The sequence below is a fragment of the Helianthus annuus genome, chromosome 16 (genome assembly GCF_002127325.2).
Source record: "Helianthus annuus cultivar XRQ/B chromosome 16, HanXRQr2.0-SUNRISE, whole genome shotgun sequence".
In the NCBI taxonomy this organism is placed as follows: Eukaryota; Viridiplantae; Streptophyta; class Magnoliopsida; order Asterales; family Asteraceae; genus Helianthus; species Helianthus annuus.
In genome coordinates this window covers 20,391,133-20,463,221 of record NC_035448.2, presented here as the reverse complement: position 1 = coordinate 20,463,221, position 72,089 = coordinate 20,391,133, and the positions used below count along the sequence as shown (strand labels likewise).

Sequence of the window (72,089 nt, the reverse complement as noted above, 5' to 3'; positions counted from 1 at the left end):
TTTATGGAAACAATATAACTGTTTGGGCATAATATTCGGATGCACAAGTCCAACCGTACAAGGTCTCTTGGTCGCACAAGAGGCCCATTCGCACATGGTGGCCTGATCGCACAAATGCACTACACAAACACATGATACTGCTTAGCTTTTGTATGATCGCACAACACCGAGTGGATCGCACAAGCTGGTGTGGATCGCACAAGGTGTTGGGCCACACACATGTTTAATGTTGTTAAGACTGTTGGGCCGGACAGCCCAAGACTTCTATCGCACAAGCTGTTTGGGTCGGACTACCTTAAATCGCACAACCCAGCTGAATCGTACAAGATCAGCTGGATCGCACAACGTCATTATGTGTTATTTTGGGCCGTAGGTTATAATTGGGCTGACTAATTTAATCGGATCGCACAAAGCTTTATGTTCATTAACTGTTGGGCCGAATGAGTGAATTGGGCTGAGTAATAGGCTAGTCGCACATGTTAAGCTGTTACATTGTTGGGCCGTGCAAGCCCAAGGCCAGTCGCACAAACAGATCTGAATCGCACAAGCCGGGTGATGTTTAATTGTTTGGGCCGAACACATTGGGCTTACTTGTTTAAACCGTACAAGTTGTATGTATTGCTTAACTGTCAAATGTTGCCATGAATTATACGTGATAGTAACGTGTTAACTTATGTGATGCATACGTGTATTACCTTAGTCAAAACCTGACTCGTGTGGTAACCCTGTTAGGACGTGGTTGACCACTGTTAGTTCAAGAACCCTTTCTCTTTGTGTATCTGCCGAGCAAACCAAGGTGAGTTCACACAGCCAAGGCATGGGATTCCCGGGTTGGGAATTGGGTTGGAAATGTTGATATGGAATGATTACTCGTACTTACGCATTCACTAGACTATAGACCATCGTCCTCAGGATAGTCAGGACACGTTACGTAAAGCCTACGTAACCCAGTATTGCCATTTGTCTCCCGGGTCGGGAGGACACGTTACGTAAAGCCTACGTAACCCAATACCTTCTACTGTCTTCCGGGTCGGAAGGACACGCTGCGTAAAGCCTACGTAGCCCCCACGCGTACCACTGTCCTCGGGGAAGGGCACGTCACGTAAAGCCTACGTGACCCAGTACGTATTCCTGTTCTCGGTAAAGAAGAACACATGGTTGGAAGTTAGTCTAGTAAGTACCACTGATGAGAAGCCCTCATTAGTAAGGATAAACGTGGGAAGCCCCCACCAGTAATATAAACACAAGGTTTGGGAAGCCCCCACCTTTAGTACACACTAGTATGGGAAGCCCCCACTAGTTATACTTATGCACTATGTTATGAACTTACTTTCTGTGAACTCGCTCAACTAGTTTGTTGATTATTTGCTGCATGCCTTGCAGGACCTTAGGTATACTTGGAGCTTGCACCAAAGGAGAAGCGGGTCGTTGTGGACAAGAACACGTGAATGCTTATTAAACACTTTTACATTCACACATTGATACTATGTTTTGGGTTTTACATTTAATGCTTCCGCTACATATACAACGTTTGGTTTTGAACATCAGTCGTATCTACTATTATTATTAAATGCTATGTTTGATATGATTGATGGCTTGATCCTGGTCATGTCACGCCTCCAAGCGGTGGTACTCCGCGTGTGGATTTTGGGGGTGTGACAAACTAAACACCAAGTAAACTTAAAATTAGTTAAAATACTTATTTTTAAACTAAAAATATCAGTTTACTTACTGATCTAAATCAGTTTTATAAAAATCACTCGAAAAGCCGATTTTTGACCATTTTAACGTATAGTTTTGCTTTAAACGTTTCTATAATCATCCAAACTCGAAAGGACTTGATATTTTAACACAATACATGTTATTTACTGATTAAAATGATGGTTATAATCAGATTAGTGCAGTTTTTGTATAAGTCACATAAATCATGCGATTTCACGTATTTTACAACTTATAAAGCACCAAGTACAACTTGCAAAGCTAATAAACTTTATGAAAAAGTTTTATACCATTTTAACACTTCAAATAATTATATTTTTAGTGTTTATAATTGATTAAATATCATCTTCATCATACCATACATAAATTGTCATTTCATGAACATTCATCCACATGCATGCTTAAATACAAGCATCCAATGCATTCAAATCACATCATCATCAACATGCATGAACTAAATTATATCTATCATGTATTTAACTTATGTTCAAAGATTCAAGAACATCATCATCTTCATATGATCATCATCTTATCATGTTAACATAAATGTAAGACATTCTTATATTTATGTACATATAATAAAACCCACATGCATGTGTACATATACATATAAGAATTCTCTTTTACATGACCATCCTTAATCATAGAACTTTTTAATAAATCATTCTTTGATCATGAATGCATTAAGTTTTCCATATATCATATCATTAAAATCAACTAACATCAAAACTAAATCTCTAATCCACACACACTAAAATTTTCGGCCATAACAACATACTCACAAGTTCCATTTTATATTTTGTATAAAAACCCATTTATTTTAGTTTTAAGTTTGTGAAATATTCCAAGAATCAAGAGAAACCTTCTAACATCATAAACATTACCAAGAATCAAGAGTATGATTTAAACATAAATTTTATACCTACAAGATTATTGGTGGGTTTTGATAAGATTTGATGTTATGGAGTTTGTTTCCTCATAGAATCGCCTTGGAAACCTTCTTGGTTCTTCAAAACAACTAAGAAACTTCTTGAAATGAGCTTTAATATTCAAGGGATCTTTAAATTTCGAAAATTAAAGGATGAATGTGGGTGTTCGGCCGAAAGAGAGAAGAAGGAGAAAGAGTGAAGTTGTGTGGCATTGGATTTGAGAATTGGAAGTGTATAGAAGGTGCACTAATCATGATTTGTGTTTTCTAGGCCAACACTTGGCAAATAAGAAAGGGAAAGACAAGGAGGTGGGCATGCAAGCTGCCATGTGGCCTCTCTCTCTCTCATCACATACAAACACATGTATACATATATATTAGACTGATCACCAGGTATTTTAACTAGCGTTTTAATCCCGTTTTAAGGTGTTTAAAATTATTTTTAACGCTCTATAAAAATAAACTCACCAAAATATTATTGAAAAATAATTTGTTTGCCTGGACTGGCTACGTTGCCGGTATTTGGCAGTATGCGCGCTGTGCTGCACGGTACGCGCTTAAAATCGAAAAAATAGGGATTTATGCGTTTTTATTTATTTTTATCATTCTAAAGTAATAAACTCATCAAACTTTTACTAAAATGATTATCAATTGCCTTGACAGGCTGTGTTGATAGTATTTTGTCGGTACACGCGCTGCATTGCGCGGTACGCGCTTAAACTCGAAAAATAGAGTTTCTTAGCGTTTTAAATTATTTTTCAACACGGATATGATTAAAATAATTATTATAATCATAACAGACTACTTTTAGGATTTTAACACTGATCGGGTGGTCACCGACGTTCGTTTCGTATTTTAACCGTTACACGATAGGCGTTTATCTTACCGTTGCCAACATAATTTTTACCAAAGTTTAAATTTACCAACTCATTAAATACCATATATAAACATCATAACCAGTCAGATACAGCCTTTACCTATTCACAACACATGTTACAATTGTACGGTACGGCCTGAAAAGCCGGGTGTCACAGTATGAATTTTAGAACTTATAATTTACGAAGTTTTTATATTGTAATGCGCATGCAAAAGATGTTACATTTTTTTATAGCGAGATTTCTATGTAACAATGCATCTGTCACATTTTTTGTGTCAGGTGAGAGAGGAAAGAGAAAAATGTAACTCTTTACACTTTTTGTTAGACTATAACATTTGTCTGAAAGAATATATTTTTTGATTTTTTTAATATCCACCATTGATCACATGAGATGGATGGTAGAGATAAAGTTTTCTAAGTTTTTTCAACTAAGGTTGGTTTTCGATTTGTCGTTTCCCAATACACACACACCAAATTCTTTTATTTTATTTTACCAGTGAAGATGCGAAGATGCCTACTCTTGGGTGGGAAACAATATTAGGGATTTACGTAAAAGAATAGGGTTGTGTATGGTATACAGGAATAAGAGGCGAAATGGAATAAACCATTAAGAGAGAATGAAGAAAAGAGTATTTGGTTGGTCAATGGAAAGGAATCACCCAATACATAACATAAGGCATTCCATTCCCTCAAAATCATTCCATTCGTCCCCCATGTTTTTGTCAACTCATCTCCTCTTGCACCCTTCATTAACAACACCACAACCCACCAATGTCGCCACTACCCGCCACTGTCGCCGCCACCACCACTACTCGTAGCCGCCATCACAACCTACAACCGCAACCACCTACCACCGACGCCCGCCGCCAACCACCACCGCTACCGCCTCCCACCCACCGCCGTTAACGACACCACCGCCACTGTCACCCATCGCCTCCACTACCCACCCGTCATCGCCACTCGCTGTCGCTACCACCACCCATCGCCGCCACCTATCTCCACCAATAATAACCGCCACCGACCACCACCTACCACCGTCACCACTCATCAACGATTTTGTTCTTTCGTCTTTTCTTGCCTACTAAACAATACACTCTAATAATTAATTTCATTCCCTCATAGTAACCAAACAAGACATGGAATGGTAATGATCCATTACATTCCCTCGTCCATTCCATTATCTTGGACATTCCATTCGTTCGTCCATTCCATTACCCCATACCAAACGGACCCTATGTTTTAGTTAGAGGAAGAAAGACGAGATAATTTAGGAAATGGTGTGAAAATTAGTTTTTAACCATTATTAAACCTCTCCGCGTTATGACGAGGGACATAAAACCCTTCCAAATAGCACCAACATCAGACCACCGCCCACGGCCATCAACACTGAAGTTGCGGCGTATTAATGCGAAGAAATTAGACCGAAACATAAAAAAAAAAAAAAAAAATACTAAGTCGATCTAGGATTCGCGCAGTACGACGATTCCATCAAACAGGAAAAATTAGACCTAAAAATGTTGAACCACACATGCACGTTGCGTCGTGTTAACTCGCAAAATTTTGAACGAAATGTAAAATGAAACATAAAAACGTTGAACCCACACGCACGTTACGCCGTGTTAACTTTCAAAATTTAGAACGAAACGTAAAACGAAAATTTGTGAAAAATTAAGAGTATAGGGGACCAAAGTTAAAATTAAAAAAGATGTGTGGCTAAATTCGAAGAGAAAAAAAAAGTTTTACGTTAAAAGTAAAATATTAAATTTTGTGAGATTGAATTAAAAAAGATGTAAAGTTTTGAGTTAAAAATAAGTAATTATTTTTTAAACACGCTAAGCATGTAATACAACACTGTTATGCATAGAAAAGTTGCAATTAATACCGTGTAAATTCGATTTGATTAAAACAACGTAATTTTGATGAATTTCTCAAAACATAAGAACCTTATATTCAATTTCTTCGTATACACATAAGTAGGAAGGAAATACCTTTTTTTTTTAAGTTAAAAATATCTCTTTATGTGGGTCTAAGTGGGTGGGTAACCAACATTTATTATCTATTAACTAGTTTTAAAGAAATTTGCGGTATTGCGACGAATTTCTTTTGTTATTTAGTCTGTGTTTATATGTGTTTTGAAATCACTACGAGCGTGTTACGAACGAAACTGCTGACAAGAATAAAAAGAAAATGTAGAAAAAAACACTAAAATATAACCGAAAGAAAATCAACAAAAAAAGTTGTATGGTAACGATGTTGTTCGTATGAAACCCGTGGTCAGAGATGAGCAAATTGTTCTGGGTATCGGTACCAAATTTGCTGAACCGAACGATCTTAAGTACCAATTCGGTATTGACTTTTGGCGTTCCTGGTACCGGTTCACTACCGTTTTTTACCTTCATATACCGGTACCGTAACCGGTATTTTTGGTATCGGTACCGATTCTGTATCGGTTGGCACCGAGCTCATCCCTACCCCTAAAACTAAAAAAAGAAAAAAACTAAAAGTTGAAGAAAATCAACAAAAAAAGTTGTACGATACTGTTGTTCGTACGGTAACCGTGATCAGGGATGAGCAAATGGTACCAGGTAGCAGTACTGAATTTCCCGAACCAAAAGATTTCCAATATCAATTCAGCACCAACTTTTGGCGTTTTCTGTATTAGTGCCGGTTTTACCTTCATGTACTGATAACGAACAGGACCGTACCTGTATTTTCGATACCAGTACTGGTTCGATACCGGATGACACCAAACTTATCCCAGCCTCTGATATTAAAAAATGAATACAGTTAAAAAGTAAAGAAAATAACTATTAAAATAATAAAAGTATTAAAAAAACTATATATTATTATAGTATTAAAATCACTGTTTATTTCAATTCATTTTTTAATATATAGTATCAATAATAATAATAATAATAATAATAATAATAATAATAATAATAATAATAATAATAATAATAACAATAATAATAATAATAATAATAATAATTGAATTTATACAAGCTCGTTCTATTATAAACTGTAAAGTGTAAAACGTAGCATTCTCGTATTTATTTATCGTTCCAAAATCTTCATACCAAACACCAAAAGTCAAAACACGCCCTTGACCAATGTTTGAAACTTTAGGTATGGTCGTATACAATTTTCTTGACTTTTTAACCGTGGAAACTTCTTTGTAAAAAAAATCTTGGACGTGTTATAGAAATTTGAGGGCATTTTCTTGGAGACTATTATATGGAAAATACGGATTTAAAAAAAAGTTTTGAACACCTGGATTTGTGAGGAGGAAATTTTGGGTTCAAGTCCCACAGACGATAAGGATTAAAAAAAAATTGCTGTTAAAAAAGAAAAACGTTTTAAGTTATCACTTTTGGGGCAAATTCTTGAGAGAAAATGAGAACCGTTTGTTCTCCAACTACCTAAGATTATATGTAGTGGTATACATGAATAATGCCCCCACCTATGGGCATTGTGCGACATGTGTCATCCCAGTCAGCAAAGAGGCATTATGGGGCGTTTTTCACAGATGAGCGTAGTAAGATAATGTCCAATAATGCCCCATCAATGATTACCCAATTATTATTTTCTTGTTTTTTTTTTAATTTAAAACTAATGATATTTGATTTGGAATGATCTCATTGGCCAAACAATTTGAAGAAAGGCGTTGATAAAAGCATGCCTTGGAGGATTTTTTTTTTTTTTTTTTTTTTGAAAAAAACACCCTCAGGGGCGGTCCTTGGGCGTTGTGGGGCGTGTTTTTGAGAAAAACGCCCAAAAACCCCACCATGAGTGGTCTAAGCTTCAATGGATGGAAAGGTACTCAATTTTTAGCTTGTATTTTCCAAATATATTACTCAAGAGTCAAGTCTCAAGCTAGAGTTTAAAAAAAAATCAGCTTGGGTGCTTTTAGAAACAAAGTACTCAATTTCTAGCGATGTTGAAACGGCTTTAATGGCAGCAAAACCACTGGATCAGGCTCTTGAAAATGTTACCATTGATAAATCGAATACGGTAACAACATAAATTTTCTTTATATCCTATAAATTTTCATCCATACCAACAATGCAACATAGAGGTGTAGAAAACTGGTTTTTGACAAAACTAAAGCAGTTTCAAAACCGAACCGGGTATTCTTTGGGCTAAACCGGTTTGGTCCAAAGCGGTTCGATATAGAAACCGGTTTAAAGGCTGAAATATTAGAACCCATAGGAAACGGTTAGGGTCAGGCCCAAAACTAGTTCGGGCCCAACGGCCAAACCTATTTACAAACTGGTTTTCTATTTAACCATTTAATGTAAACCAAATACAGATAACTAAAAATACTTCTTTGTTATTGTTTAAAAACTTAGCAAAATACAAAATTCTTTGAAAAAAATTTACAAGTGGTAATATCTTACTCGTTGCCACCTGAACCCGAGCTAATTGAGCGTAAATAATCATCAGTGCGGCTTCATCGTCAGTCATTGGGTTTGTCAGTCATTGGGTTTATCCAGTGGCGAAGCTTGAAAAAAAGTTCGGAGGGTCGGAAAGTAACGGACCTAAAAAAATTTATCGCATAGTTTCGAGGTGTATGTTCGGTTCAGACGTCGGGGATTCGATTCGGGTCGGGTCGAGTCAAACATTAATATCAAATGAAAAACGTTCTCAAACATTAAAAAAGAAGTTATTATTTTATTCTTCCACAAAGCATAATCTAATAACAAAACAAGTTAACAAATCACCCTAAATTTTAAACTAGAATTTCTATCTAAATCAAATCACAATAAGATTAAACAAATAAAATTAGACATAGTTACAAAAAGATTCAACAAGTTTAGGGCAAAAATTCGGAACAATTTCACCCCTAATTTCAACCTAAATCACATAAATTGCAGTCCTAAATTAAACCTAAAGATAAAAAACACATACATTTAACCTTATGAAGATTGAAGAAGTCGAACAAGAGTACAAGACCACAACAACGAGCAGTGTTTTGGCTTCTGTTCTCGAACAAGAAGCTGAAGTCGAACAGTTCTGGAACCTGCGTCCCCCCCCCACCCCTTCTGCAGTTATGGCTTGTGGCTTCTGTTGTTCTTCTGGTCGATGTCCCAAAGTAAACGAATTTAGGTTTTTTTTTGGATAGGGTGGACTTTTAAGTTGAGCTATATAATGATTTGAGTTGGGTTATATAATATACATTCTAGTATTCTACCAAATATAATGATTTGGGCTATAATATTTGGACTAATTAAATATTTTATTTGGGCTATATAAATAAAAAAACTAAAATCGGGGGGTCGAAAACATGTGTACCTATTTTTTTTTTATAAATCTGGGGGGTTGAAAACGTATATACCTACAAAATTCTATACGAAACGTACATATATAACACTACTGACCGAAAAATTCGGGAGGGGGGGGGGCGCCCCTCCCCGCCCCTTAAATCCTTCGCCCTTGGGTTTATCAGCCCGTCATCTACTCGCCTTCGTATTCTAATTCGCCATCGAATGATGAAACATGTTGGATTATTTTCACCGCGTCCAAGTAATCCTTCAAGTAAATAGACATCTCGAATGATTTTAGAGTGAGTCTCGTTCTCATAAGCGATATAACCATATCACTAGTAGAAAAAAAAAAACAGATTTCGAAGCTATCGTAGAAGTTTGAACGGTTAGTAGATCCTAGGTCATAGTGGCTTGGATCAGAAATTGATCTTTCTTACCTTTCCGCCAAACCAACATATCAAAATTTTGAAAATCACTTGGAGTCATGATAGATGTAAAGTCCGTCATTTGATATCTTCCAAGTTCACTACTTGTAGTGTTACTTTGTTGCTGTTTTTTTATATTCGTTCATTAAGGTACTAGTGCTAATACACGCGAATTTCGCGGTGTTGAGAAATTATATGTTTTTTTATTTTTAGGAAAAAAATTACAATTATACTGATCATAAAGAACTGTACGAACTGTACGCATGAACTTATTATGGAAATCTGAAGTTGAAGATTAAAATACAACGAAGCATCGTACTATAAATCTAACAAAACCGAAAAATAAGGAAATGAAGGAATGGTTAAAAATATACATTTTAAAACCACTATAAATGCAACAACTTCATATGACATGTTAATAGATATTTAATTTCTACAAAAGAATAAAATACTCCATTTTCTACAATATAATAAAGAGAAACTTACAAAGACCAATTTGATGTACTATATACAACCTTTAATCACTTTATACCCAATTGATGTACGTTATACAACCTTAGAACCATTATAACTTCAAACCCAACCGATGTAGTACATACAACTCTAGAACATATTGCTATGAGGCGCATGAGTCACGAACACAAAACTGTAAGGCATTAATACATTCTTAGTGGATATAAAGTTTATTATACTTACTATATACAGATCTAGAATCATGAAATGTATAACGCCAGGGTCTCTGCTAAGGCTAATGTATAATCCTCCAATCCCTTCGCTTCGTATAACCTGTTATAAGAATCCAACCACGGAAGTATAATCATCCAATCCCTTCGCTTCGTATAACTTTCATCAAATCACCTTGCCCGACGACATTAAATCTTATATAATAAATAAAAGATAAATTGATCATTTGCTTTTTAAAAACCTTCAAAAGTTGCTTGTGGCAGACTTGTCCTACTCATAAGTAGACTTCCATGGTTGTCACACGGAAGGCCATTTGGCTCAATTTGCCATTAAGGGGTAGCAAAACTTGTCGATAACCTACCAAGAACATGAATAAAATATGTTTTAGAAAATTGGTTTTGCTTAACTGACAGATACTAAAATTGATAATCTGATAACATAAACTGTTTAGATCGGTTTAAACTTCAAAGAACTAAAAAGAAGATAGTACCAAGTGCCAACTGAAGTTTCAAATGCCTACCAAAATGTAGAATCCCAAAAATAGATCCATCTAGAATATTGTTGCCATGGGATCCCATTATATAGATTAAAGGCTTTGGATGATTCCAAAAAAATAGTCCTACGAACAATAAATATGAAAGGATCATATTTGTGGTTCAAAAAGTGAACTTTATGTAAATGTAGATATCATACCACTGTAACTCCAACTAGTGGCTTTTTCGATTGTACATCAATAATTTATATATTGGTTTATTTATAGCTATTTTTGGCGTAGTGGAGACACATAAAAAATTATATGAGCATCTTGCACCTCAGTGCCCTTTTCGCTTTCTAAAACCAAGTTTGTGGCACTCTTAGATTTAAATAGATTGTGGAGTACACTCCCGAATTTAAATTATTTGACCCATTTGACCCACTACATGTATAAGTAACCATACTCTTACCAATATTGTGGATATTACTTTTAATAGTGCTGATGCAGTGATGCACTAATATCTATAAGTAACTATTTGTTTTCATGGGGAATTTCCCTTTTTCTTTGCAATATTAATAATGCAGGAATATGACACTAATAAACCTGCAACTTGCTAAAACTTCTTCGAATTTACGAAATTCTAGACTACCCGTCTTTAGCAAAACTAATCCTCTAAATTACAAAAAAAAAAAAAAAAAAAAAAAAAAAAAAACCTTTGTTTTCTTAAAGAAGTAAAATAATTTCTTTATAGTTTTGACTAACATTATCAACATTTTATTTTGACTTTAGTAGAAAGTCAAACTGCTTCGAATATGTGAACTGGTTTGTTTTTATTCAAATTTAACATATAAATGTTAATTATAATTTCCAAATATTTAAAGAATTCACATTTAATCTAACCAGTTAATATCATCACCCAAATTTGACTGACTCAAAATTGAGTACTAAAAAAAAAGTTATAACATTAAAGATAGTGGGACATTACTCATTAGGTATTATATTCTAAACACTTTTCTACCATTCTCAAGGATAAACTTTAATTTTAAGCCTATCATGCATATTTGTATCTAAAATGGATAGGCTCGTTTATTAAATTACATTTAGTACCTTCAATTCATACACACAGATACATATGATTACTTTTATTATTATGTAGTATATAGTATTATATATATATATATATATATATATTAAAAAGCTATGTGGATATAGTATTAGAAACTTACATGAGCCTTCGTCTATTCCATCGTCCAATCAAATGAATATTCTCCAGATATGCTCTCTTTGTGCGTTGGGACAGTTCACATTAACCCATGATCATTAAAAGCATTGAAATGAAAAAAAAAAAGAGTTTCGTTACTTACATAAAGATTAAATTACAATGAACCGAATAAATGAAAACGAAAAAGTCTCAACTTGTTAAAGAATCATAATTATAATAAAGATTCATGAAACTGAAAACGGTATGCAATTATGCTATCGAGTACCTTTTGCACGTGATCAAACACGATCACATCTTCATATAATCTATATAATCTGAGATAATAGATTTCTATGGTCTACACATCTTGTGGTGCATCTGTATACATTAGTTTTTTCTTCTCTACATAGCGAACCGTGTACTATGATAAGTAACCAATCCACCCCACTTGTTCTTGATTGAAAATTTTAAATTAACAAACATACCCATATTATAGTTAAAATAAGATTTTTAAGATGTTTGAATTTGCTTATGCAAGAAAATAGTTGCCAAAAAGTGGATGTCAATTAAGAAGCAAGGTCTCATAAAGCATATATTTCTTTCAACTACCCTGCCACATGAGGATTAAATCTGATTGAAGTAGCTGCAAAATTTATACTTTCATGTGTAGTTAATAATTTTTGCTTCAATAAATGTCTTACAAATTCTAAAGATAATCGAGTAAAAACTAATGAAAAAGAGACCCGACAAAACCATGCAAAACTAACATATGATAACATTATACCTGACAAAAAAGGTGCAGCGGGGCGAGTGGTATACCAAGTCCGAACTGGCACGACCCAAACTGGTTATGTTCTTAAAAGAGACCCGACAACCATACCTCATTGACCTCGGTTCTGGCTAGCAATGTGTGCACCCTAATTCAAAAGCCCTAATCAAAATAGCTTAATTACTCAATAATTAATAGAAAAAAAAACCTACCCGATTCAGGATCAAATTTACACCAAAGTTTATCTCTAAATTCACGATTAACTACCCAAACTCGCTCTTTCTTCCCCGTTTCACCATCTTTAGCATTTAAATGTTATTTAGCAATCCCAGGCACTATGAGCACCGGATCAAGATTCGGATCAACGTACAGTTTAAGCTCTTTGAGGATCCGTAACCATACCACTTCAGCTGGAACAATATCATCCAACAACACCGTCATCATATATTCAAAGTTTTGAATAATCTAATCGGCCAAAATCAGAAATTAAATCGCCAAAGTGTTAGGTTTTGTGTAAGTGAGGCGGATGAATATCAGTTGGGTTATAACCCGTTTTGACATGTATTAAAAAGACCAGTTACAACTTTCAAATATTCATCATAAATAACCTACTTGTTAACCTTTTGGCGTAAAATGACACAGGTCAAATCGCTTTATTTAGCCATCCCATGTTCCCTGAACCGTGGACGGACTCAGACTCGGTAATTCCCAACACTATAAGTATATATGATATTTAATTGCTTTTAAACTATTTTCACGTTTATAAAATGAATTTTTCAAGTAGCTCTTTATGTCAAGGCCTCCAATTATTTCACCATTAGTAGAAAATTGTTTTATGTCCAGGTTTAAATAATAGAAATAGTATCACCTAAACAATAAACAAAACTACAGTTAACTTCTCACCTGAAGAAAGAGCTTTCTATCATGACAGTCAGGGGCGCATGATTTAAGGGGCGGGAGGGGGCGCCCAACCCCCCGAACTTTTCGGCCAGTAGTGTTATATATGTACGTTTCGTATAGAATTTTGTAGGTATATACGTTTTCGACCCCCGGTTTTATAAAAAAAAATTTAGGTATATACGTTTTCGACCCCCCGAACTTTTTTTTCAAGTTTCGCCACTGATGACAGTAACTTCAAACACCCTACAAAAAGATTAGAGCACATGAGTCGAAAAAAACCTGCATGTACACATTTTTATTCTTCATATTTAAAATAAAAAAAAAAGTATGATCAAATTCAAGAACAATACATGAACCTTTTGAGTTACTAATTTGTTGAACCTTCAAATTTCAAACAGACATTTTATTAAGCACTTGGCGTGCACCTATAAATTCGACTCTAAAACACTGATTAACAAACTTACAAAACCCACCTTCACACAACATTATCATCCCCATGAGATACTTTCGCATTCCCCTTGTATATTTGTCCAACTTGATTATTTATTGAATCACAAGCTTCCATTCTTTAAAGTTAGTGTCCTGAAACAATATCATTGCAACTTACAAAGAGTACTAAAACTTACAGTTATCGAGATTATGAAAAGATTAATTACCTTAAATGTCCTCTTGCATTCGACATCTAACATCTTGGGATGATTCACCCACTGATAAACAAACTAAGAATGTTCAATGACAGTAAACAAAACTGAATCACCAAAGACGAAGGATTTCATCGGATGCGACCTGGAATCACACAAATAATAAAATCAATCACGTTCTCACATATTGTATTTATAATAAAGCAAAGCCCTAGATATGCATATTAGTTGTGTAAACACATTAAACTCACGAAAGAAAAGCAATTATGCAATCAGGATGAGAAGCAATCTATTAAAGTTCTCAAAAATAAAAATTTAAATATATCTGCAATCAACCTTCACCATACCTTTTCCGGCTTGTATAGCAATCATCTTTGCCAGAGCCAATTTCCATTTTCACCAATGTAGTTTATAAAGGCCCTAGACCGAATACATACTATATGTATAAAAATTAGAAATTGTGTAAATATGATGGGAAAGAGCTAACATGAATTAAATAACAGCTACATTAAAAAAAATCATAACCCTAGAACGATTTTTGTTTCTAAAATCCATAATCGTAGATCTGATAACCTAAATCATAGATTTGAAACCCTAGTCTCGCCGAAACTCACAAGAGAAACCAAAATTAACCTAATCAATAAAACATTAACAATGTCAAAAACGCAGTGGCGTTCATAACAACATGCTTCCTGTCACACCCTGACTTTTGCGGAAGCGTGATTATGGTGTGACTTTCTTAATATCATTGCATTCAATCATAACATCAACTGTATGATAAAACCATAGGTTTGTCATCCATTAAATAAGTTTAAAACATAACAATATCGTTTAAAAACGTAGACTACAAATTCTAGTTTTACAAATCGTACAAAATGTTTATGAGTTCATTAAAGACTCGTCAAAAGATATTGAATAATACCAAGGTTTGGAAGACATGTCTTGTCCAGGAATAAGACACACCGTCCAAACTCAAAGACCATGGATGACATCTTTATTCTTAACGCAACATAAAAACTTTCAACGCCCGCCAGATCTATTAAAATTTCCTGAAATACATGTAGTTTGAGAAACATCAACAAAAGTTGAGCGAGTTCATGTGTTTGTTTGTGTGTATGTATAAGCCTTTGAAAAACGTTGTAAGTATGTATGTAAGTCCCTGGTATATAGCAATAAGGAAAAAGAGATCACCAATGGTTTGCAAAGCCATTGATATGTGTGAAGTGATGCAGGAAGACTCAAACCTAGCAGATTTTGGCGTCAGGCACATAGTCACCTCATGGTCCACTCGACGGACTCAGGAGTGGGGCTCGCTACACCCGAATAGATCTATCACTCATGTCCCTCGGTCCTACAACGAGGATTAATGGCCTTAAGTTCCACCTACCCACTCACATGATCTAAGTAGTAAAAACCCTCCCTACGCTAACCATACCATGTAATAAATGTTTGTAATATTTATCGCATGTATTTCACCCCCGAAGTATAAAACTGAAAACAGTAAAGAGAAAAGGGGGAATCATGAACTCACTGTATTGCGTCTTCAGTATGTGTAACCCAAGTCTCCTCAGCAAACACGACTACCTACAATGTTCGAACGTCTATTAGACGAACGGGTCGTGCTTTGTCTTAGTATTTATGTTTTTGAGTTACGTTTCTGATATTATTCCAAGTTATAATAATTATATTTAGTTTTGGAATAATTGTTAAACAATATTTCATATTCCTACTTCTCAAGTATTTTAACTTCGTATTTTTCCTTCCCAAGGATGGGGGTATCTTATACATGTATTTTCGTTTTTGTATTTGTATAACTCGCCAAGTAATGGCGTCGTATTTCGGTGTATTGTTCTAAATAGAAATATGTTAATATATTCCCAATACGTATTTCCAAAACCATATATTTCAAGTCTCACTTAAATATATAAACTTATTTTGTTCAATCACGTATTGCCCCAGAATATATATTTTTCTCAAAAATTATATATCTTCTAAATATACTAGGAAAATATATTTTTAACTCCCAAAATAATATATTTTCTTGTTGTCAAAAATATGATAGACTTGGTAATATTTACGAAATCATATTTTCACTTCTTTCATTTCCAAAATAATATTTACCAAAAATATAGTGTAATGGTATATCCCTGAATATTTCATAAGTTACGTTTTCTTGTTCGGTTTCTCAATATTACGTGTGTAACTTAAATATTTTATTCCTTGTAACTTTTGGTATTATTTTGGAGTTGTAATTTCCATGGTATTTTGTTAAGTTATATTATTTTACCCTAATATAACTAGTTCACAAAATATACAGATAATCACACAAGCGTTTTAGTATGAGATTTATATTCTAAATATATATTTATCAAATTTTACTTACGAAAATCAACCTCCGGCACTTAGTTTTTTTTTTTTGTAATAAAAATCATGGCGAAGTTTATTTTGAAAATAAAGTTAAAATATATTTGTAAACACTTACTAGAAAAATATTTTCTAAGTGTTGGATTTTTAGGAAAATTTCGCCAGAGTTTCCTTTGTAAATGGAGGTGTCCATGCTTACTAGCATATCATTTTCTTTTTGTGAAATCATTTAATCAATCATCAATGAACAACATACAATCTCTAATCACCAATCTTGACAAAAATAAGCATAAACCATAAACTTATGAACTTGAAGAATTTATAAAAACATGTAGTAACTTACTAGTATTCTTAGTAAGCCTTGTTACCTTTAAAAATGTGATTGGTTCTTTAAAAACTTTATTTTTAAAGGATTTGAACATTTACAACTTCTAGTCATAATTTCTAAAAATATTTCTTTGTGAAATTTTCTTATTACACAAGTGTTCCTACACTTGTTTACCCACTAAAAATGTGATTAGTTTATGTAAAATCCAAGTTTTAACAAACATATTCCTTTCACTTGGTTCTTTCGAAAACCACCCATAGATCTTTAGATCTACAAGATTACAACTTATTTTGGCCTTTATTTTTCAAGAAAACACTTATTTGTTCAAGTTTATAGTTTATGTGTGGATGATTCCATCATCCACAACATCTCTAACATCCACATCTTGCTCATGATCTAGTAAGTCCATGAGATGGACCATACCATTTTTACTAGCAATCAACAAACAATAATCATAACAACACAAGAACAACATGATTTCATCTTCATTTTAACACTACTTCATCACTTTGTTAGTTTATGTTTCAAGACTTGATTATGTTCTTTAGAGTTCTTGAGATTTCACCATTCTTTTTACTATTAACCATCAAAAATATGAAGAAGATGAAGATTTAAGGCACTTACGACAAGCACAAGGCTAGGGGAGTTCAAGAGCATAAAAGTGATGGATAAAAGAAAAAGAGAGCGGTCCTTGAGCTTCCGAACACATCGAGCGTACTTGTATGATCACTAACACCCTTGGATGCCCTTAGATTGGTTGAAGAATCTTGAATGATGGTGGTTGTAGATGATGGTGAGGTCGGACGAGAGCCAAAGAGAGGAAGAGAGAAAGTGTTGAGTGGAATGTGGGTTGTGAAATGAGAATTCATGGTCTAATGGTTAGTCTTATAACCCTCCATCAAGTCCTTAACCATTGTGTTTTATGTTACCAAAAGTACCTAACATATCTAATAAATAACTAAAATAAAATTATGGTGGATCCCACTTGTTCCATAACCGGTTGGGGGGGGGGGGGGGTGTTGTGCTAGTTTGGTTCCAAATATTTGTTAAGTAATTTGGTTGGAAAGTAATGGTATTAGTTAGTGTCTTATGTGTGTTATTTATTATATAGTGTGTTAGGTGTTCGGGGACCCTAACTAGCTCAGAAAAATAAAAACAATGCTTTTAGCATTATTTTGGTGTTCTGGGTAATGTCCGGTTGTTCGGTTTGATACTGTCCCATTAAAGTGCTTAATTAATTCGTAAGGTGTCTTTTGTATAACTTTTTGTGTCACAGTTAATTCCCGACACTTAGGAAAATATCTAGGACTAGTTTGTCAAGTTTTTGCACATTACTGGCATTATTAAATGCTGAATTTTGGGTATTAAGTGCAGAATTCTGCATTTAAAGTGTGTTTTAGGCACTTCCCGGCACTTTAACTATCACCTAGCGACGCAGTTTTATGGTCCTCACTTCCCTACTCACTACCCTAGTGTGATACTTTATTTCTAACTCATACTGGGCCTCAAAATACGGTATGTCTTTGTGCTGGCATTGTCAGCATGTCTCTGGGTTATCCGCTCACTGTGTTAATTGTGCTTTGTGCATCAAATATGTCACTAAAGTTTGTATGTAATGAATGTAGTGACAGTATGAAATGTGATGCATTTGTATGTGTGTAACAGTAATCAGAAAGCAATTTAAATCATCAGTTGTAATTAACCACAGTTATTAAGCATAAATCAAAATTAATTAATTGTATGGTCACATGCAATTTTGACGGTTGTCACATTCTCCCCCCGTTAAGAAAATTTCGTCCTCGAAATTTGTACTACCTTAACTCCTTAGGGTTACATTATGCACGTATGTATGTGGATAATACTGAGGTAGATAATTACAAAAATCGAATTAAACCTTACTCACATCAGGTGAGTCCAAGAATATATAACAACTCGAATCCTATGGTTAAAAGGTATGTGCTTTTAGCATTTGATGTCAAAGGTACAAGACGTATTTGACGTATAATCTAGTGTAATTCAGCTAGCAGGGGGTTCAACCAAAGAGGAGTTTTGACTAATAAGATTCTCGAACGATCGTTCGCGATATGCAAACGAGTTCTCCCAAACCATAGTATCCGCTATATCAATTCAAAATCAACAATTCAAATGTATTAGTAAAATGATCTGTCAGCTCCCGAATAGATGAATGGTAAGGTTTAGTGTGTTGACATTCTTAAATTTCGAAAGTGCACCGAATGAAAAAAAAACGAGCAAATCTGGTGTGTCATTGTTGTGATTTGTAGTTGCATCGGAAATGTTTAAATGACAAGTCAAACAAAAGTATGTGTAGTTTTGTGTGGAACAGTGGACCACGATTAGCACAAGCTACAAGTTTGTAATGAAATAGGTATAATGGTGACTGAACAAGTTCACCGTATTGGAAATTAAATGAACATATACCGAAACAAGCCTGGAGTTTTGGTTTCCACAATGTCCTAGGGTTTTCAATCGAATATGGAACATCAAAGAGTCACTGTTGTTGGTCGAAGGTGAGAAGGCAATAAGTACTGCAAGATATTCAATTTATAACGAAGGAATCGTTAGGAGGTACACCGTGGTATGAAATGAATCTAGGTATCCTTGTCTTAACACATAACTGTGTTGAGATTGCTTTGATTGTGATAAACGAACGGATTTAGAGCAAATCAATAAATAAACAATGAAATCCATGTATGAGGTGCATAACCAACTTAGCGCAAGCTTCAATTTTGTGAAGGTATCATTGTGGGGTATCGAAACTATCAACGATTTAGTGGAGTCGTAGACCAACCAAGTCTACCACGACTCGAAATGAAAGAATCTTTGCAAAATTTTTGAATATAATGCTCTCAATACATCATATGGTGTCTTAAACTGAATATACGAAATGGATAAATTCAAGCAATTGAATTTGGTTTCAGCGTAACCCGGCAATAAACGTATGTATCAATCAAAGGGATCTCGGCATGGTCACAAGGATAAACCATGAATGTAACTTGAAATAAATGAAGTTTCAAGAAAGTGTGCTGGCTTGATAGCAAAAGAGCCAACAGTCACAATACTGTAGGTCATTCGAATTCACAAATCGGTAATTAAATTTAGCGTCCTAATATTGAACTCAAATGAAGCGTTTGAAACGAAGTGAAGTCGCAGCGTAGCAAATGGTGCATGCGTGACAATTAAGTTTCCAAGAAAAGGAATAATGAGTATCTGCTAAAATGAAGAAATGACCAGATATCGAAGCAAATATGTGTTTGCTTTTTGCGAAGAAAATTAACATGATGCAACTACCATTAGGGGAGTAGAGATGCAAACGTCTACTCGCTAGAAGTAAAAGAAATTCAAGTACTTTCGGTTTGGTCAACGGAACTGGCATATGTGTCAGGTTAATGGTGTCTGCTTGAGTTAACGGACGTGGTTTCTAAGTAACGACCTTTGTGAATTTGGACTTGGCTCCCGTTGGTCCTAAGTACATGTTTCCTAGACTCTCAGTGTTTCGTATGCGGTGTAGAATCGTTCTGTGCATCGTGTAGGAAACACCATTCTTGTGTACGCTTAAAACAAGTTATTGTCCCACAACTTTCCCCTGGTATCCTTTCTTCCTAAATTTACAGCTACTCGATCTTCGATCAGTCGGGAGATACTGGTTGGATCCTCGCAGTTAGTCAACTAAGTAGTTCTCCAATCCTTAACAAGAGTCGCTGGCTCTTGTTGGCTAGCTCGTCCGGCTTCTGGTAGTTTGATGTTCAGTTGGGAGTCACCGTCCTTTCATTTGACAAGCAGAGCTGGGGTTACCCAAAACGGAAATTTTGGTCTGTTATCTTCCTTCTCTATCCACTACTGAAACTACACTGTCAATTCTTGCATTTCCGAAGGTGTATGTCTCTAAAGTGCATTAACTACAAATGCGGCGCCTGGAACTCGAATCGATGCGAAATTCGACTCGTCGTTGAGGAGATGATTCTTGCAAGTCTTCAGGGAAGACTTCGGGGTATTCCCTTATCACAGGGGTATTTCCGAGTTTTGGATCTTCGGCTCCCTCGTCCACGACATGAGTCAAGAAAACAACACATTCTTTACGCAACATCCTTCGTGCCTTCAAGCAATTAGTAATTTGCAGAGGCGTATCCCGCTTCATGAGTCAAGATTGTTTCTTCGTTCGCCATCGCGGTGCGGATATCAATCTCCTATTGATCCAATCCATCCAACTACCTTGTTGAAGTCTCCCAATTCACTGGCAATAGATCAAGTGTGAACTCACACTCTCCGGGTCCTATCTTGCCATGTCCCATTTACTTCGTTGGCTTCTACTAGCTTCCCATTAGCTAGTTCTATCGAGTGCGGGATATCTAACTTACTTACTACGAAACCAAGTATTCTCTCAAACCCTAGAGATGCGAAGCTAAAATTTGCAACAGTATCTAAAAAGCGCAAATGCATAGCGTTGCGTAATATGGGACGTACCGATATCCATGCTTGAATTCCTGGCGTGCTCCCCTAGCTCTGCTACTGAGCTTTTATCCTTGTGCCTGGTTCTTCTTAGGACAGTATTTTCTGAAATGCTTCTTGCTCCCACAGTTAAGACAACCTTCAGCACATTTTTGTTTGTCACTCGTCCTGCCTTCGTCGTTGTCGTTATTTCCTCCGTAATTCTCGCTATCATCTTGACCTTTATTTCCACTTTCAATACCTTGTCTACAAGTCTCCTTGGGATGCCCCATCTTACCACAGTTATCACATTTTCCATATTTACATCGCCCGACATGATAACGTAGACAATTGTCGCACTTAGGTAGGATACCCATGTAGTCTTTTCCCTTTTTGGCCTTCTTCTTGTTACTCGCCCGAGTAATCATTTTGAAATTTGCGAGCTTTCTCTTGTTATCTCCAGATGACTCTACAGAAGTCTCCTCTTTCTCTTCCATACTGGAAAATTTTCCTTGTCTAATTGCTTCTTTAGTGAGTGCCACGCTTATGCTGATAGCCTCGGTGATCGTTGAAGGTTTAGATGTTGTTACCAGGCTTAGAATCTGAGGTGCCAATCCCCCGATGAAATGTTCGATCTTCCTAGATTCCGGTTCCACCAAACGCGATGCAACTTATGATAATTCGCCAAATCTCTGCACATATTCAGCTACTTCGGACCTTCCATCTTCAGGTTCCACAATTCAGTTTCCAACTTCTGGACTTCCGCCCTAGAGCAATATCTCTTGCGCATTAGTTCCTTCAGTTCGTCCCACGTCAAAGCATACGCAGTAGTCTCGCCCATTGCCTGAACCTGAAAGTTCCACCATGACAGAGCCCCATCTATTAATAGCCCAGCTACGTACATGACCTGATGTTCTGGGGCACATTTGCTCAACCGTAAGACAGAATCTGTCTTCTCAACCCAGCGCCGTCAAATCCTCGAGGTTTGTGTTTCAAGAACTGCTCGTAAGTGTAGCCGCTGGGTAGGTTATATCCTGAGGTACCTCCGCCGTGTTCGGAGCGAAGGGCCTCTGTTGGTGCATATTTGTGACAACAACTTAGATTTGGTCTTTGGATATCTTGTAATTAGTTAAACGATAAACGGTTAGCGGGTTTAGCTTTGTATTAGTGAGATAATTGAGTTTGGGCTAAACTAAACCCAGATTGGGTGATGGGGGGCGAATTGGACCTGTCCAATTCGCAGCCCAAGAGTGTTTAACCTAGCCCAGTTGTAACCCTTGTGTTATATAAACAAGGTTAGACATTAGGGTTTAGGTTAATCAGCCAAAAAAACAGTTTGTGTGAGAGAGCAATTTCGTGAGAGTATAAGCTTGGACGAAATTGAGAGTTAGGGTTTTGATTTGATTGTAATTCCTTGTGATTGATAATCAATAGAAAACCCGGATTGAAAGTGTCTTGCTGTTTCTACACGTTTTGTGATATTCCGATCAAGAGGATTCCGCACTCTTGATCGGATTGACAATTCTGTTAAAGATCCATACATCAAGGGGACCTACAATTGGTATCAGAGCGTTAGGCTCTTGAAGAAGCTCGGTTCAGAATTGTTTGCTGCAGAAACAGATGTTTTTTCGAAAATTTTTGAAACTGAAAATTAGGGTTTTCGAAATTTTTGAGTTTTGATAATTTTCTGCGAATTTGGTTGTGTTTGATCAGTTTGTGTGTTTGATTTTGGTGTTTTGCAAGATTTCTGGGAAGTTTTTGGTTGATTGTGTGAAGAATTTTGGGTGAAAGACTTGAAGATTCGAAGACTGTTCTTCGTGATTTTTCATCAGTTCTTCATATTTTTTCAAAAATTTTTAGCTGATTAGGTTGTTTGATTTTTTCAGATTTTCGTTGGAGTGGAGATAAAATCTTCAGAATTTCAAAAAGATTAAGTTTCCAAATTTACTGATCCAGCGAATTTGTGCTATCGGCGAATTTGACAACTTCGCAGACTGAACTAGCATATTTAACTGATCAGCGAATTTGTGACTAAATTACTCGTTGATCGGCGAAGTTAAATCCAAAGGCGACTTTGGTAATCGTATAATTTTCCACAGTGAAATTATTACGATTTTCGGCGACTTTACAGGTCGTCGTAATAGCGAATTTGACCAGCGAAAATAAACAGCGAACCTTATCAGCGAAATTGACCTTTTCAGTGAACTTTGATCAGCGAAATTGAACCAGTAACAGACTAGCGAATTTAGGTGACTTATTGGCGAAATTATCAGCAAATTTAAAGTGGTGGAATTTCAGTTGGCAAGCGTCGGAAAAATTTCAGTGTTTTGCAAATAGAATTTGATCCGTAGCTCGTTTGACAGAACCGTTTGCGCCGTTAGATTACTTGGATTTTTAGGACAAAAAAAAGGTCTGGAAAATCCCGAATTCAGTTTTTGACATTATATATCATTGGATTCATCTTTTCGAGACGATTCTAAAGGTGTAATTTGGTCACCACTGTTTTCGGAAAAATTTTGTACGGTTTTCTCAGTCTGCAACGTTTAAAATGTCAAACATGACCAACTTGAATGCACCTAAGATGATGAAGGTGGAGAACTATCTTAGTTGGAAGGACAATTTCAAATCCTTCATTAAATCTCAGGATGCACGCATGTGGATATGTATTGAAGATGGGTACGTAAACCCAGTACATGATTTTGAGGGCAGACCACGAGTAACAGCCTATGTTAACATGAAAGAGGATGATTAAAAGATCTACGAGGCTGAAAAGAGAGCCTTGGCTGCAATAAAGACATCCTTACCTGATAGCATCAAGCATATCTTCAAGAAGTACACAAATTCAAAGGATATGTGGGATGCATTACAAAGGCGATATCAGGGAAATGAGAGTGTCACTCAGGCATTTATGGCAGAGATAGTGCCAGGTGATGAGGCTGAAACTAGTGTGAGTGATGCTGAATCTCAAGTGGAGAATGCTGAAGCAAAAGTGGATGCTGAAGTAGAGAAGGAGAGTGAAGCTGAAAAGGTTGTTGCTGATCAAACCACAGAAGTTCATGAGAAAGAGGTACAATCTAATTCTGTGTGTTTGAGGTGTCGTGAACTACAGGGTGAGGTTGACAGGTTGTCAACTCAAAATCAAAGTCTGGTGAGCGAGATGTCTAGCATAAAAGAGTCAAATTTTTTTGCTAAAAGAAATGAATCTCTATACTTGAAGAAGATAAAAGGTTATGAAAATGAAATTGAAGCTTTAACATGCAAATTAAACGAAAAACTTCAAGTAATAGACTTAGCTCACGAAATGATGGCAGAGAAAACAAAAGAGATTTTTGATAAATGCAAAGAGTTGTCAGATGCACAACTCAAAATTGTTGAACTTGAACAGAAATTAAGTCAATTCAGAGATTCGTCTTTTGTTATGAAACACATGATGGGTGGGTTAAAGAAAAGTAATGACAAGACCACTGTGGGCTTCCAGGGCTTTAATGAAGTCCCACCTCCTCTTAGTCATGACTATTCTTTCCTCCCTGATGAAGATGAGCTAGCAGACTATATGTCAACCGCACCAAGTAGTTTCGCATCTACATCAAGTCAAGATGAAGGGTCTGAGAGTGATGATGCTAAGAAGAACAATAACAGGGAACATTTGAAAAAGCAAAATTCACCTCCTAAGAGCAAAAATCAAACTTTTGTTAAAAAGATTAATTTTGTTCAAGGTAGTGATATGAAAAATGAAACCGCTGTTATTGAAAAAGAATCAAATGTAGAGTTTGCAAAAAATAAGAACATAGAAAAATCTGAAATTAAGCAAACTGAACAAAATTCTTCCAAGGCATCATCACCATCTGATAAGGGATCTACCTCAGAGACTCCTGCTAAGAAGTCTTTGAAAAGGAGATCGTGCTTCCGGTGTCACATAAAGGGACATGTAGCTAGCTGCTGTCCTAACAAAAATAGTGAAGCACAAATGAGTGACAAACAGAGAGGAAAATTACCAGAGAAGAGTGGTGATAGTGAGGAGAAAGGTTCAAATTCTCCAAAGAAATCTGCTCCTAAGCAACCACAGAATGTTGTTGTTGGTGTAGATAAGGCTGGAACGGGAACTCCACAAGTTCCACGTTTTCAAAGAAATCAACCAAGATTTCAGCCTAGATCTCCACCAGGCAGATATGAGAGACCTAGAAGCAGTTCACCTAGAATGAACAATTATAATTCAAATAATTTCAGAAGTCAAGGTCAATATCAAAATCGATACCAGAATAATGGTGGTCGAACTTTTTATAACAATGGCTTTAGAAATTACAACAATAATGCTTCTTGGAATCAAAATCAAAATTTTCAAAGGTCAAATAGTCCAAACACACATAGGAACCCTCAGGACCAAAGACCTAGTGGAAATCAAAATAAAATTCCAACAGGTCTAAGATCCAAGACTCCAGTTAGGAGTAATGGATATTGGATGGATGTTCCAGTGGTTGGTGAATTTGGACGACCCAAGACCATTAAGGCTTGGGTCCCCCAATCTAACTAATTTCTTAGTTGGTGTGTGCAGGAGCTGCTAAGGAGGATTATCAACTTATGTTGATAGTGGCTGCTCTAGGCACATGAAGGGGGATGTGAGATTGTTGTTATATATATATTAAATGATTTAAATTGAAGTTCAAAGTGCTGATTCGACACAGAAGATAACCTGGCAGATCTTTATACTAAAGCATTTGACAGGGCTCGCTTTGAACATTTAGTCGAACTCAACGGGATGAGGAATCCTGAATAACTGGTTTTTCATAAGAATTTTGTAAATAGTTTACTGCTTTTCTTAAAAATCAAAAATAAAAAAAAATTTGAAAAATCAAAAACATAAAAAAATAGAAAAATCAAAAATGAGTTATCATTGTGTGAAAAAGAAGAAATGATAGTACATCAGCAAGTTAGACTGTCACACTCATGTTGAACCATAAATTGCTTAAGTGTGATAGCAGCTTCATCATACGATGTACCAGTAGGCGAAAAGCATGAAATAATCTACTTACCAATATGATATAAACTTAAATGAACTGAATATGAGTGGGGAACACATCAGTGGTGTATGGTTTAATGACCTTAATTCTTGCGTTGATAGATTGCCAAAATCTGAAGTTTTGGGTCTTTATACTGTTATTTCATCTAGGGATATCTTGGCTATCTGTCTGTTCAGAACTAAAATTGTACATGACCCCAGGAAAGAAAGTCACTTGGAATTAGCTCATTTCTATTTGAATGTCTGTATGTGTCCCGATACACACAATTTTGATCTGATTCTGAAATCTTCTCTGAAAAAAGTCGTGTACCTCCTCTGCTGCATCCAGATATATGCTGACCTGGAGGTGCTAGGCAACGACAGCTTCTGCTGCATCCAGATACATGCTGACCTAGCTGTACGTTGTCGCGCTATAGATCTAATACACCCGAAAGAGGCCCTCAAGTGCCCAAAAGAAACCCAAGAAACCTATATCAAACTGAGTAAATCTCATTTGATCTGTATATTATACCCTCTCTACTAAAGATCTATTCTGTTCTCTTCTCAACCTATTCCCAGTTAAGATTTCAGAAATCTGGATTGGACTTGTGAAATATGTGGTAGGGAAGATACTTGCATGATAGAGTGTGCTGTTTATATTTCCAGGATTTGATTATTATTTATTTGGGTGTTCATAATTAAGCAATTAAAACATGATAAAACAGTTTATATGCAGAACTAGACACAGTCAGGATATCTTAAAGGATGACATCAGTATACTCACCTACTACGATGAATCTTTGTGCATACCTTGATCGCGGGGGTATATCCTGAAGTGGGACACACTAATATTTCAGTAATTAAAATTACCTTAACGTATCATACGGTAATGGTACTTGAAATGTTCATGCGTTTTGTTTAAGTGGACAAACATACTGGTAATCGTCTTGAACTGCTTTTCACTAAAACATTAAATAAAGAATAATATAATTGTGTGAAACAGTTTGATTGTGCTGATATGATCTTCTTACCGGTGATTCTCACAAAAATAGAGTGTTTATTGCTTTTGTTATTTACTTGCTTTCAGAAAAATATAAAAATCCAAAAATAGTGTCATTTTCTGTTTAAAATTCTTAACGTACGGAAAATTGTTATTCTTGGAGGAATTGTTACTGATAGGGGGAGACGATGTTAGAAAGTGAGTTCAAATTTTTCAATCAGGCAGGTTCTTGTGTGTTGAATAAAAAGTTTTGCGGGTTGGTGATGAATTTGAAAATGCTTAATCTGTAATACAGTTTAATTATCTCTTGAAAAATAATAATTTATTTAACTTTGTTGAAAAATTCTTATGGTTTCTCGAGATGTTTGTTTTATAGTATACATATTGAAGCAGTTTGTTGATGAGAAGTTGCTGTGAAGATGAGAGTTTGATTGGATGCATGGTAGAACCTCCTTTCTATATTGCAGACAAGATTGAAGAGATTGAAGATTGCTGTGCAAATGCTAAACTGGAGTTTACTCAAGTGCTAACGTGTTGAAGATTTGGTGATTGGATGCATCAGCTTAGGGGGGGTCTGTTGCTGACAGAAGCTATTGAAGCTGAAGCTATCCAAAGACCAAAGATAGTGCAAGACTACATGAAGATTGCAAGAAGACTGAAGACAAAGTTTTGACTGAAGACAAAGTTTTTTATGAAGCTATTGTCAAGGGGGAGTTTGTTGGTGCATATTTGTGACAACAGCTTAGATTTGGTCTTTGGATATCTTGTAATTAGTTAAACGATAAACGGTTAGCGGGTTTAGCTTTGTATTAGTGAGATAATTGAGTTTGGGCTAAACTAAACCCAGATTGGGTGATGTGGGGGCGAATTGGGCCTGTCCAATTCGCAGCCCAAGAGTGTTTAACCTAGCCCAGTTGTAACCCTTGTGTTATATAAACAAGGTTAGACATTAGGGTTTAGGTTAATCAGCCAAAAACAGTTTGTATGAGAGAGCAATTTCGTGAGAGTATAAGCTTGGACGAAATTAAGAGTTAGGGTTTTGATTTGATTGTAATTCCTTGTGATTGATAATCAATAGAAAACCCGGATTGAAAGTGTCTTGCTGTTTCTACACGTTTTGTGATATTCTGATCAAGAGGATTCCGCACTCTTGATCGGATTGACAATTCTGTTAAAGATCCATACATCAAGGGGACCTACAGCCTCGAGTTGTGTGATGGCTTGCGAGATGCGCCCTTGCAGTTCTGACCCTGATGTTGTCAGCAGAGGGTTGTTGGTATCGACGTTCCCTTGCATCGACATCTTCTGAGAAGAAGGTTGGTTAGGCCAGGTTTTATTGTACATGGAGTGCATATAGTTGTGAGAGGTCATATGTACATACACATAATAGATCATCATACCAACCAATCAAGCAATAGTATAATCATAGTATAACCCAGTAATTTGGTAATTATGTTTAATGAGAGCATAGCAAGTAAGCACGTAGCATTATAATGATAGCACACACATATAGGTCAATAACGCGCTTAACGAAGACATAGCGACTGAGCTTTCATCGGTCATTGGTTACAAAGTATTGTGGCATGCTTAATGATGATTGGCTTCTTATTATTCCCTGGCCACAATTGTATTGTCTTCCAAAATGTATCACATCAACAGGGACACATGGTCACCCTACCCTTGTCTATTAAATATATTAGTGTATCAAAATTACGTAGTCAGATGAGGTCTTCAAAAGTCTCCACAATCTCGGCTTATCATAAGTGTCCTTACCCAAATGTAATGCAATCCGCGTGATCCGGAAACCAGCTATACTAGGGACTGAGGTGGAGAAGGAAAGAAAAGTAAACTGTTAACATGCTTGAATTCCTCCTCGAGCTTGTATGTACATCGAAGCAAGTAACTGATCTGCTGCTCGGCAGTAAAGAAACGAGCACCAAAACCTGGGAAAGGTGTAATAGCAGCAGGTGAGAGCGTAAACGGAACCTTGATGAAAGTATACTGGCAATAGACAGGGTGGAGGACGTGGCGTTAGCTCAAGCTCCAAAATTCTGCGACTTATAACCTCAAACTGCAGTTGATGTGACAGGTGTTCTTGTCCCGTGTGTAGTCTCCACAAAGTGAAGGATGGTAAGGGTCTAAAATCAATATAGTGTATGATAGGAACCATCGAAATGGCTCGTCCAGCACGGTATAGTTGAAGGTAGCGAACGGTGCGGCCTGCGAGGTCGTAGAAAATGCTGTTGTGGCAAAAGGAATTGTTACGCGGGTGCTGACCTGGAGTACCTTCCCGGGGTATGGGTATGTCTTAAAAGAAAGCGATAGGCATGTTGGCGCAATGGATGTCGGTCTTCACAAGAGCAACATCAGCGGTGAAGTGCAGGTACCGGGTCGGGTATAAGGGATGCATTGTCTGGTAAGTCAAAAGAAACAGGGTCATGCTCAAGTAAGGGTGCAGGATCAGCAGGTACAACATCAGGCTGAACCCAAAAGAAACAGGAGCTGTCTCAGGAGCAGGTTCTGGGTCGCGTAATGGTGTGGTGCCTCGAGCGGGTGATAGTTGCAGCAGTTATAACAGCGTCATCGTCTGCGTCAGTAGTAGAAAGCTGTAATCTGGCTGGCTGTAAGGCTGCAGATGTCACAGACTCAAAGGAGTCTGAGATCGAGTGTATGCTAGAATCAGAGGATAGCTTGTTAACAGGGGTCTCAAAAAGTGAACTTAGTAACAACGTGCTCGTCAAACTTTCCATCATCATAGGTGTTATCAGAAGGACCATCAATAATGTGCCAATGTCATCATCAATTATTCGTTGAGTAGCCAACCTTCGGAAGGAATGTCCATAGGAGGCGCATTGTCGAGGATTGGAGTCAAGAGGTGCTCTCCACCGAAGTGTCCAAATGATAAGGCGGTCGTGGACCGAATCAAGAATGACAGGAAGACTCTCGTCAAGGAAACCATCAGCAAGGGTAATTCATCACCAAATTCTGGCAGCGCGGATGGTTGGTCGTCGTCCTCGGCCTTGGTCAGCATATCAAGATTACTTCTCAGTGTCTGACGTAAATATCTCTGGCGCAGATGTAATCTCATCTTCTGTGGCGGTAGGGTCACCATCATCTGACAATTCGCTTCCTAATTAAAGTGACATGTGTGCCGGTACATATTGGTCATAGCACGTATATCCATAATATTTACTAACAACTAGCATATGCAAATAAGAGTAATTTATCACGTAGTCATGTATTCACATTATCTTTACGAAACTTTCTATCATTCCTAGCCTCTCAGACTAAACTCCCCAGTCTCTTAGACTATCCTTCCCAGTCTCTCAGACTGAACTCCCTAGTCTCTCAGACTACTCTTCCCAGTCTCTCAGACTAAACCTCCCCAGTCTCTAAGACTGAACTCCCCCAGTCTCTAAGACTAACACATCCCGTCTCTCAGACTAAACCTCCCCAGTCTCTAAGACTGAACTCCCTAGTCTCTAAGACTAACTCCCTGGCCTCTAAGACCAAACCTTCCCAGTCTCTAAGACTAATTCCCTGGTCTCTAAGACCAACTCCCTGGCCTCTACGACCAGTCATCCCAGTCTCTAAGACTAATTATCCCCAGCCTCTAAGGCTAATCCTCCCTCAGCCTCTAAGACTGAACCTCCCTCAGTCTCTAAGACTGAACCTCCCTCTATCTCTAAGACTAAATTATAAATATGAATTTTGAAATGTGTATTTGTGCCTTTTGTCTATAAAAATGTTTGTTCCCTGGATCTGGACGTTTTGTGTATGCAATGAAAAACAAGTTGTGAAAACATTTTCGTGAGAGCCCTAATGATCGTAGTCTAGACTCAAGAAAGAATCCTAGTTCGCTACGATCGAAGCTCTGATACCAAGCTGTCACACCCTGACTTTTGCGGAAGCGTGATTATGGTGTGACTTTCTTAATATCATTGCATTCAATCATAACATCAACTATATGATAAAACCATAGGTTTGTCATCCATTAAATAAGTTTAAAACATAACAACATCGTTTTAAAACGTAGACTACAAATTCTAGTTTTACAAATCGTACAAAATGTTTATGAGTTCATTAAAGACTCGTCAAAAGATATTGAATAATACCAAGGTTTGGAAGACATGTCTTGTCCAGGAATAAGACACACCGTCCAAACTCAAAGACCATGGATGACATCTTTATTCTTAACGCAGCATAAAAACTTCCAACGCCCGCCAGATCCATTAAAATTTCCTGAAATACATGTAGTTTGAGAAACATCAACAAAAGTTGAGCGAGTTCATGTGTTTGTTTGTGTGTATGTATAAGCCTTTGAAAAATGTTGTAAGTATGTATGTAAGTCCCTGGTATGTAGCAATAAGGAAAAAGAGATCACCAATGGTTTGCAAAGCCATTGATATGTGTGAAGTGATGCAGGAAGACTCAAACCTAGCAGATTTTGGCGTCAGGCACATAATCACCTCATGGTCCACTCGGCGGACTCATGAATGGGGCTCGCTACACCCGAATAGTTCTATCACTCATGTCCCTCGGTCCTACAACGAGGATTAATGGCCTTAAGTTCCACCTACCCACTCACATGATCTAAGTAGTAAAAACCCTCCCTACGCTAACCATACCATGTAATAAATGTTTGTAATATTTGTCGCATGTATTTCACCCCCGAAGTATAAAACTGAAAACAGTAAAGAGAAAAGGGGGAATCATGAACTCACTGTATTGCGTCTTCAGTATGTGTAACCCAAGTCTCCTCAGCAAACACGACTACCTACAATGTTCTAACGTCTATTAGACGAACGAGTCGTGCTTTGTCTTTGTATTTATGTTTTAGAGTTACGTTTCTAATATTATTCCAAGTTATAATAATTATATTTAGTTTTGGAATAATTGTTAAACAATATTTCATATTCCTACTTCTCAAGTATTTTAACTTCGTATTTTTCCTTCCCAAGGATGGGGGTATCTTATACATATATTTTCGTTTTTGTATTTGTATAACTCGCCAAGTAATGGCGTCGTATTTCGGTGTATTGTTCTAAATAGAAACATGTTAATATATTCCCAATAGGTATTTCCAAAACCATATATTTCAAGTCTCACTTAAATATATAAACTTATTTTGTTCAATCACGTATTGCCCCAGAATATATATTTTTCTAAAAATTATATATCTTCTAAATAGACTAGGAAAATATATTTTTAACTCCCAAAAATAATATATTTTCTTGTTGTCAAAAATATGATAGACTTGGTAATATTTACGAAATTATATTTTCACTTCTTTCATTTCCAAAATAATATTTACCAAAAATATAGTGTAATGGTATATCCCGGAATATTTCATAAGTTACGTTTTCTTGTTCGGTTTCTCAATATTACGTGTGTAACTTAAATATTTTATTCCTTGTAATTTTTGGTATTATTTTGGAGTTGTAATTTCCATGGTATTTTGTTAAGTTATATTATTTTACCCTAATATAACTAGTTCACAAAATATACAGATAATCACACAAGCGTTTTAGTATGAGATATATATTCTAAATATATATTTATCAAATTTTACTTACGAAAATCAACCTCCGGCACTTAGTTTTTTTTTTTTGTAATAAAAATCATGGCGAAGTTTATTTTGAAAATAAAGTTAAAATATATTTGTAAACACTTACTAGAAAAATATTTTCTAAGTGTTGGATTTTTAGGAAAATTTTGCCAGAGTTTCCTTTGTAAATGGAGGCGTCCAAGCTTACTAGCATATCATTTTCTTTTTGTAAAATCATTCAATCAATCATCAATTAACAACATACAATCTCTAATCACCAATCTTGACAAAAATAAGCATAAACCATAAACTTATGAACTTGAAGAATTTATAAAAACATGTAGTAACTTACTAGTATTCTTAGTAAGCCTTGTTACCTTTAAAAATGTGATTGGTTCTTTAAAAACTTTATTTTTAAAGGATTTGAACATTTACAACTTCTAGTCATAATTTCTAAAAATATTTCTTTGTGAAATTTTCTTATTACACAAGTGTTCCTACACTTGTTTACCCACTAAAAATGTGATTAGTTTATGTAAAATCCAAGTTTTAACAAACTTATTCCTTTCACTTGGTTCTTTCGAAAAACCACCCATAGATCTTTAGATCTACAAGATTACAACTTATTTTGGCCTTTATTTTTCAAGAAAACACTTATTTGTTCAATTCATAGTTTATGTGTGGATGATTCCATCATCCACAACATCTCTAACATCCACATCTTGCTAGTTCATGTCTTTAAACATGATCTAGCAAGTCCGTGAGATGGACCATACCATTTTTACTAGCAATCAACAAACAATAATCATAACAACACAAGAACAACATGATTTCATCTTCATTTTAACACTACTTCATCACTTTGTTAGTTTATGTTTCAAGACTTGATTATGTTCTTTAGAGTTCTTGAGATTTCACCATTCTTTTTACTATTAACCATAAAAAATATGAAGAAGATGAAGATCTAAGGCACTTACGACTAGCACAAGGCTAGGGGAGTTCAAGAGCATAAAAGTGATGGATAAAAGAAAAAGAGAGCGGTCCTTGAGCTTCCGAACACACCGAGCGTACTTGTATGATCACTAACACCCTTGGATGCCCTTAGATTGGTTGAAGAATCTTGAATGATGGTGGTTGTAGGTGATGGTGAGGTCGGCCGAGAGCCAAAGAGAGGAACAGAGAAAGTGTTGAGTGGAATGTGGGTTGTGAAATGAGAATTCATGGTCTAATGGTTAGTCTTATAACCTTCCATCAAGTCCTTAACCATTGTGTTTTATGTTACCGAAAGTACCTAACATATCTAATAAATAACTAAAATAAAATCATGGTGGATCCCACTTGTTCCATAACCGGTTGGGGGGGGGGTGTTGTGCTAGTTTGGTTCCAAATATTTGTTAAGTAATTTTGTTGGAAAGTAATGGTATTAGTTAGTGTCTTATGTGTGTTATTTATTATATAGTGTGTTAGGTGTTCGGGGACCCTACCTAGCTCAGAAAAATAAAAACAATGCTTCTAGCATTATTTTGGTGTTCTGGGTAATGTCCGGTTGTTCGGTTTGATACTGTCCCGTTAAAGTACTTAATTAATTCGTAAGGTGTCTTTTGTATAACTTTTTGTGTCACAGTTAATTCCCGGCACTTAGGAAAATATCTAGGACTAGTTTGTCACGTTTTTGCACATTACTAGCATTATTAAATGCTGAATTTTGGGTATTAAGTGCAGAATTTTGCATTTAAAGTGTGTTTTAGGCACTTCCAAGCACTTTAACTATCACCTAGCGACGCAGTTTTATGGTCCTCACTTCCCTACACACTACCCTAGTGTGATACTTTATTTCTGACTCATACTGGGCCTCAAAATGTTGTATGTCTATGTGCTGGCATTGTCAGCATGTCTCTGGGTTATCCGCTCACTGTGTTAATTGTGATTTGTGCATCAAATATGTCACTAAAGTTTGTATGTAATGAATGTAGTGACAGTATGAAATGTGATCCATATGTATGTATGTAACAGTAATCAGAAAGCAATTTAAATCATCAGTTGTAATTAAGCACAATTTTTAAGCATAAATCAAAATTAATTAATTGTACGCTCACATGCAATTTTGACGGTTGTCACACTTCCGAATTGAATTGGCTCTAAAATCGCAATAATTAACAAAAAACTGAATTTTAGAGAGAAGTTGACCTTAATTTTATCCAAAGAATTCCGTCCCCTAATTATTTCGATTGAAACCCTAGAATTTCTTACCGAGATCGAAGAACCCTGAATTCCAATCCATTGTCGTCGTTCTGAGTTCTGACCATCTCCTTTAACAAACCCTAAAATTTCTTCCCCCAATTGTGAGCTTGAATGAGCAAAAGCAGATGAAAAAAAAAACAACAACTTGATCCATTTGGATCTAGAACTGAATTATATAAAAAGAAGATGAATAACTTGATTTAGTTTTTTCGTGGTGTTCCTTCGTAGGGAGGCGACTAGGGTTTCTTCATGGAGGCAGAATATGAGGGAGGTGGAAGCGTGGTGAAGAAGCTAATACCCTAGTGCGATATGAGAAGTGAAGTTTTTATTCGGGTTATAACAATATATAGGCACGTGTGATTATGACCCATATTACAAAACGGGTCCGTATGACCCATGCATCAAAGGGATGCTAGTTTTGGCGGGAAAATGAGGAATAGAGCCTCTAGATGGTGGACACGTGTCCCTAAGTAAGGCTTTTATTAGATTGTATAGATTATACAAGTTAAACATTGGATCTTCATTACTACTTGAACTTTCCTCCCTTGTTGCATTTCTTATTAATGTTTAATGTTTGACCATCTTTTTCTAGATAAACATCACACATATTTGATAAATATTTATTAATTTTTTCACACAAGGTTTGACAATTCTTCAAGTAAATCAAAATCATAAGTTATTTTTTCAAGTAAGGTTTCAACGTTCAGTACGTTTAGACAAGGGTTCATGCGGCAGCACAAGTAATAACCGATGGCATTTCTTGAAAATATTTTATAAATTTTTCTTTCCTTGATGAAATCATATCTTTAAATGAGGGGCCTCTACGAGAAAGCCCGTTTAGTTTATTGCACATTAAATATATTTGGTTAAGTACGAAAGGACTTTTGGGATTACAAACTCCTAATGAAATAGTTGTCACGTTTTTTTTTAAAAAACTATTAGTAAGTTGGCTATTAATTTAATAATATCCCAACCCCTTGGAGGAAAAGGTCTAGTCGAATTCTCCCAATTCAAATATATCATGATAAGCTATAAAACTCTCTTTTTGTAGAACACCCTTTTCGAACATGTTACGAGTCGAAATCCACCTTGTAGGTACATCCCATTTGGGACCTAAACAATAGTGTTTCAGTTCTTTACAAAATTTGATATACCTTGAACGTGTTTTCTTTGAACTAAAAATGTTACAGAGCATTTGTTTAAAAATCTCTTTTGTTGGTTCGGTCATTCTTAGATAGTCTTGAACGGACAAGTTTATGATATGCAACACATTGACTATGAAAAAAACCTTGTCATAAATAGGTGAATATTTTGATTTTAGTTGTACTGTTGCCGTATTATTTGACGTGTTATCTAAAGATATCGAAAATACTTTGTTTTCCAGTTTGAACGTTCGAATAACTTTGTCAAAAATATAAAATAAATTCTCACTTGTGTAAGGGTAATCGAACAACTGAAATGCAACCGCACATTTCATCATCTGCCATGTATCGGGTTGAACCAAATGAACGGTAACACAAATATATGAGTCCATCAAACCATGAGGAGCCAACCAAGTATTGAAAGTTATGTTAACAGCGGCTTTAAGTTTTCAAATAATTCAAGTAATTATTTTTTAGCTTTTTCCCACATTTTTAAACAAGTGCGTCTAAGGGTAGCACGAGTTACATGTTTATAACGTGGTTGGAGAGTTCGTTGAATTAGAGAAGTCAAGCGTTGGTTGTCGAAGTGTTAGAATGACAAGATTTCTTGAATCACAAACTGCGTCATTCCCTCCCTAACCGTTTGAACGTTATAAATCCATAAACTTCCCTTGTTCAACCTCGAAGGTTGACCTTCGGCCAGTTGATGTTTCAAAGCCTTGCCATACTTCAATTGTATGTGGTGCTTCAAAGTCAAATTTGCATCTTTTGCAAAAAAATAATAATAATAATAATAATAATAATAATAATAATAATAATAATAAATAAATAATGATAATAATAATAATAAATAAAAAAAACCACAAGAACTTGCAACGAGCCTTATTCGACCCACTCATCATTTCACACTAGTGGGGAACCCGCGCGTTGCAGCGGAGTGGATAAGTTACGACACTATAATCGTTTTCCGTTGGTTTATCAATTTTTTATTGCGCGTTGTGACAGAGTGGATAAGTTGCGGCGTTGTAATCCTTTTTCCGTTAGTTTATCAATTGTTTTATTTTATGTTAGGTTATTAATGACTTAAAAGAAGTAGTAATTAACAATTTCGTAACATATAAGTAAATGACAAGCGGATTTCGCGTGTTTTATTATTTTTGCATTAACACGTAGTGGTAATGTTTCGTAAATAGAGGTCCGAACGAGCTAAGCTACTTGAGTTGGGCTAAAAAAAGGTTGAGATGAACCGAGCTTTAACGAGCACGAGCCTAAAAGTAAGCTCGTTTAGTAAACGAGCACGAGCTTCAGGTTCGCTTATAGAGCACGAGATGGCTCACGAGCGTAAATGAGCTCAGTGTTTGTATAATTTTTAGTCAATACATTAAACATATATTTAAATACTTTTTATATAATCATGAAAAAAATTACCAAATTACATAGAAATACTAAGTATATTTAAAATAAATTAACTAATAAAATAACAAAAAGCTTGAGCTTAAAAAACTACCTGCGAGCTGAGCTCAAGGGTACAAGTAAAATTGTGGATCAAAACATCCAGGTAGGGTACATATCCTTCATCCTTAACATAACAAAATTCAAAAATCTAATATTCCATATGTATTTCCAACTTTTTTTTTTTTGAAAGAAAAACGAATGTTCATTCCACACGAAAAAAAGACAATTACAAAGCCATGGCAGGCAGTCGGGCAACAAGTTGCGCCGCCACCCCCTTTTGAATAGAAAAACCAATTCTACTAAATACAAAGTTTGAAACCTTTGGCAGGAATTTACGTAATATATCACTTTATTTGTATTTATTCTATTTATACACTTATAATTAATTTAATTCTAGATGGTGATGCTCTCTGAAGTGGCTGACAGAATTCCATCTATAGAACAAGTAAACAAGTTATATAACTGTTTTCATGAATCTGAATGCACCCAGTTAGTTCTTTCTATGTTTCAGTGTCAATTTTAATAACAAATTGATGCTAAGCTAAACTTGATGATAGTTTTGCCCTCGCACAGAGATTTTTACTCCCCGTGTTTTAACAGAGAGAGACCCCTGTGGGTACCTAAAGTGGCAAAAGGGCGGGTCCGGTAAGGGCTCAAAACGAGCCATTCCAACAAACAGGTCATGGTCTGATCGGATTTGACAACTAAGTTTTTCACATTCTTTCGAATTCCATAACGACCAAACAGTGAGCGTGTTACTAAACAACAAAATTGTAGCCTCAGAAGTATTAAACTAACTGCCATGGCCATGTAATGGGTCAAAACATAGGAGTATTAGATGCCTACAGTTTTTTCTTAAATCATTTTCTTTAAAAAGTAAAATATTATTAGCATGATAGAATCATCTCACTTGTTCTGCTTCTCTTATCTTTCAGGTGGTTTCCTTCCTTTCATTAGCATGAAGTCCCCGATATCTCATGAAAAATTCTGTTTTATTTTGCTAGTCCCCTTTCTACTGGCTCTACAACATGAGAAACTGTATACTTCATGTCATCCACGATCTGCATCAAGCATATCACATCACAAGTATTATTAAGTGTCGACTCAGGTTAACCGACTCAAATTACTGGTAATGGATCAAGAACTGACAATTTCACCACTTCCAAAGACGACGTCACGAACACTCTGGTGTAACCTGGGACGGTGTGGTCTGTCCTCATGTCGAGCAAGATTTAGTCTAGGTGTTTTCTCGCAGTCTCGAACCTCTTCCGAATCAGGTGGAGCTCCTAATGATGCATAGTCGGTCATCACAGACACGTCACGTACATATCGCTCTCCACGTTTGTAAGGTACTGCTGGAAAAACATATAGGTGAACCACAGCAGTCACACTCATCTGCTTGACAACAAATTCAAGAGTTTGTTGCTAACAAGCCCTTCAACATTATTCTATATTACACAACAGACCCTAGACTTTAAGCAATCAAAATGCACCTCAATACAGATGATATAATCTTGTATACGGGTTTTTAGCTCCTGGGCCAAAGATCTTTGAGTGCACCCATAGAGAAAAGAAAGGTTACAGCAACACCTTGCCACCAAGTCAGGAATATGATTGACTTAAAAGTCAAGAACTTGGCCAACGGTTTGATCGGTGCTAGCTTATCCTTTGTTACCAAATAAAACTGCCCCAGACAATACAAAGCCCACGTCTGGCTGAAGTTAAGAACAACTGCCAAGTATGGGTACCTGCATACACGCATCTCATTACCGAAAGTAACCTAGCCTTATACTATACCAGTTGCGAAAAGGTGATAAAGAAAACACCAAATACATATATAGACACACACACATACATTGTTCAATACATAATCAATTTTAAGTAGAAAACCATGGGAAACGCATAAGCACTTGTACGTAATGCTTTGAAGATAAAGCGAGAGAGAGAAAGAGAGGCAGCTAGGCGGTTACATAGCCACCTTATGTATCGCTGTTAAAGCAATATGTACAAGTGTTTATGCGTTTCTCGCAGTTCTCTACTTGAAATTGATTCCATCGTGAACGACCCTTGCATATACATATACCTACCCACCTACACACACACACACATACACACACTCTTAGCACTGCAGAAAGAGTGAAACAACTTGCAAACATGATCTTTTCGCCATTTGGTCTACATGGCACACCATATGATTTTTTTAATGAAAGTTGTAATTAGGTTTGGGGGTGTTTGGATGTGTGTTTTGAAAGCGATCATATAATAATCTATAAACAGAATCACATAATCAGCTGTAATTAACAGATGTTATGAGTGTTTGAAAGATCTGCTTAAGAATTAACGGAATGACAAAAGCTTCATATACTATAGAAATATCTTACGCATATCCCCATTCGAATTTCCCTTCCCCATAAACACCAAGAACTTGAAAAATCATTGCTAACGGCGCAGACCAGCTTCAGTATCATCTGAAATAAAGAAGTTTTGATCAGATTGAGATATGGATTAATGAGGAAACATAGTATAAAAAATATATAGAAAGTAATTCATACATATTGCACAATGCCAATTTTTACAACCTGGTAAAATTCAGGACCAAGATATCATTCCCTAAGGAAGCAACTGAGTGGGAAAGGGTGTTCGACGATTCCATAAGTGTATGATTCTTCTATTAGAGGTATGCTGTGGCTAATAACACTATTACTTTCCATGAACTCAATAGTAATCCACTAAAAACAATTTGCTCAAAAATTACACTTGCAGACACACATACATATAACCAAATTGAATCTGGCCAGATTAAGGAAGTTAAGAGCCCTAACCCCAATTGTAGAACAATTTCGGATCAATTATCATAATTCTAAGAGATCAATCCTAATCGAAACAGCGATAAAAAATAGCAACCATAATCGAAACCAAAGGGTGGAACCCTACTGACCTGCAATCCCGACAGAGGCAGGCGGTGGTGGCTCGTTGGTTCGCCCCTCCTGCGCCCGTCTACCTCCTGCGCTATTCTTTCTCCTTCTTCTGATCAAGCGTGAAAGTTTCTTGATTTGATGGGAGAATGGATTTGATGGAAGGGAGCAGTGGGAAAGCCTATGTGGGTTACAATTAAATAGCTTAGAGTTAAATGTGAAAATCACCGGTGGATGAAAACGGACGGGCCTTCACGATTACGGAGCTGATGCGTTGGATTAATTGTACAATGAGTTGGATGAATTAAAGGTACAATGAATGAATTGGTTGAATTAAATGTGATAAAAGTCTCAAGAAACAGAATTGTAGAACCGGCGAACATAGTGAACTAAGGGGCAATTTTGGAAGAAATGGATGAAAAATTAGAGAAAAAGGCATGACTGTTGGATTGCCATCTTAAAATTTTAATGAAAATTACATTTGTGTACATGACTGTTGGATTGCCATCTTAAAATTTTAATGAAAATTACATTTGTGTACATGGGAGATCTATTATATAGTATATTATAGATATTATAGATAGATAGATTAGATAGATAAATCGAAATTGCACCATATATCGGGATTTCATTTTGTAGGTAATGTGTGAATCACCCTAAGTTCAGTATATGTTTTACAACCAACCGAAAATTGAGCGTTTGATGAAGCTATTCGAGAATTTTTTTGAATGTAATCGAGAACATGAGCGTTTTTTATCGTGTTTTGCGAGCAGATATCGTTTTTGATTGTTGTGATGTAACCAAAACATCCCCTATATATTTATACCAACTTAGGGGAGCCAAAAACACCAAAAATGACCCAAAAAGGGCCAAAATTGACCCTAACGGAAAAAAAAGTCATATAGATGTGGGTGGATTCCGACGGTATAACGCAACATATATCCAATAAGTTTTTGAATTTTTAAATTGGGGTTTCGATATATATTGTAGATACTTGGGTTGAGATCATTCCGGGCCAAGCAAACATGAGTGATATCACAGGCGTTTGTCGGTTCAATAGATATATAGAACACAGGGTTGAAAACCGATATATTACACGGATTAAATGTGTAAAATTTGATTTTATTTTTGTAATTTTGAATTTGTGTGATCATAATGTGTGTATGTGTGTATGTATGCATGCAATGAAAGAGTACATATCTATATATCTATCTATATATATAATTATAATATATATAATATAGGGGATCGCTAAAATGAAAACCACCTCTAGTTGTAAAAACCATGAGAACCACTTTATGGCCCTTAGATCAACTAGATGGATGTATGTGATTAAAAGTAGTTAATATTAATATTAAAAGTTTTTTGTCTTATTATGTCTTTAATATTATAATCCAAAAGGGTATTTAAGTAAAAATAACTCTATTTTGTCTTCTTATATATATTAATTTTAAATTACCTTTTTTGTCCTATTCATTAATTACTTTTTATTACTTTTATTTTTTAAACATAATTTTCTTTATTAAAAACATTTTTAAATTCAGTTTTTTTTTTAAAGATTTTTATACTTTTTACAATTTAAGTTTTACGTTAAACTTTTTACGTTTTTTTGACGCGCCGTTTTTTTACGCGCCGTTTTAACGCTGTTTTTTAACGTCGTTTTTTAACGCGCCGTTCTCAATCGGCGTTTTTAACGCGCCGTTTTTAACGCACCGATTTTTTAACGCGCCGTTTTTTAACGCCGTTTTTTAATGCGCCATTTTTTAACGCGCCGTTTTTTACGCGCAGTTTTTCAGGCGCCGTTTTTCAAGCGCCGTTTTAACGCGCCGTTTTTTAAAGGCGTCGTTTTTCTCAATCGGCGTTTTTTTAACGCGCCGTTTTTTAACGCCGTTTTTTACGCGCCGTTTTTTATGCGTCGTTTTAACGCGCTGTTTTTTTAAGTCGTCGTTTATCTCAATCGGCGTTTTTTTAACGCGCGGTTTTTTACACGTTTTTTACGCGCCGTTTTTCCGAAGTTTTTTAACGCGCCGTTTTTTTTTCAAGCGTCGTTTTTTTAAACGCGCCGTTTTTCCACGTTTTTTAACGCGCCAAATTTTTTACACGCTTTTTACACGCCGGTTTAACGCGCCGTTTTTCCGAAGTTTTTTAATGCGCCGTTTTTTTGAAGTTTTTTAACGCGCCGTTTTTTTACGCGTTTTTACACGCCGTTTTTTCAAGCGTCGTTTTTTAAAACACGCCGTTTTTCCACGTTTTTTAATGTGTCGTTTTTTTAAACACGCCGTTTTAAACGCGCCGTTTTTTTCACTTTTTTTAACGCGCCCCTTTTTGTATACTTTTTACGTTTTGCGTTAAAAATTTAAACTTTTTACGTTTTACGTAAAACTTTTTACGTTTTACGTAAAACTTTTTACGTTTTACGAAAAACTTTTTACGTTTTACGTTTTACGTAAAATTTTTACGTTTTACGAAAAATTTACGAAAAAGTTTAAGTTTTACGTAAAACTTTTCACGTTTTACGTTAAACTTTTTACGTTTTACGTAAAACTTTTTACGTTTTACTTAAAACTTTTTACGTTTTACGAAAAACTTACGAAAAAGTTTACGTAAAACTTACGAAAAAAATTTACGAAAAAGTTTACGTAAAACTTACGTAAAACTTACGAAAAACTTTTTACGTTTTACGTTTTACGTAAAACTTACGAAAAAATTTACGTAACAATTTTTACGCTTCACGTTTTTACGTTTTACGATAAAAAGTTTACGGTTTACGTTAACAAGTTTACGGTTTAATTTTTTTTTACAAAAACGTTTTTACGCAAAACCGAACGCAACAGAAAATCGCCGTTTTTTTACGTTAAATTTTTTACATTTTAACGCGCCGTTTTTTTACGTTTTACGTTAAAATTTTTACGTTTTAACGCGCCGTTTTTTTACGTTTTACGTCAAAAAGTTTACGTTTTACGATAAAAAAGTTTACGGTTTACGTTTTACGTAAACTTTTTACGTTTTACATTTCACGTAAAACTTTTTACATTTCACGTTAAACTTTTTACGTTTTTAAGTTTTACGTTAAACTTCTTACGTTTTACGCTTTACGTTAAACTTTTTACGTTTTACGTTAAAAACTTTACGTTTTACATTTTACGTTAAAAAGTTTACGGAACCTTTTCTTCCAACTTACGTCAATTCACAGAAAACAACGGAAGACAGGATCAATTCTCAAACCCGCAATATCAAAAACACAAATGGTTGGGCATCCAGGATCAATTCTAAAGCAAATATAAACCCTTTCAAATTTCAAAAAGCTAGTTTGCTGACAACAAGCAAATCCACAATGCATAACCGAGTCTAGTGTTTAATTTCGTTGACCGAGTTTACCAAGTCTCGTGTTTAATTTCGTTGATTGAACTGAGTTGACCTGGACCGACCGTGCCGCGAAACCCGAACCAAATCTGAACCGAAACTGAATCTGAAGCGAGTTTGCATTCTTGACTCGAACCCGCATCTTGAACCGAGACTCGAAGCCAAAACTTGAACAGTAACACCACCACAGCTACTGCCGCCGCCGGCCGGCCCCACCACCGCCGGCTGGGGCAGTTTTTTGCCGTCGACACCATCCTCGCATCATCATCAATCTCGTCGTCATAATTAGATCACTTTAAACCTGCTCATTTCAACTCCAAAATTCATTCAAGCCAAGATTGATCTCAGTATTGAAGTAGAAAACTAGCACATCAGTCAAAAAAGAGAGGGAAGCTCTTAGTGAAGAATAAATAATCAGGCATCTTGTATATGGATAAGTAGAAACCGTGTCGCTAGCGTCAACCAACGACAACTCACCTTAATTAAAATCACTAACCCAAAAACATAGCAGATTTATGTCACAATGTGGGAGATCATATCAACAGAAATCACAAAACAAAATTGACTAGCAACCATTTACACCTTTTGAAAAAAAATTAACAATGCCCATAAATCCATGCATACTTCCTCTGTAATAGAAATAAGTCAATAACTATAGCTTAAGGGATATTCACGGTCCGGCTTAGCCTGTTTTGACGAAAACTTTTGGCTGAACCGTTAACTATGGTTTTGGAAAAACACAAACCGAATTGGCAAGGTTGGTTGGCTCAACAGAACCAGCCGGTTTTCACGATACGGTTCTATTTTGGTTTTAGAAAAAAAATCTTAGAACATATTTTTTTATTTAAAAAGGATCGTTCAAGAGTATAGAATATATGTGTATACACATATGCACCCACACATAACTTTATATTTCTAAAATTAAAAAATAAATGTTAAACGGCTTGTTTCGAGTCCCAAACCGTCCAACCGCTAAACCGAAATGCGCATACTTCAAACAGGCAAAAGCAGTTGACTTTCTTCTGTTTGGCCGGTCCAATCGGTTTTGGTGGTTTATGAACACCCCTAATAGCTTAAACCAATACTTTGTATGTAAAGATATAACTGTCTCTCTCTATCCCTTTCAAAGTCACTTTTTCCTTTCACTGTCAATCTCCTAACCAATTAATTATACAAGGCCAATGTTTTTAATCCTAATTTTGTATCAGATTCCACCACATACTTAAGTAAGATAGCGTGTAAGCAGACCACTAATTCATAGATCCAACAACAATTCTACAACACAAACCATAATTCATATAAATACAAAATGTGTCGGAAAATTCGTCGATCGAGCCGGATAAAAAAAAGAGAAGAAAAGAGGGTGTGAAAGATTCACCCAGTTACCTTGGCTGCTGGAGTCGTCACCGGAACCACCATCACCATCAAAATCGTCGTCATCATCATCAACAGCCGAGCCAGAAACCAACGTCGGCTCCTTCTTGTGTGTTGCCGGACTGAAAACGAGAAGGGGAGAGAAGAAAAAGGGGTTGCCGGACTTAAATTGCCGCTAGCAGCCGATCGGAGTTGCTCCGTCGACCGGAGTTGCGAGAGAGAAGGAAGGTGCGGCTGGTTTGTTTGGGGTTAGGGTTTGAGGTCTGAAGTTTCTCTAAATTAATGAAATGGAAAACAGAGAAGAGTCAATGTGAAGGTGAAGGGTTATATTTTGAAGAGAGAGAAAAGTAAGAGAATTTGAATTCTCTGATGGCAATAAATGGAGAGAGAGAAGAGATTTGATATTTGGTGTAAATGACCAAAATAACCTTTATGTTGGCATAATTTGATTGGTTGAAAGTGGTTCTCGCGGTTCTTACAACTGGGGGTGGTTTCTATTCTAGCGGCTCCCATATAATATATATATATATAACTATATAATACATTTCCCATGTACAAAATAGTAAATTAACACTTAAGATGACAGACCAAGAGTCATGGCTTTATCCCTAATTTTTGATCCCTGCCTCCCAATTTTGCCCTCGATTCAATGGTGTTTCTCATTGTGGTTCCTGAACGTAGAAATTGATAAGGCAAGGATGATCTTCACATTTAATTGGAAGAAACCCAATCGCCCTTCCGTTTCTCCCTAGAGTTTCTATTTCTCTCTTTCTTTGTATTAGGGTATATAAGACCCATACAACCCTTCAAGCAGTGGTGATTCAGATGGAATCCCGGTCAAGCTCTTCTTCTGCCAACAGTAGTGTATTTAGGTTCCCTAATTTCTGTTGTTTCTTTTAACCTAATTCGGGTGTGGATAGATTTTGCCTCCTAATCCTAATTGCAAACTAATTCATGTGGTTTAAAAACTGAAAATGGTGAAACAGGTCATTGAGTAATTGAAGACGATCACGCAGTGAAGACAGAGAATACCATGATTGCACAGTATCGTATCGTACCTGTTCCGTAGGTATGCACAAAACTGGACACGATGTTGTTTTGTATTTTCGATTTCACCTCAAATTGTTGTTGAAGAAATTAGGAAGCCTCCATTTTGGAAGGCTTAGGTAAACGAAGGTTCAAACCATATGTTATCTTTGTAGATTTCTTTTTTCAGATTGATTATTGTCCAACAATTGACCTCTTAACTTAGTTTGTTGCTGGAGCAGTAAGTATAAAACCTGTTTTTCCCTTGTTGTTGAAGGAAATAGGAAGCAACCATTTTGAAGGGTAAGTCCACCATCTACTTCTAATCAGACTGTTAAGGCAATTTCAAATACATTATACTGATTTCATGTTAATTACCATGTTCTCACTACACGTACGTGGTTACTCTTTCAATGTGGTTTTACTTTGCAACTAGCAATTTATTAATTCATATACATGTAGAGATGGTGTATAATAGAAATTTTGCTACTGGGAAGAAATTTTTATAAATGGTAGAACCTTCCATTGTTGGCTTGCTTAGAAACATTACCGATTGATTACCCGTTTCCCAAAAGCACCCGATGGATAGGATAAAGTACTGGTTGAACTCAGCATTGTTGACCAACTGCAGAGGCTAGGCTTATCCGAGTATTTTTCGGATGAGATTGCTTATATCCTGAGTAAAGTATTCAGGTAATATATCATATGTTAAATGAAGTTATATCCACCAAAATTTACTAAAATATGAGTTTATCTGAAAAAGTTGTATGATATTTTTTATATATCTACATCCTATGAATAGATACTTCACCATTCAAATAATGGATGTTAAATGATCGTAATGAGTTTAGCAATTCCCGAAAAAGGATTTATTTTTTATTGGAAGAATTTTGCAGATAGAGCAAACGTTATAGTAGTTTATCAATTTAAATAGAGAATCTAAGCACCCTTTTCCAAGTTAGTTATGTATAATCAGTTATCAGGCGATATATGTTGTTAAATGCATGATACCTTTCGGTTGTGCTCTTCTCAACAGTTACAAGGACGCTTATATGTATGTTGAAAGAATCGTTTTAAAAAGAAAAAAAAGGATCAAATCTGTTTGCCCCCTATACAATTCATTTTATGCTGCACTAGATATCATGTAATTTTGGTTAGAAAAACATTGGAATAAGGTTCTTTCCACTTTACAATATTTGCAGATCTATTCTGGTACCTATTATTGTAATGTGTTAAAAGTTTTATAGTGCAAAAGAATTATGAATTCCGCTCTGAGAAATAACAAAAACTCGGGTCGGAAAGCAAAGCACTCAACAAGAACAGAAAGAAAGTGAGCTTATTTACAATTCGCCACGAAGATTAGATTATGATATAATGTTTAGGGTCTTCCCTTCATTAGATCTGTCTTTAGAGCTTAAATCATAGCCAGGGCCGGACCGATGGTGCCAGGTCCCGTGAGGGCGGACCCTTACGGGGGTGGAAACCTGTAGCGATATTTTAAAATACAAAGAAATTATGCTTTCAAAATATTTACATGTTTCACAAATTGGTAGCATTTTAGTGTTTGACTTTTCGCTTAGTTAAATAGAGGTGTTACTAAAAGTCTAGATTACCCTTCATGGAAAGCTGGTCAATATCATTTCAAAAGTCACTTTTTTTCTTTTTTAACATGTTTGGATGCTTACACTGACGTGTGAGTTTTTCTAGGCAAGAAAATTCTATGGCAATTCAAAACGCATACCTCGAATATGTTAAGATATCTTCAATCATGGAGCAGGATACAAGCACGGATAAGAACCATCAGGCTTGCTATGGTGGAAGGCAATGTGATCAAGCAAAAGAAGGTTAAAAATCAGCTGGCTTGATAGGCCAGAAAAAAAATCAGTTGACCAAAAAAAAGTCAAAGATTTTGAGTTTCATAATAATTTGAGTGAGGAAGCAAAAAAAACTTTCAAACAAAAAAGAGAGTAACCATGAATATACCAAATAAAAAAGATATGAATTTGAATGCTATTTCTAATTCTGAATCAAGAAAAGTCTTTTTGACTTAATAAGTCAAAGTTATACGTATATACCGGAGGTCGAAAACGTATATACCTAAAAATTTCTATACGAAAACTACATGTTGGACACTACTGAGCGAAAAGTTCGGGAGGTCCCCCTGGCCCCCGCTATGCTATGCCCATGCTTAATAACATCCATATTTTTCATTTTCAAACTAATAAATATTTACGTTCGTTTGTGCTCGTTCACTTATGTTTGTGTGTTAGTTTAAAGAATTAACGAACGAACACGAAAAAACTCATGTTATTTCTATTGCTTGTACTAATGCAAAATTTATTTGATTTTATTTTGAAAGAAAATTTTATATAGATATAAGATAGATGCTATTTAGATTAAAAAAAATATATAATAAATATATTTAATACTCAAAAGCTGCACTTTATACCTTCTCAGCTATGAAGCCTTTGTTGGAACCTAATAAAACTTTGTGTACCTTATCTTTTGATATGTGAGTTAGCATGAAAGCTGCACTTCTTTGATGGTAAGTGAAGCCTTTGTTAGCTTGAAAGCTACACTTCTTTGATGGCAAATAACTAATTATAAATTCAAAATTTTAAAAATAGTTCTATATCTAAATGATTCATACAAATTCAATCTGCACAAAATTTTGGATAAGTTTTGGTGTTATAATTTAATAATTTGGTTTTGAATTGTTAAAGCATTCGTTTCATGTAATGCAATGAAATTGGAATTAGCGCAAGATTTGAAATTAATAAATTTTGCATTTACCATTTTAAGATATCAAATTTATTCGCCTTTACCTTTTCAATTGAAATAACTGAAACAAACTCTATGAATTTAAACATTACTCTTTTTGACATTGATGGTATCTCACAGGTTACTCTTAGGAAACATAATCACATTTTATCCATTAATGGGGTGAGTAAAGAGCTAAAAGCCTTTTTAAGTGACATCTCAGGGCCCCTATGCAGGTATTATCTATATAATTATAATTTCATACAACAAAACCGCATACATACACTATCGTTTACAGCCTGTTTTGTTACAACTGATTATCTGATTAGGGATATTCTACATTGCATGTCGTCATTTTCAATTTGAGCGAAGAAATCCAGTGGGATTACTTCGTGAGTGTCACTGTGCAGTTTTACCCACACCAATATTTTCGCCTTCTCGAGAGGTGTTAGTGGATATGGCGAAAGAAGAGTGGGGGTAGACGGATATGGTTCGATGAAAGGGTTTATTAGGCTTCGGTCTCCGGGAAATGAAGCGGATGCTGCTGAGGATGAAGAAGATGAAGGTGGGTCGAGTGAGAGTGATGTGGAAGAACATGTTGAGGTTGAGAGGAGGTTGGATCATGATTTGAGTCGGTTTATCCGAACTATAGCGGTGCAGATCATAGCAGCTATTTGTTGGAAAACCGAGTGGATGATCCATATCGCGCAACTTGAGGAAGATAACTTGATCTTGAAAGATAGATTGTTTTTGATGGAAAGGGAGTTTGATGATTTGCAAATGCGGTTGCAATGTCTTGAAAGAGACTGTTGCAGTGTCTTCAAAGGGTATCAACACAGAAAATGTAGATATAATTGAAGAAACTGAACTAAAAAAAGAACATGAGGATGGGGTATCAGAACCGGTTAAGAAGAATATTGAAGATTATCATCAGTTCCATTGGATAAAAGTGAAGAAAATGCTAATGATGGTACTTCAAAGGATGAAGAAAATGCAGCAAATGAGTAACAACTTTGAACTCATATCAATCTAAAGGTATATGATTTAAAAAGGTTCATATAATCTGTTTTGCTGTTAAGTTTGTTGACGAAGCCTTCTAAATTAAGGGAGAATGCGTCTTTTTGTTTTCTATTACAATTGTCGCTTCTTACGTTTACGTGAAGTGTAAACTAAAGACCTCTCTAAATATTTTGTTGTGCCAAAATGTATATAGAACATGGCATGATATCATTTAAACTTACCACGCCGTTAAGTGTGGGTGCTTTTATATACACACACAACTTAAATATGTTTTTTTTATCGATTTATGTTTTGAATTGTGTTCCTGCCCCATGTTGTCGTTTCCGCCGCAACGCGCGGGTTTCCCACTAGTTTTAATAAGAAAAATAACATAATGGCTTGCTAGAACTAAATTTTTAGCAACATATGAGTCTCGATGTAAATTTCCCCATGGCTCAACCAACCACTCACCGAAGCCATGGGTAAGAAGTAATTGAAGTTCATACCCTCGATCTGGACATTTGTTTCATTAAATTTCTTAGAGTTAACATCAAAAACGAACCATCTTTATATGAAGTAGGAGACATTAGGGTGTAAGGGGCACTCACCTAAGAGGTGAGTCCCCTCTCTTACGCCCAACCAATCCTCTTGTGCCACGTCAACTCCCCTCTTAAATTCCCCTCACACCTCAATTTGATGGCGGCACTCCCCTCTTAGGTGGCTTGTTTTTTATTAAAAAAAAAAAAAATTTCATTGGTTGATTGAATGGGGGCCACCTTCTCTCTCCTCCCCTCTCTTCGGTGCCTCCTCCCCGAAAATGGTCACCGATTTCAGTCCCCTCTTGGTTGGCGGCACTTCTCCCGCACGGTGAATAGGGTCCCGGAAGGGAGTCCCCGCAGGTGCCCCCCACACCCTTATTAATATTCCAAGTTAAAAGTTTGACAAGTCAACTGTACATCTTCAATAATAAGTTCAGACTTTAGAGATTCTAATAAAAACCTGTAGGAAGTTGCAGTCTTCCTTGGAGGTATCTAACTATCGACACAAAAACAAGGGTCAAATGTGTTACCTGCGAATGAACAACCTATTCATGTTTAAAATATTTTTAAAAATATATGTATTCATCAAATGAATGAAAGAAACCATGCTAAATTTTATCAAAGAATACATACCATTAGAATAGAAATATACAAGACGAATGTCTTATGCCGGAGGGTATGAAGGGCGCCACCGTACCACCTCACGGTCCTCACCTCCAATAGCGCCCTAAATTATGTTTAAAATATTTTATCAAAGAACAACCTATTCATGTTTAAAATATTTTTAAAAATATATGTATTAATCAAACCGAATGGTAAAGAGACCTCAAAGGTGTCTTTACAATAATCAAAATTCAAAACTCAAAAACTGACTAAATAATAAACATAGATCCCTTTTTATGGGGAAGGATCCACTAAAAAGTGGATTTTGCCTAAGTAGCATAAGAACAATTGTGATGATGACATGTAGCACTCCTAATAAGTAGGAATGAAGGGCATTTTGGTCCTTATAAATAGGAGTGAAAATGACATGTGCTACCCTTTTTGTTTTTTAAAAATACAACAAAAAATCAAGTACAAAAAAATCTAACACAAAAAATATAGCACAAAAAATATAGCACAAAAATGTAGTACAAAAAATGTAGCACAAAAAAATCTAGTACAAAAAAATATAGCACGAAAAAATTCAGCAAAAAAATGTAGTACAAAAAAATTCAGCACAAAAAATTGAGAAAAAAAATTTAAGACAAAAAAATTCAGCACAAAAAATTTAGCACAAAAATATAGTACAAAAATCTAGCACAAAAAATGTAATACTACATAGAAATACAACACATTTTAGTGGGTTTTTTTAGTCTTCATATTTTATATAGCAATATGGTACTTAAATTAAAGATAAAAAGACGCTCGATTTTATGGTGAAATTTTTATGAAAAAATAATGTCGTATAAAAACGTTATGAACGTTTAAAAAATGGGGGTGGAGTATGCATGTGCCTTGCATGTGGAGAGAGAAAGTACATAAATATGATTTTCCCAAGATACCCTTGCACTCCTCCTTTCTCCTACACTTTCATCTCAACCATTGATTTGAAAAATGAATGGTTAAGATTCCTTCTCATCCTACGTAGGCAAAATAAACTTTTTATTTGATCTTACCCCCCCCCCCTTTTAGGGTATACGGGGCACCATGCGGGGAGTGGGGCGGTGACCCAAGTCCCCGAGCGGGAACACCGCCGCCATCACCGCGGGGAGGGGGATCGGGGAGGGTTCACCGCGGAAGAATTGCAAGGATCGAGATGTATACGTTGGGCAACAGTCGAATTTAAAAAAACATCAATTTTAACCAATATATATAACTAACTTAATCTAATTTTTTACCACACCCATTCTCAAACTCACTCTAAAAATCTATCAAATACAACACAACACAACACAAAGCCAAACCAAGCAATGGAGAACCAACCCCGCGAAGCCAAGAAAAAATGTAACACCTCGAAATTTTGTGTCCAATAATGTATAGACACGTGTCTTGAGTTTACACGTGGCATTTAAATACTAAATAAAGGACTAAAGTTGACAAACCTTGAAAGTATGTAATTCGAGGGTTAAAAATGTCAACGAGGGGTAAATATACTGTATAGTAACCCTAAATGATGCTCGTACCATCAAACGAATAAATCATGGATCGTACGGAGCAAAACGCGGAAGAAAGTGAGAGATTACAAGCTACAGGGGTTAATTGTGCCAACATGTTTAATTTATACCTCTGAGTGACCCTTTGACGAACCCGAGGCTTTGTAACAGTAAAATACGCTCACTAGAATATACGATATAAATTTCGCGAAGTTCCGTTTTAAAACGAGAAAGTTATGATCAAATTCGTATACGAGGGGTTAAAAGCGTCAACAATAAAAGTTAAGGCTTTTCGAATAGTAATTAAACTAACCGGGGACTTAACAATGCGGGTAAAAGTCACGAGGCCCTTAATTGTAAATAATCGAGGGCCAAATCGCAAAGTTACCCCTTCGAAACCGAAGGGTCAGGTTAATCATTACAAAAGATTTGAAAATCTTGGAAATCAACCCTCAGGCGGGCCGCGTTAAGAATATGGTTGAGCTAATGCGGGCTGCGCGCCAGTTGAAGATACGTTTACTGACTTTAGGATTCATGCGGCCCGCGTCCAAGTGGCCTGAATCCTAAAGCGGGCCGCGTACGAGTCCTAGATGCAGAATTCTTGGACAGATTCAATGTTTGAGCTTGTGAACGATCATTTAGACATTAATTGAAGCATGGGCACCCTCTACATGTCCCCTAGCACTTTAGGACACCTGCTGATCATCCATGAGAAATCCTAGAGTGAGTTGTAATGATCTTGTGCACTATAATTCACTATAAAAGGAAAGGTAGTGTCCCATTGTTCAACACACCTCAAACCTGCCTTCTGATCATTTCTGGAGCTCTCAAGCATTCTCCTAACATCCTTAGTCGTGCACCAAGCTTCTGTAAGTAAGCCTACCCTTTTGTGGCTTAGTTTATGCATAGTTTAGCTTAAAAGTCAATCCGTCGTAATTAACGATTGACTTTGCGATAAATCACAAATGGTCCAGTGGTTGTCGAATCAAAGATAGTTATACGTTGGTAATCATGTGGGCTTTAAACCCCTAAAAGGGCACCTTTTGATTCCCACTCTAACTAGTCCGAATGTCGAGTCAAACGTGCTTAGAAAAAGTCAACAGAAATGCCATTTTGCGATTTAATGCATAATCAGTAATGTAGATGATATGCAACCTGTTTGAACACCCATAAAACATGATAATAAGTATATTAACTAGTCTAAGCTTGTTTGATCCGACCATTTACTGTTTTGACCCGGTTCGGAGCCGAAAGTCGCAAAGCTTTGACTTTTGCATTGACTTCAGTTCTGACCCGTTAAAGTATGATTTAGATATGCCTTAGGACTCTCTTAGGACCAGGTTACATGATGGTATAACCCTCTGTGACCGGTTCGTTGTTTATCCGAGTCTTTTACACATTTCCGTTAAATGCTTAAAAGTTGATCGTAACGCCCTTTTTAATTTAAAACGAGAATTTCGAACATGTGAAAGAACCATAACCTTAGTTACTGACTTCTAAGCATGTCCCTAAAATTTCACGTCAATCCGAGGTCCAGAATAGGAGTTATGCTAAATAGCGCAAATTACGGAAACTTTAGTAATTTAATAGCGCAATTAGCATAACGCCTATCTAAACCCAGATTTCGACACCAAACCTTTTACACACTGATGTAAAATAATATTTTGGGATTTTTAAAGATTTTTAATTATTTTTAACCTGCTCATAACCTGCGGTTATGGCAACGGTTCGGTAAATACCGAATATACCCTTTTCGGCCATAACGTGAGTTCTACAAGGTCTTTTGACCCGATTCCAGTTGCTACTGATTTTAAATAATAAATAAAGTACTTTAGACTTTATAAACTGTTCGGGAAACTCAGATTTCCTGTAGAACTCAGAAACCTCTTTTTATAATCTTTAAGAAAGACCGAAATACCCTTACGGGGCATAATATGAACTTAAACTCGTTACGGGCATTATGAAAGGTATCCTACTGATACCACAACCTCTTTAAAGCATATTAACTTAGGAAACCAGTGTAGGACTCTTACGGTTACCCGTTGCGCCTTTTGCGCACACGGTTCGGCTTATGTAACTAGTTTACATAAACTAGCCGAAACAGGTCAAACCATATTGTTTTGACCCCAAAATCCAGAGTGTGATTATTATACCCATATAAAACAAGTCTTCAAACTTGTTGGGTCAAAATCACATTCCATTCCCGGTTTTCGCCTTTCACGCGATTAAACCGTAACTATCCGTTGAAACTGACCGGTCTAAGCTACGGCTAAATTAAAGACCCGTTAGGATTCTAGTAGGTTATTTTTAACCTCCGTTCCAGAATAGGAGACCGGTAAAAACTATCTGCAATTTATTTCGATTAAGGATTTATACTTGCAAAGGTAAATACTTTTAACTTATTTTCCGTTATACGGGCTTGGGTTACGGTATATAGCATACCGCTTGATCGGGCATCAAATTCTCCACAGTTAAGTGGGTAATTGAATAAATTTGATCGGCTCGTTTAAACAGTCTTGTTTACTTAAAAGCCTTTGTGGGGTTAATGACCATGTCCCGGATATCCCTGGCATCATTTTACGAAATGGCCACGACCTAAGCGCGGAGTGTAGGCGTATACTCGTCAGTGCATAAATAGTCGCTGTGGTGTGTCTATTGATCTTTAACCCGGACTTGATCCGGGCTACTGAACGCATAAGGAACATGTAATTCGTTCACAAGATTATATATTTAAATAATTCTCCCAAGTTATAAAAGAGTTTGTGCCTTGTGCATTCAAATCAATTTTTAATAAACATTTTACAAAAGTGTCGGTTGAATGTATTTACCAGTGTAAACTGACGTATTTTCCTAAATAGACTAAATGCAGGTACTATGCGTAATTGGCTGGATATTTCTCCTTAGCATCATAAAGAGTCTCGCAAGCTTAAGATGCCTACGTCTGTTGAACAATATTTATATTTTTATTTGATCCCCTGTGGATACTTTTTCGACTATTTCGTAATACATTTGATATTACAAACAATGGTTGAAATATATAATTATCTTTATGCTTCCGCTGTGCATTCATATATTGTGTGGTTTGACTATATTGTTGCCAACCACGTCACGATAATCCCCCACCGGGCCCACCGGTGAGACACGTGGAAATTGGGGTGTGACATGTTGGTATCAGAGCCAACACTGAGTGAATTAAACACTAGCCTTTGTGTTTAATCTCAGTTACACAATTGCACATACTTGAGTCTAGACAAGAACATAGGACAAATTCGAATTGTTATTCCAGTTCGTCTTTTTATTGTTTATTGTTATTTAAAGTTTTGAAAGCAGGAAATATCCCACCAGCAATCAGACGAGGAAGAGGAGGAAGAGGCAAAGGGACGATCATTACTCACAATAATCACGAGGCTGGACCTTCGAACATGCGAGCACCTTCCAGTACAATGAGTGAAGAACCACAGAGGCGAAGAAGGAACCTCTTTGTACCTGCGAGACATTCTACCTCGCATAGCTCAACACCCTCATACCGTCATTCCTTTGGACCAAACTCAGAAAATGACCCCAATAACCCTCAACCATCATTTATACCTCTCCAGCGATCTGCTTCACACCGTTCTTATGCCGATCCTTCACCTTTCTTCATAGGACAGTTTAACCCGGCGGATTATGTCCAAGAGCCAATAGGGTATAACCCTTTAGGACCAGAGGATCACTTTTCTGAAGATAATGCAGTGGATATGGACGAGGATACAGATCCCGTCGAGCCTGCAAGGGGTACTCCCAATCATCCAATCGAGATCTCTGATGGGTCATCCTTTCATGGAACACCCTATCAAGGTCCCGATAGTTATCAGGCGAGGTTTGACCAATGTAATTGGTACTTCACACCATCTCATCACTTCTCGCCTCATGACCAACAGCAGCAACAGGATCCTTCTGAGGATTCGCGGTTCGTGGCAGTCACGCCACCGCCACCGGTTCAACCAGTAATTCCAGATCTGCCAAGGCGTAGAAGATCAGGCGCACGGATGTCCACCCGAGGAGGGGAATTCCATTTCAGCACCCCTCGTCACTCGAGTGCGAGCCACTTTCCGTCAGTGCCTGAAGAAGAACCACAATTAGGGGAACCTTCTGGTCACCCTGCAGAGGTGAATTCTGCACCAGTTGCACCACCTCCGCCACCATTCGGGTATGATAACCCTATACCAGCGTACGGCGGCTCCACTGCATATAATCCGTTTGAGCAGCCGACTCACACGCACTACAACTATAACTATGATGCCGATCCATACGTGGTAGCGGTAAATTATAATGCCCTCCATGGAACCTCTTGGAGACCAGATTACTCAGCTCATGGGTATCCAATACCTTCTAGACCTCCGGTTCAACAACAGTCGCAGCAGCCACGTTTTTCTCCACCGGAGCAAGAAGAAATACTCCACCGTCTAAACCGTGTGGAACGAGACTTCGAACAAGAACGTAAGAGTAATCGGGGATTCCTCAAGGGCCTAGCAAACCTACTTAAAGGGAGGAAGAAGCGAGACCATTAGTCTCCTTATGTATTATTGTATTTGCAATTTAGTCCCTGCATGGACATTTATCGTACTTCAGTCCCTATGTGGACTTATCTTTTAGTCCCTGCGCGGACATCTATATTTGTATTGGTCCCTGTGTGGACTTGTTTTCTATAAACCTCTGCGTACGTATTTACTTATTTAAAAAGTCCCGTTTAGGGCAACGTGTAACCATTATTATAAGTAATGGAATGTTATGTTATGAATTTCAATTTTGTTATTATATATGAAATAAATCAAAATACATTCCTTTTAAATTAAGTCTGCCTAAATAAAGAATCTTAAGAGTGAAACCTAGTCAGGTGTCTTTATAAGACCCGGCCAAGATGGTAAGACCTGATTAAAAGATTCAGATTCCCTGTTAACCACTGTAAACATGTTAACGTTCTTGGCAGATGTGATTCGTTAAAATCGCACGCGTCATTCTTATATAAGAATCCTTCTAAGGATTCCAAAGCCCAAATTAATGATTTATAAATCATGGGTTAAATCGTCAATAAAGATGATCATTTATTAAACATCCATTAGTGATGTAGTGCCTACGGGCCAAATTATTAAACATCCATTAATGATGTAGTGCCTACGGGCCAATTTATTAAACATCCATTAGTGATGTAGTGCCTACGGGCCAAATTATTAAACATCCATTAGCGATGTAGTGCCTACGGGCCAACTTATTAAACATCCATTAGTGATGTAGTGCCTACGGGCCAAACTTATAAACATCCATTAGTGATGTAATGCCTGCGGGCCATATTTATTGTCATACAAGACAAAAGGCAGTGGTAGTCTATGACTCCCTGTCAGAAAAGATAAAAGGACTATGGTTCAAACCTTCATGCCTTGATTCTCTGTAATCCCGACTAATATTATAAAAACGTCCTCGTGACCAGGCTTTTATGCCACTAACATTATTGATGTAATTAGGATAAGTTATGTTCAAATCCTAAAATAAAAGTGAGTAACAAATTAACCAGATATGGTCTCTGTTTACCATGGTTAATGAATTGCCATAAAAGACAATTCCATAATAAACTCCTAAATAAAAAAAATTTCTTTTTTTTTTCGTTATCTTCTGTAGCAGATTCAAGTTACCATGGCTGATCCAAATGAGGAGAATAGTCATTCGAAAGAAGATGAATACGATAATGCCCAGGTTCATTTGACGGGCGCAGAATTGAAAGCTCTGGTCGACGGTGCTGTTAAGGCAGCCCTGGATCGACAATACGAAGAGTATACTGAATCCCGGAGCAGAACCATATCTAAACCACACTCAAAGCCGAAAACCCACTCCAAATCTCACAGCAAACCACCGTCTAAACCCAAAAAGGACGATGATAATCACTCATCCAATGAAAACAGTGTCCGTCCAGAAAAAGTGTATACTGATGCATCTCGCGCCAGGGGCTGTACCTACAAGTATTTTGTATCTTGTAAACCCCGAGATTTCACCGGGGAGAAGGGCGCGGTAGATTGTATGACGTGGCTAGACGGGATGGACACCGTGGTGGACATCAGTGGTTGCGCAGAGAAAGATGTGGTAAAGTTTGTTTCACAATCGTTCAAGGGCGAGGCCCTGGCTTGGTGGAGGTCTTTGGTTCAGGCCTCGGGAAAGGCTGTTTTGTACAGCATGACATGGGAGGAATTCATTTCTCTCATCAAAGAGAATTACTGCCCTCAACATGAGGTTGAAAAGATAGAGACTGATTTTCTATCGTTGGTTATGACGAACCTTGACTGTCAAGCTTACCTCACGAGCTTCAACACAATGTCCCGGTTGGTTCCGTATCTGGTAACCCCGGAGCCAAAGAGAATAGCTCGCTTTATCAGTGGTTTAGCCCCCGAAATAAAGGCAAGCATAAAGGCCTCTCGGCCAGCGACCATTAGATCTGTAGCTGACATATCTTTGTCCCTTACTCTGGACGCGGTCAGACAAAGATCGCTGAGGAACAAAGAGACTGAGAAGAGAAAGCGTGGAGATGATACTTCACGAAGGTCGGGAAAGAAGCACCGTGGAAACGGTGAAAACAAGAGAGGGTCTGAGTCAAGGAAGGATGGGCAACAGTCTGGTGAGAAGCCCAAGTGCAAGAATTGCAAGAGGCACCATTATGGAAAGTGCAGACTCGAATCAAACTCGCAGACTCAGTCAAAGTCATTTGCTTGCGGGTTATGCAAGTACAAGGACCACAAGAACTTGGATTGCAAAAAGATAAAGGATGCAACTTGCTACAGTTGCAACGAGAAGGGGCATATTAGAACCAACTGCCCTAAAAACGCCAAGAAGCCTGAAGAGGCCAAGAAGACCAATGCGAGAGTCTTCAGGATGGATGCGAAAGAAGCAGTGCTAAACGATAATGTGATCACAGGTACTTTCCTCGTAAATGATATCTTTGCAAGAGTACTTTTTGATTCGGGCGCTGATAAGTCTTTCGTAGATCATAAATTTTGCAAATTGCTGAATATGCCTGTCAAAACCTTAAATGTGAATTATGAGGTAGAGCTAGCAGATGGCACCATAGAAACCGTCTCCACTGTGTTAGATGGATGTGGGATATCCATTAAGAACCACTCTTTTCCTCTATCTCTACTTCCCTTTAAATTGGCCGGTTTTGACATAGTATTAGGTATGGACTGGTTATCTCACAACCAGGCCCAAATCGTCTGCAACAGAAAGCAAGTGGTGATAAAGACTCCGTCTGGTGACTCGCTTACCATTCGGGGAGATACCCAGTATGGATTGCCTGAGCAAGTGACTATGCTCAAGGCTTCAAAATGTCTAAAGAAGGGTTGTGTCATATACATGGCACAGGTGATTTTTGATGAGCCTAAACCGAAGATAGAAGACATTCCCGTCATTTTGGAATACCCAGAAGTTTTCCCTGAAGATCTACCTGGTTTGCCACCAGATAGGCAAGTGGAATTCAGGATTGATATCATCCCTGGAGCAGCACCTGTTGCTAGAGCGCCGTACAGGTTAGCACCAACCGAAATGAAGGAGTTGAGGACCCAACTGGATGAACTACTAGCTAAAGGTTTCATCAAACCTAGTTCGTCTCCCTGGGGAGCACCTGTCCTGTTTGTCAAGAAGGACGGATCGATGCGTCTGTGCATCGATTATCGCGAGCTTAATAAGGTTACGATAAAGAATAGATATCCCTTGCCGAGGATCGACGATTTGTTTGATCAGTTACAAGGGGCAAGTTATTTCTCGAAGATTGACTTGAGGTCAGGCTACCATCAACTGAAAGTCAGAGATGAAGACGTACAAAAAACCGCATTTAGGACTCGATATGCTCACTATGAGTTCCTAGTGATGCCTTTTGGGCTCACTAATGCACCGGCTGCATTCATGGATCTCATGAATCACGTTTGCAAGCCATACTTAGACAAATTCGTCATCGTTTTCATCGACGATATTCTTATCTACTCGAAGAACCGAGCTGACCATGAGAAACACCTTCGCTGTATTCTCAAACTCCTGCATCATGAGAAACTCTATGCCAAATTCTCTAAGTGCGAATTCTGGCTTCGAGAAGTCCAATTCTTAGGACATGTTGTCAGCGAGCGTGGTATCCAAGTGGATCCCGCTAAAGTAGAAGCTGTCATGAATTGGCAAGAGCCAAAGACGCCTACAGAGATTCGTAGTTTCCTGGGGTTAGCAGAATATTACAGGCGATTCATTGAAAATTTTTCAAGGATTGTTGCGTCCTTAACTTCTTTGACCAAGAAGAAAGTAAAGTTCGTTTGGGGCCCTAAGCAGCAAGAGTCCTTTGATATTCTGAAGCAAAAGTTGAGCAACGCTCCTGTGCTGACATTACCTGAAGGTACCGAAGAGTTCGTAGTTTACTGCGACGCATCACACACTGGCATGGGATGCGTACTTATGCAGAAAGGCAAGGTTATTGCCTATGCTTCAAGACAGTTAAAGGTGCACGAGAGGAATTACACCACCCATGACTTGGAGCTGGGTGCCGTTGTGTTCGCACTAAAACTGTGGAGGCATTATCTGTATGGTATCAAGTTTGTGATCTATTCTGATCACAAGATCCTTCAACATCTGTTTAATCAGAAGGAATTAAACATGAGGCAGCGCCGTTGGATGGAGACTTTAAATGATTATGATTGTGAAATCAGATATCATCCCGGCAAGGCGAATGTAGTCGCTGATGCCCTGAGTAGAATGGAAAGGGTGAAAGCCATCCAAATCAATGCCAAGAGCATTGAAGTGAAGAATAATTTGATTGAAAGGGTGTTACCTGCACAGAGGGAAGCTGTGTTGGAAGCTAACTATCCTAAAGAAAAGCTGGGAGTAACTGAGGAGCAGTTAACTCTTAGCAAGGACGGAATTTTACGATTAAATGGACGAATATGGGTTCCAATTTACGGAGGACTTCGAGATGTCATCCTCCAGGAAGCCCATAGTTCTAAATACTCCGTCTATCCTGGAGCAGATAAAATGTATCAGGATCTAAAGGCAAATTATTGGTGGATAGGATTGAAAAAGTCTGTAGCCGCTTATGTAGCCAAATGCTTGACTTGTGCGCAAGTCAAAGCTGAGCATCAAAAGCCGTCAGGCTTGCTACAACAGCCTGAACTTCCCGAATGGAAGTGGGAATGTGTAACTATGGATTTTATTACCAAGTTACCCAAGACGAGGAAAGGAAATGATACAATATGGGTTATAGTCGATAGACTGACTAAGTCAGCTCATTTCTTACCCATCAAGGAGACATATAGCTCCGACATGTTAGCCCAGCTATACGTTGATAAGATTGTAGCCTTACATGGCATACCTGTGTCTATTATCTCTGACAGAGATACTAGATACACGTCGCATTTCTGGAAAAGCTTCCAGCAATCTTTGGGCACACGTTTGAATTTTAGTACGGCTTACCATCCTCAGACAGACGGTCAGAGTGAGCGTACTATTCAAACGTTGGAAGACATGCTACGTGCATGTGCTATCGATTTGGGTGGTAGTTGGGATAAGAACCTACCATTAATCGAATTCTCCTACAACAATAGCTACCATACCAGCATTAAGGCTGCGCCCTTCGAGGCATTATACGGTAGAAAGTGTAGATCGCCTGTTTGTTGGGCGGAAGTTGGAGATGTCCAATTATCAGGACCAGAGATAGTCTTCGAAACAACGGACAAGATTGTCCAGATTCGAGACCGTCTCAAAGCTGCCCGAGATAGGCAGAAAAGTTACGCAGATCCAAAGCGTAAAGATTTTCACTTCGAGGTAAGTGAAAAAGTGTTGCTTAAGGTATCACCCTGGAAGGGGGTGATGCGTTTCGGTAAGAAAGGCAAACTAAGCCCGAGATACATAGGACCTTTCGAGGTTATCGAACGTGTCGGGTCAGTTGCCTATAAGTTAAACTTACCGGAGGAGCTCAATGGAATTCACAATGTGTTCCACATCTGCAATCTAAAGAAGTGCTTCGCTGATGAATCACTGGTGATACCACATACAGATGTGCATATAGATGAGAGCTTAATAATAATAATAATAATAATAATAATAATAATAATAAAGATGGTAGTTATTCCGATGGTGGAAACCCTACCGTTATTAGGCTTATCCATATTTGTGCCATTATGCAACCATAATATGATCAAACATTACAAGAAAAAGAACATAAGAAAATTTTGCTACCTTGTGCTTAGCTTCAAAGAACTTGATTACTTCCTCCATGTGGTTACGGTAAAATCCCTTAAAAAATTATCAAAAGTCTAAACTAAACAATTTAGAAAAAAAGGAGTTTCAGTTGTAATACTAATCATATGTTTCACAAAAGTACAGATGGCTTATGTTCACCTCAACGTATCCAAAGACGCCTACAGGGAATCCCATTGCAATTATATTCTCAGTGATGTATGCCATATCCAGATCAAATCCTCCTTCCTGGAACCACAAATAAAGTAAAATCAATTATATAGGTAATCCAGAATCAATACTTCTTTGATGAGATGACAACATTGTAATCTATGGAAATGATACACGCATTATTAGAATCAGTAGCACTAAAGAGTATATCATATATGTATCTACCATTATATCAATATAACATGAAGGTTGAAATGAATAACACTTTTAGTATTAAGAAATATGTCTAAAAGTATCAACTATCAATGAGGCTGGAGTTAGCCTCCAGCACTTTTAGTTTTATATCCTACCAGAACAAAGTCACACACGACCCAACAGGCTCATTTCTTGTCTTTTCTTTCAAATCTTTTTTTATAGTCACAAATTAAAATAGATGTCTAAAATATTTTCTTTTCAGACAATTCCTTTTTTTCCAATTTCTTATTTGTTGTGTAATCATAAAAAATATTAAGGCTTTTTAAAATATATCTTTTCAAAAGTTCATAATATAAAATGTACTTAGCATATATATAAGACCTTAGCATATTCAAACTTTTGACCTAGAAACCCATGCGTTTCTAGACTTGCCACGTCTGCTTATTGGGTTAGCATACTTTACCAAGTCCGCTTGCCGCATCAGCGGCCTTCAACTCTTCCTAGATGCCTTTTTGAAGTCCGCTATTTAAGATAGCACACTTAGAGCCGGCCCTAAGCAATCATTGCCCATATTCCCCTTTAAAAAAGAAACATACATTAAAAAATGTCGATGACTGAATTCATGCAAAAAAGATGCCAACCTTTTGACTGATGTTACAATATCAGCTGATGAACTACCTTCAGGATCAAGCGCTCCACTCGCCCAACTGCAATCTCATTCCAAAAGCGCATATAAAAATACATAATTAAACAAAATTACATAATATAAGACTAAGTTCCTTTGAAGGTCACCCTACAAGTTCTTTCTAATAAGTGCATATAAAAATACACAATTAAACAAAAATTACATTATATAAGACTAAGTTCCTTTAAAGGTCACCCTACAAGTTCTTTCTAATGTTGGATGATATGCCTACAAATAATGTTGACTATATGGTAACAATCAAGTTAATAACGAAAATTATCGCGTTTACAATGTGATCTACACAAACTTACATAAGAAAGCATGCACCAATGAATAATAATGTAATCGTACGGGGCTTGTAAGCCCAAGCTGTCCATGGGTCAAATTCATCCACATTAGTCAATGTGCTCACTTCACCATCATGGTCCTACAAAATATCATAAACAGCTTAAAGTTGAGAAACAATATTTAAGATTAAAAAACAATAATTAACTTTGCACGACTAAATAGACGATAAACATGAAATTAAAGCCGTCTTACCCATTTTCAGAGCTGGATTTTATGTCTGCACGAAGAAGATCTCCTGCACTAAGATGAGTATATCCAAAATGCTCGACAATGTTTGCACATTGTGTACCCTTTCCACTGCCTGGGCCTCCTGCTCAATTTTAAACGTGTGAGAAACATTGTACCATATAATCTAGACAAACATTGTGGCGAATAATTAGTGTTTTGTTTATAATTTATAAACAACACACTAATTATATAGAAAACTGTCACGAGACGAAGAAACCAAAGTTCTCACCTAGGACAAATAAAACCTTGGGCTTCTTTTGAGCAAGAGTACTTTCAATTGCTTGCTGCAATCAGAAATGCATAATGCTTTTAGTTACAAATATTAATTTTTTGTGATTCGTAGAATGAACACAAGAATGAACCTTGGGCTTCTTTTTGAGCAAGAGTACTTTTTCTGTAATCAACAAAATAAAATCATAAAGAGGCTGCTAAAGAAGCATACCTTCAATAAAATGATATAAAACGCTTTATCCATTAAAAATACATTTTAAACCCATTTGATCAAAGTTATCCTGAATCAACCCATCCCATTTATAAGTAAATGGGTCGAAGCTGCTACACAAAGGTAAAACTGTTGCGGTGTTTTCATCATTAGCAGGGTAAAAACAGTTTGGAGTTATATTAGATGTCAGGTCAGCGAGTAAGTAAATGCAAAAGAACGCAATATGTTTAGAAGACAACACCTTTAACCTATGTTGCAGCGAGTAAGTAAATGCATAATCACCAGCTTTGTACATTAGCCATTATAATACAAGAAAATCAGTACAATGTAGTAAGTATAACTAATACGAACATAAAACTCTTAGAAAAGAAAATAAATCACGCAATGAAAAAAAAAGAATAAGTTTGCACTAATATCAATATTCTAAAATTAAAAAATGGAATCTTGATTTCTTGACAAGCAATCACCACATGCTCCAGGACAATAACTTTAAGTAACTTGGACGAAAATTAGGGTCTAACACTAATCTATGGACTCCAACTTTAAACCATTATGTTACAAAACGGTATTTATTCCTTTCAAACAAAAGCAACAAATATGATGAAATATTAAGTCAAAAAACAAAAGCCTACCTGAGTTTGTTTCCTTCACCATTGCTTCTTCATGTCATCCTCATGAGCGTAATTTTCGTCTCTCGACATAAAATAATCTGAACACCCATCATTATCAATCCAATTGCACCCTGTTTCCTTCATTATTCCCTTTTCATACATCTCTTTGAAGAAGGTGATTTTTCATTTCAGTCCCTGCACTTTCATTGTATTTAAAAAAAGGATTTAAACTTCAAAAGTCCCTAAAAAAAGGATTTTGCATTTCAGTCCCTAAAATTTTAATTAGTTTTAATTAGATTTTTAATTTAATGAAGAATTTTAAGTTTTTAATTAAAAAAATAATAATTGTGTAATGATTGGAAGGGGCGTTATTAGGCATTATTCCCACTACGGCACTTTTGCAATAACGCCCAATAATGCCCCCATACTGACTGGACTGTCACACGGTAGAAAACGCCCCAGGGTGATTTTATTATTCATCTAACGACTACGCATGGTCTAATATATTAAAAAAACCTTTGTTTTCTAGCCAATTACTCCTCAAGCAATAAATTTTCTTTAAATATAAACAATAAAATTTTTACATAAAATTTTTAAATATAAACAATAAAAAAATTACCTCAGTTTCATAGCCGATTACTCGTCAAGCAACTGCAACATTGACCATTAATATTTGTTGTGGATCGTCCAACAGAATTGCAAAAACCTACGAAAGAGAAGTAATAGAAATTTAAACTTCAATGAACATAAATCTAAAAAGCTAACTGTGATTTTCTATGTCCAAAATTAATCAAATGCCTGGTTTTAAAAAGACTCTTTTAATTGCAACTTTACAATTTCAAGAGAACCCATTTACATTCTCAAAAAATTATTATCCAAGTAATCATATTTCAACATATTACATACCTAATCCAATTTGATAAATTGAAAAAGCTACTCTTTGCTTATTGATATAGTTATTTCGCTAAAACTGAATTAAGCCATCACCGGAACCCAATAAAAAACAAATCACAGGTAAAAAAAAGTTATATTTAAAGAATGGAAACATACAAATTCAAGTTATATTTAAAGAATGGAAACATACAAATTCAAGTTATGTTATTTTTAATGAAGTCGTGAACTACAAACCAATTCTACATTCATAATCAAGAATGGAAAGAAGAGTGGCGATTCAGAAACACACAACACATGGGCTGCATACACATAAACTCTTCTTATAAGTAAAAAACAAAAACAAAAACAATGAATGGCACTCATAAACCACAAAACAACGCACCTCATTCGGATTGACAGGTTTAGAGAAAATGGCATGAGTGTCCTTCCTGCATAACAGTTTAAATAACCATAAATAAAACTCTATGAATCAAGAGAGAATACAGCAATTAAGATGTATTCTATCCATAAAAGCAAAAGCAATAAAGACTCACTTTTGAAGCCTATCAAGAATGAACACCAACAAATTTCTATCTGGCAAGGGTGTTGTGGGTCTAGAATCCAATGGTGACCCTGTACAGAAACTATAATCAAACATTAGTAAACAAAATACCCATAAAATTGCCTCATAATCAAACACTAGTAAACAAAATACCCCATAAATAATCTATTTTACAGAAAAACAATTTAGGCTGATCTTAATTTATAATATTTTTCGACCCATGTCACACAAAGATGTGCAGGGTTTGGTGTAGTTTCTTTTGACAAGTCTAGACCCCACTCCTATATATTCAAATTACATAAATTCTTTAGAACCATAAATTTTAATGCAAATGTCATATTGTAAAAGTCAATTTCATTTTCAAATTATATCTTGATATAATGGTCTAGAAAGACTGAAAAAAAAGATCACGACTTTTATTAAAAGCTAATGGAAGAAGAAAATAACATCTGGATAAGAAAAATAGACATAAATGTCGATTTACTTTCACATTTTTTCAAATACCTAATTGAACAATATGTAATTATGTATGCTCTCACAGCACACCGCCATAGTCCAATAAGAATAATCTATAAACTAACCAACATAAATAATTAAATATTGGATAAGACCACAAGGGGGAAGAACAATTTGGCAAAGATAATGTTGTTTATATTCAAGGCTACCAAACTAACATCAAAATTCTTAGCCTAACGCAAATAAACTTGATTAGACGTTAATCTAAACGTTCAAGAAACAGCCACAACACATGTTCATCCCATGATTTATGAGAAAACTGAAGGCTATGTCCCTAAGGATATGACAAAGAGGGTATTTTCATATTATAGTTCCTTTCAATTTTCTAATGACGCCCATATCAAACTTTGGTTAGTTATTCATCCGTAAATGTTTCTTAATAGAAAAAACAGATATTATTGAACACCATGTATGAGTACTCTCACACCACACCACACCACCTTAGTTCAACATGAATAAACTAACCAACATAAATGAATAAATACTGGATAAGACCACAAAGGGAAAATCGATTTGGCAAAGATAATGTTTATTATATTTCCTAATCAATAAAGCTCATATCAACTTTTGGTTAGTTGTTCATCCGTCAATGTTTCTTGATACGAAAGATAGATATAAAAGTCGGTGTACTTTCACATTTTGTCAATTACCTAACTGAACACTGTGACTGTACACTCTCACATCATGTTGGGTTGTGGAGGATTTGACTAGCAGGGGTGCTGTTACACTCCTGCTGCACCTAGCAATCTAGTAGGGGTGTTATGTGTTACACTCCTTCTGCAGCTAGCAGGAGTTTCTCTGTTAATGTAGTAAAGTCAACAACCCTAATTGTAACCCATATAAATACTTCTCTTCATGTACTATAAACTTCTTGAGCACCTAATACAAAGAATACTAGTTGTGGAGAGTGGATGTAGATCAAGCTTGATCGAACCACTATAAATCTTGTGTTCTTGTGATTTTAGAGTGTGTGTGTGAGTGTGTGTAGCTTGCTGATTATTGTTCTATTGTTTGTGTGAATCACGTTCTTGACCTAACAACTGGTATCAGAGCACAGGCTCTCGATTGATTCGCACAAAACAAGTAACAAACAGAGGTGAAGAAGAAGATACCTGCAAATCACGACTAGGGTTTCAGAAACCCAGTAGCCGCCGCCGCTGCTCTTCATCCTCTCGTCGCTAGCACCTCCGCCGCCGGCTAGGGTTCCAAATTAGAGACCATCCTTGCTGGAAATCGCATCTAGGGTTTCAAAATCGAAGGTCTAGGGTTTCGATTTTGCTTGAGGATCGCCGAATTTCAGAAGAAAAAAGAAGTTTTTTTTGTTATTCTGTGGGAGCAGGTCGCAGGAAGGAAGAAGAAGAAGAGTATACGTTCTTTTTTGTCTTTCTTTAAGGAGAATCAAGTTTCCCCTATTTGCTAGAAGAGCCCCTCAACTTTGACAAGGATCTCATCACCTATCATTATTTGTTCAATCACAAAGCCTGAAACAGATAAGTGCTTGTTTCCGTTTATTGCTTCCGCTAGTATAATTATCATTTAGCAGTACAAATTCGTTTAGTTTGTAGCAAATTGATAATTGTTCGTTAAAATGGCAGAAGATAGTAAAATCAAGATTGACAAGTTTGATGGTAGTGATTATGGATTTTGGAGAATGCAAATAGAAGATTTGTTGTATCAAAAGGGTTTGCATTTGCCTATGTTGGGAATACAACCAGATGACATGTATGATGAAGAATGGAAGTTGTTGGATAGACAAGCTTTGGGTGTGGTTAGGCTTTCTTTGGCAAAGAGTGTTGCGTATAACATTGTCAATGAAACAACTACATACGGTGTATTGAAAGCTTTGTCCAATATGTATGAAAAACCATCTGCTTCAAACAAAGTATTCCTCATCCGACAATTGGTTAACACCAAGATGAAGGAAGGCATGTCGGTTACCTCTCACATAAACGAGTTCAACTCGATTATCTCTCGTTTAGCCTCAGTTGAAATAAAGTTTGATGATGAAGTACAAGCGCTCCTCCTTTTATCATCATTGCCCGAAAGTTGGTCAGGCACAGTCACAACTGTTAGTAGTGCATCCGGCACTACCAAACTTACCTTTGAGGGTATTCGTGACTTGATTATAAATGAAGATATCAGACGGAGAAGCAATAATGAAACTTCTAGTTCAAGTTCTTTATTGCACACAGAAAGTAGAGGAAGAAGAAATGATAGAGGAACTAATCGAGGTAGGTCAAAGTCCAGAAAAAGAGGGCAGTCAAAGAACAGAAAAGACATTGAATGTTGGAACTGCAAAGAAAAGGGTCACTTAAGAAGCCAATGTACAAAACCAGCTGCAAAGAAAGAAGTAAACAATGTAGTCTCTGAAGAATCAGGAGATGCTCTCATATGTTGTGTTGAGAATTCAGTGGAATCCTGGATTATGGATTCAGTTGCTTCTTTCCATGCTATCTCATGCCCAGATATGGTCAAGAATCTACGAACAGGTAACTTTGGTAAAGTTCGTTTAGCCGATGATCAAATGCTTGATATTACGGGTATTGGAGATGTAGACTTGAAGACCTCATTGGGAACTATATGGACATTGAAAGATGTCAGGGTTATTCCTAATTTGAGGAGAAATTTGATTTCGGTTGGAAAATTGGACGATGAAAGGTTTAATGTTCACTTTGGGGGTGGACAATGGAAAGTGATCAAAGGAACTTAGTGATTGCCAAAGGAAAGAAGCAAGGCACTCTATACATGGCAGAGATTCATGCCGAAGGTGTTCATGCCATGACCACCAGTCCGAGTCCATCTACTTTATGGCACAACCGACTCGGACACATGAGCGAGAAGGGATTGAAGATGCTGGCTCAGAAAGGGAAGTTTCCAGACTTGAAGAAAGTGGAAACTGAATTATGTGAATCTTGTGTCCTTGGTAAACAAAAGAGAGTCACTTTTGTGAAGACGGGGAGGACACCAAAAGCTCAGAAGTTGGAGCTTGTTCACTCGGATGTATATGGACCAACATCAGTTTCATCTCTAGGAGGCTCGAGATACTATGTTACCTTCATTGATGACTCAACACGCAAGGTATGGGTCTATTTTCTTAAACATAAATCTGATGTATTTGATGCTTTTAAGATATGGAAATCTGCTGTTGAAAATGAAACTAATTTGAAGGTAAAGTGCTTAAAGTCGGACAATGGTGGTGAATACATAAGGAAGCAGTTTATTGACTATTGTGCCAAGAAAGGGATAAAGATGATCAAGACGGTTCCTGGAACTCCTCAGCTGAATGGTGTAGCTGAGAGAATGAACAGAACATTGAATGAGAGGGCAAGAAGCATGAGGTTGAATGCAGGGATGCCTAAAACATTCTGGGCAGATGCAGTTAACACTGCAGCCTACTTGATTAACCGTTCACCATCCGTTCCCTTGGGTTTCAAATTGCCAGAAGAAATGTGGCAAGGAAATGAGGTAAGTCTTGAACACTTAAGAGTCTTTGGTTGTAGTGCTTACGATTTGTTAGAAGATGGTGACAGGGATAAGTTAGACTCAAAGTCCAAGAAGTGCACATTCATTGGTTATGGGTCAGAAAAAATGGGTTACAGGCTTTGGGATAATGAAGGCAGAAAAGTAATCAGAAGTAAAAATGTCATCTTCAATGAAAACGAATTGTACAAAGACAGAAACACCAAAGGGCCAGAAGTTCAAAAAGAATATGTTGAATTCGAAAGTGGTGAGACAAGAAAAGAAGCTTCAGTCGACATTCCAGAAAATGGGGATGAGTCAAGCGATAGTGGGAGCTTAGGGGATGATTCTAGTAATGATTTGGAGGAAGAAGAAGCTACTCCTTCAACTCCAAACTCCCCAGAAACACCTCAAGTTCAACCAAGAAGGTCGTCTAGAGCCACTAGACCGCCAAACAGGTACTCACCATCAGTCAACTACATACTTTTGACAGAAAATGGTGAACCCTAGTGTTACTTTGAAGCTATGGGGTTGAAAGATTCATTGCAGTGGGAGCTTGCAATGAAAGATGAAATGAAGTCGCTTGAGAAGAACAAGACCTGGAACTTGACAAAGCTTCCATCTGGGAAGAAGGCTCTTCAGAACAAATGGGTTTTCAGGGTCAAGGATGAACATGATGGTACCAAATGGTACCAAGCAAGATTAGTAGTCAAGGGATTTCAACAAAAAGAGGGAATTGATTTCAATGAAATATTCTCTCCAGTAGTGAAGATGACTACCATTAGACTGGTTCTCAGCATTGTAGCAGCAGAAGGCTTGCATCTAGAGCAGCTAGATGTCAAGACAGCTTTTCTACATGGTGACCTAGAAGAAGACATCTACATGACACAACCAGAAGGTTTTCAGGTTAAAGGCAAAGAAAACTTGGTGTGCAAATTGAAGAAGAGTTTGTATGGTCTGAAACAAGCGCCCAGACAATGGTACTTGAAGTTTGATAACTTCATGGGAAGAGTTGGTTACAAGAGATGTGACAATGACCATTGTTGTTACATCAAGAAGTTCAAGGGTTCTTATATCATTCTACTACTCTATGTGGATGATATGTTAATTGCCGGTTCAGACATGACAGAGATTAATAAGTTGAAGAAACAAATGTCTGAAGAATTTGAGATGAAAGACTTGGGAGCTGCAAACCAAATACTCGGGATGAGTATTTTCAGAAACAAACAAGATGGTTCTTTGACACTCTCTC

At 36.7% G+C, this 72,089-nt stretch overlaps 1 protein-coding gene, 1 long non-coding RNA gene and 1 pseudogene across 37 annotated transcripts; all 3 read right to left on the bottom strand.

Moving 5' to 3' along the window:
• Positions 1–9,662: 9,662 nt before the first annotated feature.
• Positions 9,663–14,599, bottom strand: LOC110916484. Of its 9 annotated transcripts, none has more exons than XR_002579797.2 (9): positions 14,231–14,599; positions 13,899–14,028; positions 13,716–13,824; positions 13,246–13,485; positions 12,555–12,752; positions 11,599–12,504; positions 10,388–10,516; positions 10,139–10,254; positions 9,663–9,999 (listed from the first exon to the last, which is right to left on the bottom strand). It is a non-coding gene; the product is annotated as an uncharacterized LOC110916484 (long non-coding RNA). The 9 variants fall into 9 exon arrangements; XR_002579795.2 differs by having other exon boundaries at positions 10,418–10,516; positions 14,231–14,598; XR_002579799.2 differs by having other exon boundaries at positions 9,663–10,254; positions 10,418–10,516; positions 14,220–14,599.
• A 23,537-nt stretch (positions 14,600–38,136) lies between these two features.
• Positions 38,137–39,871, bottom strand: LOC110919070 (annotated as a pseudogene).
• A 3,652-nt stretch (positions 39,872–43,523) lies between these two features.
• Positions 43,524–68,747, bottom strand: LOC110916928 (UMP-CMP kinase 3). Of its 28 annotated transcripts, none has more exons than XR_004884955.1 (16): positions 68,491–68,747; positions 66,855–66,944; positions 66,704–66,749; positions 66,047–66,133; positions 65,449–65,622; positions 64,737–64,768; positions 64,604–64,658; positions 64,339–64,456; positions 64,110–64,225; positions 63,755–63,820; positions 63,577–63,690; positions 62,910–62,996; positions 62,748–62,829; positions 51,013–51,106; positions 45,068–50,909; positions 43,524–44,044 (listed from the first exon to the last, which is right to left on the bottom strand). XR_004884955.1 is itself a non-coding variant. In XM_022161578.2 (9 exons), the coding sequence occupies exons 5-9, from the start codon at positions 65,468–65,470 to the stop codon at positions 64,207–64,209; spliced, it is 246 nt and encodes an 81-aa protein (XP_022017270.1). In that variant the 5' UTR covers positions 65,471–65,622; positions 66,047–66,133; positions 66,704–66,749; positions 66,855–66,944; positions 68,491–68,739; the 3' UTR covers positions 64,033–64,206. The 28 variants fall into 28 exon arrangements, 2 of the variants coding, with proteins under 2 accessions (XP_022017270.1, XP_022017269.1); XR_004884964.1 differs by having other exon boundaries at positions 43,524–43,995; XR_004884958.1 differs by having other exon boundaries at positions 43,524–43,982.
• Positions 68,748–72,089: the final 3,342 nt, after the last annotated feature.

What these genes read in the sequence shown, in the direction of transcription:
- LOC110916928 (XM_022161577.2), bottom strand. Translation starts at nt 68,546, where the DNA reads ATGAAGAGCAGCGGCGGCGGCTACTGGGTTTCTGAAACCCTAGTCGTG. An exon ending in ACCCTAGTCGTGATTTGCAG is followed by an intron (nt 66,945 to 68,490) that starts GTATCTTCTTCT and finishes GTTTGATTATAG; the next exon opens with TTTCTGTACAGGGTCACCAT. An exon ending in ATTCTTGATAGGCTTCAAAA is followed by an intron (nt 66,750 to 66,854) that starts GTGAGTCTTTAT and finishes ACTGTTATGCAG; the next exon opens with GAAGGACACTCATGCCATTT.